We start from the raw sequence: 72,089 nt of genomic DNA, 5'->3' as shown, positions 1-72,089 counted from the left end.
TATGCAATTTGATGCAGGCTGGCAACAACCGTGCTGTAGACATCGACTGCGTAAGGATTTAATGAGCAAATCTATGAGTGAACAAGCAGGGAGGGAACAAGCAAGGACAGTAGTGGAGCTGGAACCTCAACATAGCTTGTCTCCATCTCCGCACAGGAGGAAGAGTTACTCTTCATACCGGCAGCTGACTCCGGTATTGGAAACTCTCCCGGCAGACCTTCTGTCAGGCCCTGCACTTACCCTGATGATGACAGATCATATGATATAATCTTTGGTCTGGATGCTTGCACCCATTGCAGATGGTTTTCCCCTGAGGGCTGGGCTGCCGAGAATTGGGGCCTTTCTTATCAATTAGGTGGGTGGGCATATGTCATGACCGGACAGAGACCTAAACTAGTTGTACAGTTAATTTGCCACTCGCTTCTCACTAGGAGACCCTCCTCAAAACCCAGCTGGAACATTTTATTTGTTTACTTACTATGTGTTATTTGTGGTTGTGGACTAGCTTTTGTCCTGATCAGGGAGGGGGAGTTGGGTATTCAGTTCTAATTTCAAGCTCTGTGGACGTACAGCACCCTATCGTTGAGCTGTTCTTGTGGATAAATGGAAACGGGGATTGAAGTGGCCAAACTATTGAGGGGGATGTGGGATATGACTCCATGTGAGAGCTAACACACTGACGCACGAGCCCACATATAATATCATCACCTGGAATGTGGGGACTGGCTACTCCTAAATGAAGCCATTTGGTATACTCTAACCTGAGGTGCAGGTACACCCAAATCGATACCTATAGGAAACTCACATGACAGCCGCTGAACTTGCTAAATTAATAAGAAGATGGGAGGCCCAGATCATTGGCAACTCTTACTCATCGTATGCGTGATCTGGGTAGCACCAGCAGTCCCGTTGTCAATGAACCGCACAGTGGTTGACCTGGACGGCAGATATGTGGTAGTGGATGGGACTCCAATTACACTTATGGTGCTGTATGCACCAAATATCAAACAGAGGTTGTTCCTGGCCAGCCTACCCCCACACTGGACCAGGGCATGACAGCGCGTAGCATATCGGGGGAACCTCAATACTGTGCATGATATTGGCATGGACAGGTCCCCCCACAGGGGACTTCTGCGGCCAGAATGGCGCAGACACTGAGAGACTGTCTCACTCATAGTCAAGTGCCAGACATTTGGTGCTCAATGCTCCCTGACACACAATAATATAAGTTTTCTCCCCAGTACAACAACTGCACACCAAAATATAAGTATTCATCTGCAACAGCTACATGGCATCACAAGTCCAATGCACTGAGTATTTGGGAAGAACCCTCTTAGATTACAACCCTCTTAAAATTATTGTACAGTGGCGCAAGCAGCAAGCACCAATAGCCACGCAGAAACTACATATATAGGCGCTGCAGGATGGGTCCTTCAGATACACCATTGACACTCACTTCATTAATTATTTTGAGGAAAATGAGGAAACTGCCTCAAATGCTTGGGGTTTAGTGGAATGCCTTTAAGACTGTCACCCGAGGCCTGTGCATCAAGACCTCCTATGGAGTGAAGCATACATTGCAGCACCAAAACGCTGACCTGGAAGATGCCCTACTAGCAGCAGAGGTGCGAGCGGGGGCTTCATTGGGGGCTGAAGCAGACATTTTGTCCCACCACATGTAGCCTAGGTCTGCGGTTACCAGGCTTGGGAAACTGAGCTATGCGGAATCCCTGGCCCAGCAGAATGCTGAGTGGCACAGGGCAGGCTGGATATTGGCATGGATCCTGAAAACAAAAGTGCCAAAGTTCCTTTTAAACACCATTAGATCCCCAACAAGGGAGATACTGAACACTCAGGCTGATATTAATCAGGCTTCCTTGACTATTATACCTCACTGCATCAGACAGCGGAGGGACAAGCAGATCCACTATTACAGAAATACTTGAATGGATAATGCTTCTCTACACTAACCAAGTAGTCCAAGTTTGCATAGCCAAGCAGATCTCAGCTGTCTCCGGGGTGCACAGGGGCTGCTCATTTTTGCCTTGGCTATGGAATCGCTTACAGGGTTCTTTCACCTTCGAGGCCCTCAGTGGGGGATCCCAACTAGTGCAAACTGGGAGGCTATCACTCTGTACGCTGACCAGGCCCTGGTGTATCTTAGGGATGCAGGTAGAGACCCCCTGCAAGTGATGAGGATCCTCAAGGACTTCGTCAGGGCCTCTGGCCTATGACTGAAATGGGTAAAATATTGTTTGTTTCCCCTTGTGGTGCTGGACTGGCATACTGATACCTCCAGATACTTGGAGATAAATATTTACCACTCGGACGAAGATCTCGTTCAGGGGAACTTAGGGCCAGTGATCTCCAGCATGCAAAACTCCTTACCGTTTTGGAGCACTCTCTACTGCTGTTGCCCATGGACAGAGTGGCCATAAGACTGGCCATAAATAAAATGTTAGTGTTACCAAGGCTGCTGTACCACTTTGTGGCTCTCCCAATTTTCCTGCCTAGACACATCTTTAGAGAGCTAGACTCCATACTCTTGGGCTTGATCTGGGGGTGAGGCTGGAAGAGATCAGCACTCCGCAAGTTATATGCACCCCTTGAACGATGGGGATTGGGAGCACCAAACTGAATTTTACTGTGCAGTGGGCCAGCTGCAGTGGCAGATTTATTGACTATCGGACATCACTTCCCATGAGTGTGGTTAAATGAGGAGGGATGTTGATGAGTGTGTGATAGTTGATTGGCTGTTTGATCCACAGCTGATGGCTGTGCACCCCAAACGCTGCTGGAACAGATATGCCTGGCCCGGGAGTGGCTTTGTACTGTACTCACTGAGCATACCGCTGTGGGCCATGTCAGCTTTTTGAAGGTTCACAGAACACCACAACATTAGACCTTGGAGTGAGTAAGGCCTCAAAACGCTAAGGGACCTGTATATTTACAACTCCTTACTGAATTTTCAGGAACCATAGGGACAATATGAGATTGAGGAAGGCCAGTTCCTGACCTATGCTGCACTTGCAAATATGATACAAACATTTTGGGACCCTGAGCTGAAGGAACTGGAGCCCTAGCTGCTGATGCAGACACTACTCATGCATGAAAACTCTAGATGGGTGATCATAATGCTAGACAATAAACTCACAAATTTCCCTGACATTAGTGCTAATTGGGCTGACCTGATTCGCCATGAACTTACTGACCTCCAATGGCCCCACTGCACTCAAACACCTGCCCAAGGTGTCCAGAAATCCTCACTTGAAGTACACCCATTTCATCTATTTACATCAGACATATATCATACCTCTGTGCATCCATAGCGTGTACCCAATGGCCACTTTTTATTGCCTCTGATGCTTATGCCCAGTGGCAGACTATTACCATTTGATATGGACATGCCAGAGTATCAAAGAAGTTTGGACAGAGGTGATGTTGAGTCTCATAGACATCACCAGACAGATGTTACCTGTAGATCAATTGCACTGTGCATGCGTAAAAATAAACACAGCGTTCACAAAAGTTATTGATTTGGCATACATACTGGTGGACCATTTTAAAGTCATGACTTGGAAATTCCCTGACACTCCCGATACATAGCTGGCTGTGGGACCTGCTTAAATGGGCGACAAAGGAGGTTGCATCCTGGCATAAGCAAATCATCCACCAAGAGAGAGCATTGTCCAGTGATGCCTGAGATTCATATCTGGAGGAACTTGCAGCTAAGATGGATGATAGATCTCCATGACTGTGATCCCCCCCCCAACTATTCTCAGGCACCTGATCTGCTACAATCCACAACACTGACCAAGTCACACAAGACATGCTCCATATGTAGGGCAGTCCGCTTTTTCACCCATGCCCCCTCATCACCCCGCTTTCCTTTTGGATAAGCCACATTGGGGGTGATAACATTAATCCTTCACCCACCACCATGCTTCATCCACATTGTCAGCTAGGTACTGGGAATCACAATGACCCATTGTCCCCTATGTCAAGGGTGCTAGTTCATGTCCACAGGCGACAGTTACAGCAGTTTGCCCTGGTTGAATGTCTTTTACAGTTACATGAATCACAAGCAAGGGACTTTTAGACACGGGCATTTGCTTATCCCATTCATTTTTGTGGGGCAATCCAAGACATGTGAGGTTGTCAGTATGGTTGGGACAAGCATAATATGGAGTTTTACATTTAGTGATATTGGAGATACTGATCCCAATGTTGTGCAATCCATGACTTATTGCGCAGGCAGACTGCCAAATATTGTTTATATAATGTGTCCATTTTGTATGGATATCGAAAATGGCAATAAAGATACACTTGTACAATATATATATATATATATATGTCTCCATATATATATATATATATATATATATATATATATATATATATATATACCAAAAACGAAATGTCCTCAATGAAAGTGCGCTCCCAACTGGTTACATAAAGGGTTTTCAAACAAAGCCAGCAACTCACGGTGAATCCTTGAAGCATTTTCATTTTTTCTGGCCTTTAGTAGTAAAGTCATCTCTGAACACGTGTTTCCGGGTAGATCCCATCATCAGCAGAGAAAATATGAAAAGTATTCCACCCTCGTGGGTGCAACCAGTGCTGGATGTAATCCAGACATCTTTTTAAAAGCGCTGAGTGCGAGGCTCTTCAGCTAGTTTGATTAATTTCAGGCACCTGATGAATCCATTAAAATACCAGTCCTACCCCTGTGGGCCTCTGAAACGGCAAGTGCACACTGGTTATAGTAGTCCTGCAAAATCATATTCCCCAAGTGGGTTGCTAGAGCCAAACACGAAAAAATGAAAAACAAAGTGCATAACCTATGTAGGCAAGTTCACAGTAAAATTGTCGGATTTTCTAAAAATATCCCAACCATGTTGTTTAAATGTGACCATCAATCTAGTCACAACGACCTGCTCCGATGTGCAGTGGGCACTTTCCCGGCTGGACAAGCCGGTTATAAACAGCAAAAACGAAATGAGGACATTTCGTTTTTGCTATATATATATATATATATATATATAAAAATATATTACATAGGGACGGTTGCCACTAGGTAGTTATTATTAGGACCTAGTTTCTATAGAAAAAGTTTTTTTTTGTTTTGCTAATAACTTTGGCACCGTTTGATGAATCTTCACGAAAGTTTAAAAAAACAACAGACATCACTTCAGTTGCTGTCTGGAAAGTTTAGGGGTGATCCGTCAAGCAGGGGCTGAGAAAAAGGAGGGGTCCCAAAGACGTTTTCCCCATTAATTTTTCCATAGGGATGTTGAACAGCGATAGCGCCAAAACCACTGGACGGAATTGCCCCAAATTTAGCAGAAAGTAGCACTTGGTCCAGAAAGAGACCTTTTTGTTATTTTGTGTAAATCCATTCATTAGTGTTAGAGAAATTAAAGGAAATAAAAATTTGTATATAGGGACACGAAGGATTTGCGACCCCTCCTAATCTCATGCTGAGATCTGATTGGCTGACAACACTTCAATAAAGAAGTGTTGTCAGCCATGTTGGGACTCGGCTTCACTGAGTCCCATAAAAAGGTTAAAAATAAAGAAAAGGGACCAGGGTAGAGACACCTTGAGCCCTTAGCTGTGGTGGTGGAATCCCAGCAGGACCCCCCGTGGGCTAAAAAGCATTTAATTTTTTTTTCCAGTGGGAGTGGGGGTGGATCTGCAGAACCGGGGTAACTTAAAAAAAAATCAAAGTGAAGGCTTCTGCGCTTCATCTTTTTAAAGGCCCTGGGTAGGTCAAGGTTCAGGGGCATTCTTATCATACTGCAGGGGCCGCCTGGCCCCCTCCCACTGTCCCAGGAACCGCCACCTCCCCGGGGCTTATAAGTAATATGCAGGGGGGCTGTGTACCCCCCTCTGACCCCTGGACCACCACCTCCCCAGGTCCCCAGGTCTTTGATCTTATATAGTGCTGGGGTGCACGTCCCGCAGCCCTGGGGACCACAAAACTCCTGGACCTTTCATATTACATAGTGCGGGGGCCGCCCCCCCCCCGCAGCCTGGGGACACCACATCCCTGGGGCTTATGTTCAGAAAATAGAAAGTGGGTCCATTTTGGACCTCCAAGCCCTGTGGACCACCATCTCCCCCGGGGCTATGCCATACTGCAGGTGGGCTGTGCGGCTCCCATCGAGGAGCCACTAATGGCCCAGGGGACCTCCACCCCCCCAGGGCCAGCTCTTGCTATGTCCTGGGGTGCCCACACGGGGCATAGCTGTTTGCTGGGCTTGGCTGCAGCTTTGACAGCTGCAGCCAAGTCACAGCAAACACTCTACTTTTTGACAGCGGACCTGCCAAAGAGGTCCCGCTGCCAGAAAGTGGAGTTTATCATCTCTGTTCCCTGCACGCAGCCAACTCCCACCGGGCAGGGCCAAAGGGCCATGTGCAGAGTAGGTTTGGCTGGTTAGCCAGAATGGCAACCCCTGCCGTGCACAGGACTTGCACAGTGAAAGGTTGGGTGAGTATAGGGCGTTAGTCTCAGGGCCTGAATTAAAATTACTATATGTTAAAAAAAACATAGAAATTCACAGAAAAAAACAAAAGCTACAGGGAAGTTATAGATAAGAAATAGAATTTTAAAAAACTGAGAAATTCACTTAAAGAAAAGGTTACAGGGACGTTATAGTTTGGCTCTTATTTTAAACATACCAAACCATAGAAATCACCAGTTATAGTTAGAGTTTCTCAAGTAACTGTAACTCATGCTGTAAAGTAACTATAACTCATGATTGCTTCATCAGAAGCAGCTGCTTCCACTCAGGGTTTACCTTTCATGATCAATTCTTGCAAGTTCAAATATGTCACAGCTTTCACAACTATTGATAAAGCACAGACATCTTTGAGGCACATCTTTGGTTTATGTGTTTTTTGGCAGAGCTGACAGGGGCTGTCTTGCTTGTTGTTTGATTCTATAACTAGCCTCATGGCTACAACAAGGACCAGTTCTTGTCATTCCGATAGGAGTGTCCCACCTGCATTCACTAGCAAAGAAGTCTTCCAAAATACCCATTACAGAGGCCTAAATGGCAAAAACAGACCCACCCGCAACTATGATGAAGGTCATCTTTCTAATATCTGCAGTAATAATGGGTTAGGTTGACTCGTATAGACAATGAGCAAAATATTAAAACAGATTCTGTCATAATGTAGATTGTTCTGTAACATCAAACTGCAGTCTATGAAATACTATTCCAGAACATTCTTCAAAATCCTTTACAAGTTCCCATGTAGTCACATTACTTGTCCACCCAGTCGCTTTCAAATTTACTCCTGAAAGGGCAAAAGTGCATTTTCTTTTCTCCATCCAAATGGCTTTTTCAGCAATATTTTCTTGATAAGGAAGAAAAATTGCAAAAGTCACAATCACAAGTGATAAACCTTAACAATTCCATTAATATCATTCCTTTCTGTAATTCCAAAATAACGACATATCATACACCTAAGTTTCTCCCTCCCACTATGGGGCTGAATGGTCAGATTGGACCTAAAAATGCTTGTCCAAACCAAGGAGGATTCTTTCAATTCTTCTGAAAGTAACAAATGTATCACTTATTTTCAGGTGTTCAGTGGTTGATTTGTGTTTCACCATACTATTGAAATCCATTGCTATTTTTGTGGGGCTTGGGGATAAATCACATGGTTGTGATGGTTCAAGCTTGGTGCACTGTCTACTTACTTCAGAGCCTAAGTTCTGAAAAAATGTGGAGAAATCAGGTATCAAATTCTCCATCTCTTCACATGGAAGTATTTGTTTTTCTACTCAACTGGTTGGCAGGAGATAATCATGTTTTTTCTCCATATTCCAAGTTTTTGTCTTAAATCTGCCATCAAAAGGCATCAATGGTTATGATCACACCATTTGGTCTAGAACTTCTGCAATTCACAATCCAGATACCAATAACACTCTCCCCTTTGCTGCATAAATGAATTAACTACTGAGTCCCTGTAGCAAGAATGACTCAACAATATGAACTTATATGGCTTCTCATCTGCTTGAAATCTTCCTCTTAACCTTTTCTAGAAAAAGCAATAATGGCATTGTTCAACTTTACATTGGTGTGCAGTCTCAAACCCATCCAACCTTCTAAGAACAGACTGGCCACACTTTAGTCCATCTTCTTACCACATGTCAACGGAAACAACACACTTCTCTCAGTTCTCTCAGAGTCTTAATCAACACAAACTAAAACAGTTGTTCACATTGTTGTTTCAGTAGATTGAGCACATCACCCACTTCTTGAAGCAATTGCATTAGCTCCCGCACCTATCCAGAATCCACTTTAAAGTTTGCTGTCTATCCTATAAGGAACTCCACTTGAGTAAATATGACTACTTTGACTCTCCATACAGAGTGTCTAGACTGTATCCCTAACTTGCCTTCTTCACCCCACGGTGATGCTGTGTTTCTGTCATATTTGGATACATTTACTGATTTAGCGTTGTGCATGTATGCACATGCCTCTATGCCGTCACATGTTGGTTGCATATCCAGTTGTTATGTACAGTGCTCTGACAAACTGAAAACACGTTATTAGTTGAGGGGGGTAAGTAGCCACCTGAAGAAATAACTGCATTCCTTGCCAAGGTGAACCGCTAAAGTCACTAAATAAACCTGAGATCAACCCCCTGGTAGCTGTGGAATACAACAGACAGACTATCAAGAACCGCAAAATCTGTAGTGCTTTGACTCCGGTGAACAGGGGGAGAAGAACAAATTATCTGTATTTCAAAAAATATCAGCTGTGGCAGAAGTGTCACCCCCAGGTGAAGCTATTGTGTCGAGTTATGTTACAGACATTTAAGCTGGAGCAAGATCCAAAATGGCCGACAGGTTGTGCCGGTGACGGTTGTCATTCTAGTGTTGCTCTGCTCAGATTAAGTGTACAATAGGCGTGCGCTGCTGGGGTGCTGCGCATTTCAACTGAGCCCTGACAGGAATTTGGCAGCAGTATTTGGAGCATGTACCCCTGAGGTAAAAAGTGTTGATGAAGACAACGGAGATTAAAGATTTGAACCGAGAATTTAAGTAAGTCTTGAATGAACATTACAGTGTGACAACAAGAAGATATTTTATAAGCGTTCACAGCATAATAAGAAGAGCGCTTAGGAAATTGGTGTAACCTTGAGAAGGGCAATTCAAGAGTCATAAAGGGAGTCAATTAACTTTCTATTTGGCATTCCAAGAGTTGGAGCAGAGAATGGAAAAAGACTCATTGGCTGATTTCTGAGGAGATAACAGCATAGGAAATCATTACAAACTTGTAACTGATATGTTCAAAGGTTTGAAGAACTTAAGTAAGAAAAGCCTCATTCCAAGAGTATTGCGACATACTAGGAAGTTTAAAGAGACAGTCAATAATAATTCCTGTTTCCCAAGTTTAATGACAGAATAAATACTACATATATATATATATATATATATATATATACACACACACATATATAAATATATATATATTATATATATATATATATATATATGTTTATAGCAACATTATTTTCACAAAGGAAAGTAATGCAAGATATGAACTAATAATATTTGCCCACAGAGACATTAATATTCCAAAACCAAACATCAAATTGACTATATATCAAAAGAATATCAAAAAGCCTTGCAGGTGATATATTTACCATAAATTCAATCTCCTATAAGTTGAGAAAGAGAGAGGCAATTTCCTCAGAAAATACAGGTAAAGAGTGTAAAGCTTAAAAGAAGAAAGACATAAATTAATTGTTGAAAATTATGGTTGTTGAAGAAAGAATATGTGTCCCTAGTAATTGTGATTTCTTTAGGTCTCGCCTCAAAAACAATATAGAAGAGTCACATAGACAGAACTGAAAGAAGAAGAAGCGGACCTGCTGAGGCAGTCTCTCTTGTCCCTTTCCCCTTTCAGGGTGCTCTAAATGAGAATTCCATTTTGTTGCGTGTAGCTTGGGTTGGGAATTGAGGACTAGTCTTCTGAAGGAATCGAATTAAGGTACTCTGACACAGACTTAACTCACAGGTACTATATGAAGTATTTATGCAGTCCTAAAAAAAATACGAAAGTAAAAATACAAAACAATAAAATCCCTAAATGAATTGGAAAAATAAAGTAAAAGTTATTAAACGAAATTACACTGAAATGGCAAAAATCCAATAGGGGGAACCAGAGATATCAAATTTTAAAGTTTTAAGAAGCAATAGTTCCAAGAAGCACAAAGAGCCAATGATAGTCAATGCTCACAGCAAAACACAAGCTAGGCATAAGTTGATGCTGACAGTGATGGAGCTCTGGTCAGATACACCAACCAGGTTTGACCTGGTCAAAGATTTTACCTTCTGACTTTAGACCTTTAAATCCCAATCCATCATGGGAGAACACTTCTAAATCCCCCAGGACCTCAGGGGAGGCACTTGGGGCCTAATTTAAAAGGAACTGGCGCATCGGCTCTGATGCACCAGTTTCCTGCGTCACCCTGTGCTCCCATAATGACACCATGGTAGCACTGTATTTATATTACAGAGCACCATGGCGCTCGTTATCACAACTGCATCAAAATGTTTGACGCAGTTGTGGCACTTTGCTGGACTAGCATCTAAAAATGTTATGCTAGTCCAGCGAAGCTCAGAGAGGCCCATTGAAAAGAACATAGCGTTGGTTTAACACCTACCCTGGGCAGGCGTTAAAAAATTATGCTAGAATGGTGCAGTGAAATCTTGTAGATTTCACTGAGCCATTTTTTGGGGCCTCCCTGCACATGAACGCCTCCCTTGCATACATTATACCAGGCACAAGTATAATGTGGCGCAAGGGTTTACAAACTGGTGCAATGGTGACATTGCACCAGTTTGTCAATATGGCACGGGGTGGGGGACAGTTGTGTGCGGCTGTAGGATAAAAAAATTATGCTACAGCATCATTTTGCGAGGGGCTTGTGAATGAGCCCCTTAGAGACTCACAGAGTGGCATACAGAATCCATTCTAGATCCAGTTTCTACTGATCAGCTGGGCAGTTGCAGGAAAGGTCTCTTGTAGTGTGCTGTATCCTTATAGCTTGAATGGGAGGTCAGCCTTATGACACTTGGGGGGTTATTACAACTTTGAAGGAGATGTTAATCCGTCCCAAAAGTGACGGTAAAGTGACGGATATACCACCAGCCGTATTATGAGTTCCATAGGATATAATGGACTCGTAATACGGCTGGTGGTATATCCGTCACTTTACCGTCACTTTTGGGACAGATTAACACCTCCTCCAAAGTTGTAATAACCCCCTTGGGGGCAGATTTAAGAAAAGTGGCGCTGCACCCAGTGCAGCGCCACTTTTCTTGATCCCCTTAGCGCCCTCCTATCACCACCATGTGTGCACCATATTTAAAATACTGCACATCATGGTGCAGAGTAAGGGGCAATAACGGCAACATTTTTGATGCTATAAATGTACTGTTCATGGTTAGCACCAACATTTTGGAGCTAACCCTGAACAGCACATAGGGGCCTATTGTAACAAATGGTGTGGCCCCTTTCAACGCCTGCTCTCAGCAGGTGTTAAAAGTAGCTGCAAAAAATGACACAGTGGAATCTCTTACCTTCCACTGCACCAGTTTTTGCGGTCCCCCTAATGGGCGAACGGCCCCTTTGCATACATTATGCATGCATAATGTGGCGCAGAGGGTTACAAAGTGGTGCAATGTATACATTGCACCACTTTGTAAATATGGCACAATGATTTTTTAAGCCTAACGTCACATTAGCGTATACAAAGTTACGCTAATGTGGCACTAGTGTTTCTTAAATCTGAGCCTTGAGGTCTACTTCTTTATCATGGGTACAAGAGAGAGAGAGCAGGTCCCGTCCTCCTGGGTTTTTCTCAGGTTACAGACAGCAGTTTCAATCCTCTTCTGATCTTCTTTAGGTCCAAGAGTGGTCTGAAGTGGGTGTCTGAAGATGCCACATCTATATCTGGTACAAATTAAAGGGTAGGAATAACCCCAGGGAACACCCCTACCAATGGGGTAAAGGTTTCTGGGGATAAACCTACCCCCTGTAGGCATTTTCAAGATGGCCGAAAACTTCATCCACACTTAACCTGTGTTCTGCGGGATGGAGGTGTGTGGAGAGTGTGCTAAGGTAATCGTACTGCCACCCCACATTTAACACTAAAATCCAGTACAAGGCAGTCCCTATACTCACAACAATCTCAGAGACAGACATCTGGTATAATAAAGCTGAACCTCTAGCAACCAGACAGTGGATGCACGCAAATTGTTTTGGCATACTCTTTCCTACCTTTGAAGTGTGATTTTATGTGTAAACCTAGCTGTGACTGAACGTCAGTGGAGGCCCAGTGTAATTGGGGCCTGACTGACCAGGGAGACAACAGAAGGGTCCAGGCCTGGTGTTAGTTACATTTGCGTGTGACAGGATAGGCCTTTGAAGTTAATCAAGTCCTTGTGCCCAGCCCACAGGCCATCCTGACAAGGGCACAACTCCGAAACCAAAGGCTTTTTGTCCCTGTACTAGGAGCAAGGTCATACCGCATTCACACCTATTGAAATGCTAATTACTGGCTAGCAGATGCTGGAGAGCCAAATGCAGATTTAGCTTCCAGGGACTTAAGGCAGGGCAAAGCTAACTTTCTAAATGTAACTTTTTCATAATGTCTGGAAAGAAACAGAGCTTTGCCATTGAATTGGATTTTTAATAACTGTTAAAAATAGTTGTTTAATTATTTTTCTAGCTAGTCCCATTCCTGAGCTTCAGTTTTAGTATTTAATATTGAAACCAACTGCTTGCTTTAGTATAAAAAGCCAGCTTTGCTACAAGGAAAATAACGTTGAGGGGTTAGTCACTGTAAGGATATGTGGAACATTAAACTTGTACTTGTCCTACTTTCAAATACAATGCACCCTGCCTATATGGACACTAAGGCCTATTTTAGGAGTGACATATTAGTATTTAAAAGGAAGGTTTTAGACCTGTCAACAAAGATTATTTGACAGGCACTTTGGCAGGTTAAAAACTGTTCTGCCAGGCTATAGTGGTAGGCCTGTGGTCGTGTTTGTTGTGTCACTGCATTGCGTAGTACAATGTGTGCTGCACCTCACTAGTGGCATTTAATTTCTCTGGGGTACACTTTGTATCATATACTAGAGACTTACAGGTACACTAAATATGCCAATCAGGTGTTTACCAATTTCAGCATGTTTGAAGGGAGAGCACAAGCACTTTACCTCTGGTTAGCAGGGGTAAAGTGTACAGAGTTCTATGGCAAACAAAGAGTCAAGGCAAAAATCTGGGGAATTACTATGGAAAAGATGTTCATTTCTAACACTAATACTTGAAATGAACATGGTATGATCTTGGGAACTTGTGGCATGGAACATGGTATGTCAGAGAAGTTTTCTTGAACTCTTTCTCTATCAGCAAAATTTCAGCTTTCAGCATCACAAAATTGTATAACACATCATGGATTTTTTGCTGTTGTTGAGAAGATGGAATCATTGATCCTGTTTGAGAAGGTGCCACCCATATTGCTAACTCTCTAAGATATCCTGATTCCAACTGGAATGTTATATTGAACAGTTAATGTCTATTACTCAGCCATTTCTCTAGCTCACATAACTGTCAAAAATAAAACTGTTCAAAAACACTTGTGATATGCCACTTTTAAAAAGACTGTGCAATTCCCTACAGAAAAAAATATTCAGTCGTATGGGATGTTGCTCTTTTTCTCGATTTCTTTTCAAGATGGGGATGTTGATGTCTCAGTCGATTTTATCACTGGTTACTCCTCTTGGGGTATATTTTTCTATTTTAAGTTGTATAAATATGAACTGCTCCAGCATTCACTATCTTTTTCTCACTACCATATAAAAGTCTGTGTATTTTTTGTATACATTAAGAACCAAATATCTGAGAATGTCCTCTTTTCCCCAACTCCTAAACTCTTTTCATACATCTTATAATTCAGTATCATCTCATACATTGGCTTGCTCATTGAGATGGACTATGTAATTGGCAATTTTGGATACTAGAATATTTGGAGTACATTCTGCCAGCACAGTTATTGCTTCCAAGGCTTTCTGTACTGCCATCTAGATAACATTCACAGATCAGCCATTTGATTTAGTCAAGAAAGTTTATGTTCAACACATTATTATTGAAACCTGGCTTTGTTGCTTCTACGACTGTTGTCAACATGATTTAAACAACCAAAACAGAAACCTCTGGTCTTGCGATAAAAAAGGATATCATAGCTATTATTACGGGGAAGTTTTCATTTTTATAATGGGCAAATACAAGAAATATCGCACTGATGACACATTTTATCTGGTTCTAATAATAAAAATGTATTAATTAGATAACTTATTTCATTTGCTTATTCTTTACTATGTGCCAGGCCTCTGCTACGCTCTTAATTTTCACAAGCATCTTAACACAAAAATTATAAACACAAATGAGCCTCCATTAGCCAAACATATCTATCATTCAATCATAGCATTTGTAAAGCGCAGCATTATCAGCCCTAAGGGTATCTGGGTGCGGCGGGTGCGGTGTCTCTGTCAAAAAGCCACATCGTGAGTGTCCTTCTGAAGTTCGTCTGGGAGGAGCTGTTCAGAGGTGAAGGACTTGGCTGCTGTGTAGGAGAAGGAGGGGCCTCAACTGCAGCTGTGAAAGATGCGGGGTGGTTATGTGCACAGTTTAGTGAGGAGCAATGTAGTTGTGTTGCTATAACATAGAAGCTCATTAGATGGTTGATGTAGGATGGCCCTAGGTTGTGGAGAGCCTTGTAAGTGAGTGTGAGGATTTTGAATTGGCATCTCTCCTAGACGGGGAGCCAGTGGAGGTTCCTGAGATGTGGGGTGATGCTTAAGCACTTGGAAAGGTTGAGGATAAGTCTGGCTGCGGTGTTCTGCAGAGTTTGGAGTCTTTTAAGTAGATGGGAGGACACTCCGGCGTAGAGAGTGTTACCATAGTCGAGGCGGCTGGTGACCAAGGGGTGCATGACTGTCTTTTTGGTGTTTGACTGAGCATATGGAGAATGGAGAAGCAGGAGGAGGCGACCGAGTTTACTTGTCGATTCATGGGTAATTGGCAGTTGAGGAAGAGGCCAAGGTTTCATGCGTGTCTGATGAAGAGGATGTTGGTCTGAGTTCTGCTGTCCACTAGCTGTGGTCCCATATGGAGGTGTTCTTTCCAAAGATCAGGACTTCCGTTTTGTTGGTGTTTAGTTTGAGGCAGATATTTTTCATTCATTTGACTACATTGGTAATGGCGTTGCGGAAGTTGGTTTGGGTGTTGTGTGGGTCTTCCATGAGTGAGAGGATTAGATGAGTGTTGTTGGCGTTGAAGACTATCTTGAGTCTGTAGGATCTGACGATGGCTGCGAGGGTGGTCATGTAGATGTTGAATAGGGTTGGACTGAGGGAGGACCCTTTGGGTACGCTGTAGGTGATGTTCTTGGGTGTAGAGGTTAAGTGAGGAAGGCGGCGTTAGGCCTGAGGGGAAGAGGTGACACACTTAAGGGCATTTTGTTGAATGCCTATGTTGTGGAGTCTGTTGAGGAGAGTGTGGTGGGAGACTGTATCGAAGACTGCGGGGAGATGCAGAAGGACCAGAGCTGCCAGCTCTCCTCAGTTGAGGAGGGTCCTAATGTCGCCCGTGGTGGTGATCATTGCTGTCTTCGTGCTGTGTTTGGCCCAGAATCCTGATTGTGAGGTTTCAAGAAGGTGGTTTCATTCGAGGTAGTCAGTGAGCTGTTGGTTGATGGCTTTCTCAAGCACTTTGGCCAGGAGGGGAACAGCGAAATATGTCTGTAGTTTTTGAGGTAACTGGGGTTGGTTGAGGGTTTCTTTAGGGTGTGGTCTGACCTCTGCGGGCTTCCATTTGTCTGGGAAGGTTGCCATTGAGATAGATATATTGAAGATATGGGTTAGTTCTGTGCTAATAGTGTTAGCTCCAAGGTTGAAAAGCTGTGGGAGCAGGAGTCAGTGGGTTCCCCGGAGTGGATGGATGACATAATGGCTGCAGTGGTCTGTGTGATAATCGGGGGCCAGAAGGTTATCGTGTGGCTGGTGTTTGCTCCTTGAGAGATGTTAGAGATGTGTCTAGGGTGGAGTTGAAGAGTTGGGGGGGTTTGAAATTTTGGATGTGGTGGTGATCTTGCTGTGGTAGTAGTCTGAAAGTGTGTCGTAGAGTTCCTGGGATGGGTGTATGGTAGTCTCTGTGGCTATCGGGTAGCCAAAAGGATCTGGACTTAGAAGACTAATAGGCAGATTCACTGGGTTTAGCTACGCCAACACAAAAACTATTTTTGCACTGTCTTGGGCTTTTGTAGAGGGATCAAGGGGGCTGCACCTGGAAGCTACATAGTTGGTGACCAATTGATGGTATCACCTACAATGGTGCACTGATAAGGTGTCCCTGAGAAAATCAAGTGGTAGTTTGGGTGGGTCTCTCAGGATCACAAAACTTTGTCAAAAAGTAAAGAGAAAGGACCATTCAGGAATAAAGGAAAAGTGGTGAGTATGGTTAAGTTCCAAAGGTTATTGTATTTTTCATGATTATGCTCCTCCTATTTTATTATTTCATTGGTTTTAAATAAATGTTCCCATTTTCTTTAACAGGTCTCTTAAAGATAGGATGTTCAATAAATAGGTGACACGTGTTTGATTTAAGCTTTTTCCTTGTGTGGTGGAGCTTTTGCTGTCTGTACTCTACACTCATGCATTATTACATAACCTGTGGTAACCAGGTGTGATGTGACCTTTAATCATATCGAGCAAATGCTCACCCTCTTGTCCTCCAGAGCCAGCCCTTTGCTAATTGAAGGCTGCTCCACTGCATTTGATCTCTGGTCCTCTCTTCCTACCCCAACAAGCCACAATTCCCTGAACAAAGGTAGTAAAATACAATAATTCTTTATTCCATAACTAAAGACAAACATATTGCTGTGGTTGATGCCTACTATACCTCCTTACACCTATAACCTATATCATTTCAGAACTGCATCTGCCTATTCAAGCATATCTAAGGGGCTCATATTGAAAGGGGCAACTTGCAACAAGGCCGGACAACACTGCAGTGACCCCAGAGCACAGAGGAGTGCATGTATATTCAAATAATCAACAGTTTAACTTAGTGATAACTGCAAAATAATGCATTGATTTGTTACAGACACTTACTAAAAGTCTCAATGTTCCATATCAGGACACATGAACAAAGTCACATTTACAAAAGGGCATGTCAAAAGGGAATGTCGTATGTGTTTATGTGTTTTTAGTAGACAGAGGCATAATGTCGGGTTTGCTAATCACAGACGAATTTAGTCTGAAACTTACAGGAACCCTTCCATTTAATGTATCTCTGTCCTGGTAGGATTTGTAGCTATGGTTTTAGACAGAGAACCAGGAAATACAGAGAACGGGAGAAGAGACAAAAATGCAAAGGGCCATATTTATCATTGGAATGTTGAGAGCTCCATTAAAGACATTGGAATAGCTCTGGGCTGATAATGGCTGGTGTAAGCCCGGAGCTCCAACATTTCAGCATTTGTTTTCATGTTTCTACCTTTTTAATTCAGAATATTCTACCCCCAGTGGGTGAAATGTTTTAATAGCCTTCTTGGCCTTCTGTTTCGGGTTATACCAGTTGTTAAAGGCCCTCTCCCTTGTTATAGGCCCTTGTCTGCTGCTCAGGCTTATAACTCGGGTTAACAACAGGTATAGCCCTCGGAAGTGGAAGGCTATATTCAAGCAACACAGCAAGATGCCTTGCTGCACTGCGTGAAAGGAAGAGGCACATTCCTGCTCTCTGCCTGCACTGGTGCAAAAACTGCTGCCTTGCGTTACTCCAGATGTACCAAGCCATGCACGGCCACGCAAGGTGTTCTAGCGTGAATCGGTGAATCTCATTATAGGTTTTCCGTCACCCTATGTCCCCTTGGTGGTGCTAGGATGATGAAAAACCCTTGATAAATATGTCCCTGAATTCAGTTAAGGCTCATGGCTTGAAACATGCAATTCCTGGCCTGGGAGTCTGCACTCAGTCACCCTTGAGTTTCATGCTGAGGCACAACAAGGGAAATCATTCTTTTATAGAAACTCTGGGTCATACAACATGAGACAAAGCAAATATAGATTACTGGTTTCCATTTGAGGTGCAGCTCTGACAAACACAAGAATGATCTGGAAACCATAAAGTACCCAGGAAAATCAGAAAACCCACAGCAGTCAATGGCCAGGGCAACTAACAGGAAAGAAAGAGACATCAGGAAATATACAACTTTGGTAGGAAACAGGACATTTGGAAGAGCAACAGTAAAAGCAAAACAAAAGTGGAGGAACAAAAAGGGTTAGGTGACAAATAGGAGTAACAAGGAGGAAGCATTGCAACTCTATTGCCAGACAGAAAACCGAAAGGATCATGGTCTCTTGTGCTGATCTACATATCGCGTCCTGGAATTGGTCCTTACACAACCCAGAAGTCAATGTTTTTAAGTCAGGCGTTATTTTGTACTGTGCTGTATCATTTGAAAGCTGTCTTCCTGCTGTCTCCTCAGGTTGCAGGCCTGCCCTACTGTCTCTTCCTGAACACATACTGGAGAATACTTATTATGTGAAATATGCCTTCAGGTATGAAGTCATCTCTTTTTCAAGCGTAACTTTCTAGGGCATCTCTTAGCCTCAAGTCTGCACAATGGACGTGCAAAGATTTTAATACGCAAATATAATGCTACTGTTTCGGCCATTTATGGCCTAGCAGTAGTGTGTTTTTGAGTTTTGCACTTTCAGACATATAGGCATTTGCGCAGTTTCTCGCAGTTTCTCCTTGTATGCCTTACTTAGCTTTTTCACACAAATACTCTGAATTTGTTTAGCTCTAGTGATTTTGCAGACCAGTGCAAACCTTGTTTAGAGTTCTTTCGTGGCTCAACACAAATTACACTTGCTTAGAACATGCTCGTTTGTAAATCCGCCGTTCGTGGAACTTTGTGACCTTCCTTATATTTGCAATTTTTGCAAGAAATGCCGAAAGTTAGTGAGAAAAAACGTTCTTATTTGCACACCTTTAGTTTGTTTCTGATTTACGTTTAGTGCTTGCTAGATTGCACTCAGGACTAGCTGATAATTTAGAAAATCCAAACGGTGGACATCGCTTGCGCTTTGCTGTGAAGAAAAATTCAGATAATAATTAAACTCAAAAGACACAATTGTAGCTAATCCCATGACATTGACCTCTTGAAACCATATTCACATTCTCTCTTGATGTTTCGTTTCAGGTTTGTGATCGCTTTGTCTTGTGTACTGCTGCCAAAATCAGAGGATGAAATAAAGCAATCAGCAACAATATTGCCAAGATACATTACTGGAAAAAGTCACTCGCAGACAAACGTTCAGGGCCACCTAGAAAAAACAGGATATTCAGCAGATATTTACGCGCAATAAACATCACGTTTGAGAAAATGAGTGCTGAAGCAGGACCTGTTGGCCTTGGGTTTTAGTAAAGTGATCGCAAGAAATTAGTTGGGCGGCAGCGATAAATTGAGATACAATCTCTCAAGATACAGTGGCTGAGTAAATACTTTAGCACACAACATCCAACGATTATACAGTCCTGTCTGTGCCTATTCTGGGATTTCAGCTCTGCTGAGTGCTTTTAGGTCACCTGGGGCCCTACTGCAGAAAGTGTCAGGGAGCTGCAAGAGGTGTTTGCAACTGTTTCTTTCACACCTGGGCAATTTGGTACTATAGAAGGGCTACAAATGCTCGTGCTTGTGCGGCTTCTTCTATAAAATGGGTCGCAGGCACTCTTTTTGCTCTGGGGCAATCACAATAGGTCATTGATTCATTTGCAATGGGGCGTGGGCCCATGAAAATTAGGGACCCCTTTGTCTTTGCATCTGTGCAGTATTACAGAAGAAGGCGCAAAGGCGTGGAGACGGTTGAAAGATGTATTGACTGTGCGCTAAACAGAGATGGTGCCAAATCAGAGTGCCCACCGAAGTCACCCTTCAGGAGTGGGGCACACAGGTCGGAGGGACGCCCTCATGTACCCTGCTGCAGGCAGGCACACGCCTGTAGGAGAATGGCATTCCCCCTCTCCACACAGAGGCCTCACCGCCTCCGGTGAAAGACAGAACTGCCGTTCCAGACCACTTTCCTATGTTTCACTAAAACGATATCCTCACTGCAAGCACAGTCAGAGTTAATGAATACTCTGAGGACATTGCATTTTTCGTCTAATCAGGTGCACTGTACCTGTTTGTGCCTTGACCGGTGACACAAACAGGCACGGTGACCTTGATATGTAATTCAGGCCCAGGTTGCAATGTGTCGTGGTTAAGCACTGAACTGTCTAATCATTCTTGAGTGTCCATTGACTTGCATCTCACTACTTGATTCTGGACATTGGGATTTTTCTTCTACAATATTTTCCAAAGTGATTGAAGTACATGGCTAAAAGGCTGGGGCATTATACCTCAGAAGTTTACAAGACCTATCTCTATTGCATTGTGTGGTCCTTTTAAATGTTGCAGGACCAGAGATAGCTGGTGAAGAGTTTTGGTGAGCAGCCAACGGATGGACATGCAATTATACGTTTGAATGTGGGTGAATACCCTCAAGTGGACAGTGGCTCTCTGTTGTGTTACATCAAAACTTTGGGTTTCGGGGTAGGGAATACAGCCAGTGTGTTCTTTCTTTTCTTTTCTGTGTGACATGGAATTATTCAGAATGAGAGGTTGTCTGGAATATCAAGGAAGGAATTTCATTTAGCCATAATATTGTGACCAAAATATAAAAAAACAAAGGCCCATATTTATACTTTTGACGCAAAACTGCGCAAATGCAGTTTTGCACCAAAAATTTTAGCGCCGGCTCACGCCATTCCTCAGCTCCATCTGTGCATCATATTTATACTATGACGAACGATGGCGCTAAGAAATGGTTAACGTTCAAAATTATGACGTTTACATTTGCGCCCTGTCATAAGGCAAATTGATGTTAATGCTGCAAAACTGACTCAAATACGTTTTGCGGCACATAAGCATGTCGCAAACGGATTTGCCCCATTTTAACACTGCGTTTGCGTCAACTTTATATGCACAAGCAGGAAAGGGTGAAATTTAAAGGGAAGGTGGAAGAAGCAGGCCAGGAGAGACCCCAGGGTGACCCCATATACCCAGGCACCAGCCAGGAGGATACACAGAAGTCCCAGGAGAAGGAAAAGAAAAAGAGAAAGTGTTGGTTCAATGAGGAGGAACAGAACATCCTTGTCAGAGAGGTGACGGAGCACCAACACCAGCTGTTCGTCACCTCCAAATTGCCTATTGGTAAAAGAGAGGCAGCAAATAGTGGACAAAATCAACAGTGTGGCAGAGGTGAAGCGAACTGTCACTGAGTGCAATAAGCACTGGCATGATTGCGAGCATAGAACCAAGGAGAAATGGTCAGGAACAGAAAGGCAGCCCTACAAACTGGAGGTGGAAGTCAGCACCACAGGAGGACCTGGATGAGATGGAGGAGATGGTTGCAGCGCTCATCCCGGAAGAGCTGGTCACAGGATTACAAGGACAGGACATCGCAGACTTCCAACAACCACCACAAATGCAGGGTAAGTTGCATGGGGGAAATAACTGCCAGTTTTCCAAATGCCAGAAGGGGAGGCACATAGGAGACACTCAGTGCATCCTAAAGGATTGCAGCGGGACTCATTGCCCATGATTCAAGATGCACTATTCACACCTAAGCAACACATGTACACACGCTTTGGTTGTGCCATGCACTATAACACATACACAACCTGGACATACGTCAATCACCAGGGCTATACACCATCATGTACATATGCAGCACAATGGATGGAAGGCACGTCTAATTACTGTGCCTGTGTCTTCACAACACCCCTTGCATATAGTCAGATCTACTCTACCTACCCAAAGCAGACATCAGAGACCATGAAGAAAGTCAATACCATTCCTGGGGTCATGTCATGGTGATGTCTCTTGCAGAAAAAAATTCCTACTGCCATGTCTCATTGCCCAAACACATGTGTGCTGCATCTTACAGCACACATTAAAATGGCACCTTAGCTAACATGACTTGAAGATGCGCAGGAAGGAACACCGCCCCACCATATATGAGACATCCCCACAAGGTAGCCACTTCTTCATCATGCTGCATCAATGCCTGTCTCAGTGCAGGGAGAACTAATCTGTGCAGCTGCTGGGGGAATTGCAGGGTGGTCCCGTATCACAGTAAACATGGCACTACCCTGCGTACCTAACCTGGCGCAGTGTTGAGCTACACATATTGATGCTGATCAGAACTGTGCCACTAGAGAAAAATTTGTGCCACAGATTGCTATCTGTAGAACACAACACATAAAGGGTGAACACACAACAACTCTGACACAACCTTGTGAGCCACATAGGAATGGGGAAACAATCACACAAATACAACATATGGTGTGTGTCTGTGAACATCATGGTGCACATTATCACATTGACGGGCGGGAGATGGTTCATAGGCAAGACTGGTGTTGGTAAGACTGCCAGTGCGGTCTTCCTTCTGCATTTGGCATTATGAGTTTCACGCTGGGATGGTGCGTGGCAACTGTATTTCCTCACATCAGCTCTGTGGGGAAGTCACTAGAACATTGTTGCTGGATCAAATAGAGCCAGTGCCAATCTTGGGGTGTATTGGGTGTGACAGCACATGCTGCAATTGTCACCGCAAATCAGGCAGTGAAAAGTGCAAAGGGCCTGGACATGGGCGCCCATGCCAGGATCACAGGTAGCGCAAGGGCACCCAGGGGCACACCACACCCCATTACCACCAACCCTTGCGTTTGGACTGCCATGCAAAGGCTGGTGGAAATGCGGGATCATAATCTGGAGGGCAGCCTGATTGCAATGTTGGGCTGGTATCATAAGACAGGTGGCATTGCCAGTCCATTAGCTGGCGGCAACCTGCCAGTGCCAGTCATTGACCCGTGGGGCATTCCCCACGGTCCAAATGTGCAAGTTCCACCTGCGCTGTTGGCGATGGTCATATTGCCAATAGCAGTCTGGTAGTCATAGGACTGCCAGACTTGTAATGAGGGCCCATGTGTTCACTTGAATAACTGGCTGAAATACCTCCATCAAACTAGCTAGAGACCCTGATCAAGGTTGAAAATAAGTCAACTGGTTATGTCCATAATTTAGCGGCATCCTTCACTGTCATGTACAAAATGCTGGTCACATCAATAAATGATACCCATGCTGGCCATCCAGTGCTTAATTTGTGCTTGTTGTTTCCAGTGCTGAGCACCGGCACTTATTTTTGAGGGCCGGGGCTTATTCTTCTGCCTCAAGCATTTGCTGCGAGCACAAGACACATATGGGAAAGACGGAGGAAGAGAAAATCGAAAAAGCGTCACAAAGGTAGAAAGCAGAAAGCTGCAGGAGTGAGCTGAAGGGGCAGGGAATGGCTTTAAATGGATTGAAGAGGCCCGAGATGGCTTCAGGCTTACGCTGCCTGAGTATTTCATGTTCACACATTTAGTTGCAGCAGCCGCGTGTTTGAGGAGGGCTTTCGGCACGGCACCTTTTTATTTACAAATTAAGCACTGTGGCCATCCCTGGGTCCACCCCTGTGCCAGTGGTAAATTAGCTGCCCTGCCACAATGCTGCATCCCTTGCACCATAGTGCAAATTTGGCTGCGCTGAGGGGGAGATCATAGTTGTGTAGGAGGAGCACCTTCCAGCACAACCAGAAACATAAATGGCAATCTGCTAGGTCCATGTGTGCTGTGGAATGCAGCACACATACACAAACTTTAACATGAGGAGCAATCAAAGTAAACTTAATCATTGCACCGAAGTAATGCCAGGCCTCGGGTGGTGTAAGATATTGGTGCCGGCTCAGGTTTATGCAAAAACGTAAAGCTGGGATAGTGGCAAAATGCAATGGGTATTGGTGTGGCTTGACCACCACAGCAGCCATTGCAAGGCCCTCCCATGCAAATTGATGCACGGGAAGGGGCCGTAATAACAAGGTGGTGTCAAGCCACTATACGGTAATACATCACACCTTGTAAATATGACCAGCCCATTGCGCCACCTGAGCTTCCCTTTACGTGACACTCAGGTGGGGAAAGGGCTGCTAAATAGGACCCATTATGTACAAGAACAATGTTTGGGCTGTAAGTTGTCACTGAGTCTCCAATAGCAATTAAATGATGTGCCATGTCAACTGCCCAACATAGAAGGATTGATTCTACACCATCTCATTGCAGAGGATGATGGCTCTCCTGCTGATCTGCCTGTCCTGTATTTCAACGATGACCTGGATGACCAGCTGACAACCATCAGCCAACAGACTCTCCAGGATGTCCTGGGATCCCTCCAGACACCACCTCCAGCTGCAAGGAGGACACCCAATGTTGCGGCCTCCCCAAATGACCCACCCAAAATATACTACCTGCCAGTACAAACACAGCTCAGAACTCCAAGGACCCAGAGACAAGCTTCCAGAGGACAGTGGGAGCTGGTAAGCAGCTGTGGGTGGGGATGGAGACTGTGGCAGGCAGCCTAGAGGGAGTAGGCACGTGCCTCGTGACAGCTAATGAAAACACGGCTGCCATCCGAGGCACACACTCCCCACTGCATGAAGACTAGCAGTGTTTGGCGAAGATAGCTGCTGCAATGAGGGAGAGGCCACAACAACTGCCCTCCCAAACTGGCAGCAGCATGACAGATAACAGGCTGGAGTCCATTCAGCGTGAAGTGGGCTCCCTCAGAGAAGAGACGGCTGCCTACCACTGTGATGATGCAGCTGTATTGAAAAATCTGCTGACCACCTTGCTGCAGTGATTCCATATGTCATACAACAAATGGCAGCTGCCAGGAGCTTGTGCTCCACATCTTTAAGCCCTGAAGTGTGTGTGGTCCCCTCTATCTTTCCACTACCACCAACACAAATGGCACAGTAGCACCAGTCTGTGCCACATGACCAGTTTTCTCCTTAGTTCTGGGCTTAAGATCATGCCAGAGTTATCACAGTAGGATACATGCACTGTTCACCCACCCACTGTTGACTTGTCTGCTGTGGATTATCAGTATCTCTCACTTACCAATTGGCAAAATATTCTTTCCTTGTTTTTGTCGCCACTACTCCGAAGCATGACTCATGACATGTATTGTGTCACAAATATCTGAATTTCACAAATGGGATCTCTGACCTGGATATTGTAAATATCTCACTTTCATACTTTCACTTGCAAATAAACACCTTGTACCAATTTACCATGTCTACGTCTACTGTGATCCATGTATACAGTTAAATGATTGTAATGTGTGAATCCATGTATTGGTCACACACTATCAGTACATGAGTGCAGGACTGTGGGGGACAAAACTACATACAAGGATCTTAACATGACAAATGTCTATTCTGGTCTCATCTCCTACAAGCAATTCACTGAGTATTGTACTAATGAAGGACACATATATGGCTATCTCATCATATACAGCAGGTATGGCTGAAAAGCAAGTGTAGGGCAATATTGTCAGCTGGGAGTACCAGAAGAACTCATTGGTGTGGTACAGAGGTAGCAAACCTTATCAGTGATGACCACCGGTCAGTGTTGCAGGATAGAGTTCCAATTGTGGCTGTTATCAAGTGTGTCACAATTCCCAACATTTTTACAACAGGACCCCAACACTGATAGATGAAGTACCAGACTTAGCTGTCCAATACAAAGTATACATAGTCATCATGAATGGTGGGTACACTGGATGGCAGATACATGGACTAGTAAATGTGATGTTGCAGTCAATGTGACAGCTCTGTTATCAAAACGGGGTAGCACATGGTAAATGAGGGTTTTGAAGGCAGGACAGATTCTCTAGGCCATTTCCCCAATTTGGCCAGTGCACTCAAAATAATCACACAAAATGTTTGAAATATAATAAGATATTTATTATTAAAATAATCTACTTAAAAACAACTAAAACCTACCCTATCCTAAACTAACCTATTCTACTTATACTTATCATGCAACAACATCTATCTAGCCTATTCTAAACGTAACTTACACATGAAACACCACACTCTAAACACTGGCCCTCCCACCTCCTTAAGAAACAAGAAACAAGTAGGACAACAATTACTACAACTACACATGTACTAACTAATCCTATGACGTAAACAAATATATAGCTTTTGTATTTTTTCTAATTTGTTTATAGTAACACATAAATACCCCAACATGACCCCCCACCCAACCACCCACCAATAAAAGCATAAAAATAGTTACCCACGCCCATCTACACTTATCCTAACTATTGGTTACACTAATTTACCACTAACTACATAAAACCCAAACTAAAATATGTTACAACTTTAAAAGGGAGTGGAAGGAACTGGGAGCAAGTCCATTACTGTACAAGTTCATTTCTTGGACTTCATCACCTTCTTCTTGATGTATCTCAGGATTTTGCAGTCTTCCGCCAAATCCTCCTCCAACTTGTCCAAACAACTGAGGATTAGGTTGATGTCCCAACGTAGATCCAGTTCAAACTGCGATGGCCCAGCGGCTGGTGGTGGCAAAACTGGTGCCTGTGTGGCAACTGGTGCTGCAGATGTGGATGGGGTGGGTGCAGCTGGGAGCCCCTGCATAGTTGAGGAGCTTGCTCCATGCATTGTCTTGCGTGGCTGTGTGGGTCCCCCGTGTGGGAATGCTCGCCATCCCCCAGAAGCTTTTTCTGCACGAAAACTGCATGCTATGCGGCGGTATCCTGTATACACTTCCAGTATGTGGCAGTAGCTTTCGGTCCTCCATGTGAGCTGGTGCCTCTCATCATTAGTCATGTTGGCAGCTGTAAAATGAGGACATGCAACCATCAGTATCAGCATTGGGTGGAGTATGTACAGATTTGTAACTTACACTGCTACAGCTGGTTACACATACAGTCCTACACACATTCCTCAAAAAATGAATTGCTCCTCATCTGAGTCTATATCCAACCATACATTACCAGTGTCATGTACATGTCAGTGGGATGACGTCAATCCATTGTAAATCAAAAGTGGCCACAGCTGATAGGAACTAATAATGTCCTGCTCAACGTCACTCACATCTACACTGTGAGCAACACGTTTCTCAACAAGTTTCGATTTCCTGTCTCCCTGAGCAGAAGGTGGGTTGGGCATGCAATTCATCAGCTCAACACCCCTGATGATACACCAAGGCCTGAACACTCATCATGTAGTGAAGGTGTGGCCCATTTGTTATGAGTGCTGCTAACTACAAAGCTGGTATTCTATGTTGTAATACATCTACATTCATGTGTCCAGGTGTAAATCCTGGCCTGAGCCTACGTTACAAGGGTCCAGCTGCATTTTCTATGCTGTAGCCACATGTACAACTGATGCTATCTTGCCATGAGTAAGGTTGGGCAAACCCTGAGCTGTACATCACTCTTTTCAAGACATAACAGCACTGTAGACCCCTACCCTGTGCCATGTAGTCCTACGTGTGTTCACTAGCACACACATGGTGGCTGTATGGATGCCCTGCAGGCCACAACAATTGTGGCACTGTGTTGGGTGCTGCAACTGTATCCAGAAGCGTCTTACATCGTTAGCAGATGCATGTCAGATATCCTGACAGCACCAGCTAACACAAACAGCATTGCCTTCTTATGCATCTGTGATGTGACCTACATCAGTCACAATTCACATGGTGGGTGCACCATGTTGATGAATCTGATGACATCCGGTATAGGAGATTAATAGACTTTCACCTGAAACACCTTGAGTGGAGTTGTCCATACGTTGTGTACACTGATTACTTCAATTCTGCACATTATGGCTCCTTGCTGTACCGCTACCTCATCATCTCTGGAGTGTCCTCAGGCACCTGTGGTGTGCGTATGCCTCCTGCAGAATCCCCCTACAGAGCACTGCAGTTAGAACCCTACATCTGTGCCATGTTGTCAACAAGTGTAAGCTATGCATGGCACACATTGCTGATTATGGTGCTGTGACAAGGTTGTTTACAACAGGCATGCTATGTACATATACAGCTGCACTGTGACCTATGAGGGCAGACATCCATGAATATGTGGTCAGCCAATACTATTCCTTTTACACACAATTCCATGCCAGCGCACATTGCCCATAGAACTACATTGAAGCCAATCTCATTGCACAACCCCACAACATACATGATGGGAATATGATGGAGCACCATGCTGACAGACAATTAGCAGCACAGCACTCCACCATATTCACAATGCAGGGATGCACCGTGTTGATTAGGAGACGGTGCACCACTGTGTCGTCACCTATGCCAGGCCTAATTTTGCTTCCAGTACTTGGCCCAGCCACCCTTGCCCCTTGGTGCATAGCTGGCTGTGATGAGGAGGAGATTGTCATTGTGCATGGGGGGACACCATCCTACACAAACATAATCTTCAAAGGGTCATTGCACTTTCGATGTGTGCTGTCAAATGCAGCACCCATTGAAAGCCAAAAATGGAGGGTACCGTAACATATATTTTAGCTCGTTGTGCCCTACTAATGCCACACCTTGGTGTGTTTTCTGAATTTGGTACAGACTCTGGTGCAATAAAATGTGTTGATCTGGGACACCGTCTAATTGCTATAGGTGTTGCTATGACACAGCCACAGCAACAACCATTGCACACTCCTTCCATGCAAAGTTCTGCATGTGAAGGGGCCATACTGACAAGGTAATGTGCAGCCACAAAATGTGTCTTGAGCCCACCTTGTATACAAGGTGCAGGGCGAAGTGTTCCCGGAGCCTCACAAATATTGAAGCTCTGGTGGAGCTTGGGCCTCTCACACATGCCCCATGATGTCACTATCCATCCTCCTATGATTTCTGATCATTGGTCCAGAAAAACCCTGGAGTAGCTAACAGGAGCCACATTATGACACTTACAGGATACATCGGGGTCTTCGAGTCGCGCCACCTCTCCTATGGTGTATGGGACAGGTCCACCTGTAAGACATGAATGGTAAACATTGCTTGGTTTAAGTGCAAAGTTCATGCAAATGGGCAACATAGTTCAATGTAAACTTGTTAGGCTGTGTGAGGAAGTCATCCCAATGGAAGATCAGTGAATCTGACAGACAACTATGATCACTCAATCACATGTACTCTCTGATGAGGTAGACCCACACATCTACAACCCATGACTGACCATGACACTCCTGTGGTGCATTTCACTGCACCATTGCTACATGGCATTGTCATGCAGCTGTCTTTTAGCACAACATCTCCTTAACCATATGGGACAGCTTGAACATGTGTATCCCACCTGAGGGCCCTGCTATGGTTGTTGCAGTGGCTGGCTCATTTTCACAACCATAGCATGTCAGCCTGTATCAGATGCAGTATACATCTATATCATGATCATAGCAAACTGATAAACTGCTACCCTGGACTTGTGTGGGTTTTCCAAGGTGTTGAGGATTGACATTATACATCCTTCAGTGAAGGAAGTGAAATGTGTGTGCATCACAAGGCAGTCACACTATGAAAATTGCAATGGCAGTGGACTCATGTGAAGATCGTTGTACCTACCTGCACATTGACTGATCTGCAACCCGGATAAATTGCCAATTGTGTGTGCCCTGCCATTGTTGCCATGGTATACCATTGTTGAACCAGTGAGGGATGAGTACATAGGCATAGGAATATGGCTCAACACAGACACACATGCTCAGTGGTCAGAGGATGCATCTGGTGTTGCAGCTTAGTGAGTGATGTGCCAGTGATGGAGCTGAAGTAGTGCAGCCCCATACTGTCAGTGAGGAGCAGCAAGCCAGTAGAACATACCCAGCACATGTGTGTGGTCATGGAGATCGTATAGGCTGACTCTGATACACAATGCACTGCTCAAATGGAACTGACAGTAGTCTGGATCCAGTGCATGGTCAAGCTCCCTAACATGGCCTTGCATAATTGCAAGGCCATGTCCTATAGAGCCTATAGGCCTGCAATACTGTAGTCCTATAGGCCTCTTGGCCATGGCCATGGCCATGGCCAAGAGGCCTATAGGACTACAGTATTGCAGCACGTATTGCATCTATACTGTCCTTGTGAGCCTTAGTGCACCCCTTGCTTACAGCCATGTCTGTGTGTAGTCATAAGTAAGTCACTGCATGATGGCGGTGTGGTCCAACATCATGTATTCATGTGAAGGCCAATGATGCACTGAGCAGAACATGCTTCAGATCACGGAAATTTCTGCTGAGTAAATAGGGGCCCTTCTCATATGTAGATATGCCCAAATTTCACACCTTCACTCAGCAGCCCTATAGAGTGTTTGGAATTGATACATAGGAAAATATGTTGTGACTCTGAGGTATGGAGTTTGCCCTCCCGATCTGATTTTTACACACCTTTTCATGCCTGTTTCATGGCGCAGGTGTCATTTCTAGCTGTTCATTGAAAAGTTTAACTGCGCATGCATCACTACACTTGGGCCCAGATATATGGAAGTGGCGCAGCACCTAGTAATGTAGGAGGCTGGACTGGCTTGTAGTGAGTACCAAGGGGTACTTGCACCTTGCACCAGGCCCAGTTATCCCTTATTAGTGTATAGGGTGTCTAGCAGCTTAGGCTGATAGATAATGGTAGCTTAGCAGAGCAGCTTAGGCTGAACTAGGAGACGTGTGAAGCTACTACAGTACCACTTAGTGTCATATGCACAATATCATAAGAAAACACAATACACAGTTATACTAAAAATAAAGGTACTTTATTTTTATGACAATATGCCAAAGTATCTTAGAGTGTACCCTCAGTGAGAGGATAGGAAATATACACAAGATATATATACACAATAGCAAAAATATGCAGTATAGTCTTAGAAAACAGTGCAAACAATGTATAGTTACAATAGGATGCAATGGGGAAACATAGGGATAGGGGCAACACAAACCATATACTCCAAAAGTGGAATGTGAACCACGAATGGACCCCAAACCTATGTGACCTTGTAGAGGGTCGCTGGGACTATTAGAAAATAGTGAGAGTTAGCAAAATAACCCTCCCCAAGACCCTGAAAAGTGAGTGCAAAGTGCACCAAAGTTCCCCTAAGGACAAAATAGTCGTGTTAGAGGGAAAATGCAAGGAAAACACAAATCAGCAATGCAACAACGATGGATTCCTGACTGAGGGTACCTGTGGAACAAGGGGACCAAGTCCAAAAGTCACAAGCAGCTCGGAGATGGGCAGATGCCCAAGAAATGCCAGCGGTTGGTGCAAAGAAGCTCTTCTTAGGCTGAAGAACTGTGAATACTGCAGGAACGACAAGGGCTAGAGACTTCCCCTTTGGAGGATGGATCCCCCACGCCTTGGAGAGTCGTGCAGAAGTGTTTTCCCGCCGGATGGACGCCAACAAGCCTTGCTACACGCAAATTGTGCGTTTAGCGTTTTTGGACGCTGCTGGGGCCCAGGAGGGACCAGGAGGTCGCAAATTGGACCTGCAGAGAGAGGGGACGTCGAGCAAGACAAAGAGCCCTCACTGAAGCAGGTAGCACCCGGAGAAGTGCCAGAAACGGGCACTACGAGGATGCGTGAAACGGTGCTCGCCGAAGTTGCACAAAGGAGTCCCACGTCGCCGGAGACCAACTTAGAAAGTCGTGCAATGCAGGTTAGAGTGCCGTGGACCCAGGCTTGGCTGTGCACACAGGATTTCCGCCGGAAGTGCACAGGGGCCGGAGAAGCTTGCAAAGTCGCGGTTCCCAGCAATGCAGCCCAGCGAGGTGAGGCAAGGACTTACCTCCACCAAACTTGGGCTGAAGAGTCACTGGACTGTGGGGGTCACTTGGACGGTGTCGCTGGATTCGAGGGACCTCGCTCGTCGTGCTGAGAGGAGACCCAAGGGACCGGAGATGCAGCTTTTTGGTGCCTGCGGTTGCAGGGGGAAGATTCCGTCGACCCACGGGAGATTTCTTCGGAGCTTCTGGTGCAGAGAGGAGGCAGGCTACCCCCACAGCATGCACAAGCAGGAAAACAGTCGAGAAGGCGGCAGGATCAGCGTTACAGAGTTGCAGTAGTCGTCTTTGCTACTATGTTGCAGGTTTGCAGGCTTCCAGCGCGGTCAGCGGTCGTTTCCTTATCAGAAGGTGAAGAGGGAGATGCAGAGGAACTCGGCTGAGCTCGTGCATTCGTTATCTAAAGTTTCCCCAGAGACAGAGACCCTAAATAGCCAGAAAAGAGGGTTTGGCTACCTAGGAGAGAGGAAAGGCTACTAACACCTGAAGGAGCCTATCAGCAGGAGTCTCTGACATCACCTGGTGGCACTGGCCACTCAGAGCAGTCCAGTGTGCCAGCAGCACCTCTGTTTCCAAGATGGCAGAGGTCTGGAGCACACTGGAGGAGCTCTGGACACCTCCCAGGGGAGGTGCAAGTCAGGGGAGTGGTCACTCCCCTTTCCTTTGTCCAGTTTCACGCCAGAGCAGGGGCTAAGGGGTCCCTGAACCGGTGTAGACTGGCTTATGCAGAATTGGGCACCTCTGTGCCCAACAAAGCATTTCCAGAGGCTGGGGGAGGCTACTCCTCCCCTGCCTTCACACCATTTTCCAAAGGGAGAGGGTGTCACACCCTCTCTCAGAGGAAGTTCTTTGTTCTGCCATCCTGGGCCAGGCCTGGCTGGACCCCAGGAGGGCAGCTGCCTGTCTGAGGGGTTGGCAGCAGCAGCAGCTGCAGTGAAACCCCGGGAAGGGCAGTCTGGCAGTACCAGGGTCTGTGCTACAGACCACTGGGATCATCGAATTGTACCAACAATGCCAGGATGGCATAGAGGGGGCAATTCCATGATCATAGACATGTTACATGGCCATATTCGGAGTTACCATGGTGAAGCTACATATAGGTAGTGACCTATATGTAGTGCACGCGTGTAATGGTGTCCCCGCACTCACAAAGTTCAGTGAATTGGCTCTGAACAATGTGGGGGCACCTTGGCTAGTGCCAGGGTGTCCTCACACTAAGTAACTTTGCACCTAACCTTTACCAGGTAAAGGTTAGACATATAGGTGACTTATAAGTTACTTAAGTGCAGTGTAAAATGGCTGTGAAATAACGTGGACGTTATTTCACTCAGGCTGCAGTGGCAGGCCTGTGTAAGAATTGTCAGAGCTCCCTATGGGTGGCAAAAGAAATGCTGCAGCCCATAGGGATCTCCTGGAACCCCAATACCCTGGGTACCTCAGTACCATATACTAGGGAATTATAAGGGTGTTCCAGTAAGCCAATGTAAATTGGTAAAAATGGTCACTAGCCTGTCAGTGACAATTTGGAAGTAATGAGAGAGCATAACCACTGAGGTTCTGGTTAGCAGAGCCTCAGTGAGACAGTTAGGCACCACACAGGGAACATACACATGCACACCTATGAGCACTGGGGCCCTGTGTGACAGGGTCCCAGTGACACATACATATAGGCCACAAACCTATGAGCACTGGGGTCCTGACCAGCAGGATCCCAGTGACACATAACAAACATACTGAAAACATAGTGTTTTCACTATGAGCACTGAGGCCTGGTTATCAGGATCCCAGTGAGACAGTGAAAACAGTGACAAACACCCTGACATATACTCACAAACAGGCCAAAAGTGGGGGTAACAAGGCTAGAAAGAGGCTACTTTCTCACACGTAACATATATTTTAGCTCGTTGTGCCCTACTAATGCCACACCTTGGTGTGTTTTCTGAATTTGGTACAGACTCTGGTGCAATAAAATGTGTTGATCTGGGACACCGTCTAATTGCTATAGGTGTTGCTATGACACAGCCACAGCAACAACCATTGCACACTCCTTCCATGCAAAGTTCTGCATGTGAAGGGGCCATACTGACAAGGTAATGTGCAGCCACAAAATGTGTCTTGAGCCCACCTTGTATACAAGGTGCAGGGCGAAGTGTTCCCGGAGCCTCACAAATATTGAAGCTCTGGTGGAGCTTGGGCCTCTCACACATGCCCCATGATGTCACTATCCATCCTCCTATGATTTCTGATCATTGGTCCAGAAAAACCCTGGAGTAGCTAACAGGAGCCACATTATGACACTTACAGGATACATCGGGGTCTTCGAGTCGCGCCACCTCTCCTATGGTGTATGGGACAGGTCCACCTGTAAGACATGAATGGTAAACATTGCTTGGTTTAAGTGCAAAGTTCATGCAAATGGGCAACATAGTTCAATGTAAACTTGTTAGGCTGTGTGAGGAAGTCATCCCAATGGAAGATCAGTGAATCTGACAGACAACTATGATCACTCAATCACATGTACTCTCTGATGAGGTAGACCCACACATCTACAACCCATGACTGACCATGACACTCCTGTGGTGCATTTCACTGCACCATTGCTACATGGCATTGTCATGCAGCTGTCTTTTAGCACAACATCTCCTTAACCATATGGGACAGCTTGAACATGTGTATCCCACCTGAGGGCCCTGCTATGGTTGTTGCAGTGGCTGGCTCATTTTCACAACCATAGCATGTCAGCCTGTATCAGATGCAGTATACATCTATATCATGATCATAGCAAACTGATAAACTGCTACCCTGGACTTGTGTGGGTTTTCCAAGGTGTTGAGGATTGACATTATACATCCTTCAGTGAAGGAAGTGAAATGTGTGTGCATCACAAGGCAGTCACACTATGAAAATTGCAATGGCAGTGGACTCATGTGAAGATCGTTGTACCTACCTGCACATTGACTGATCTGCAACCCGGATAAATTGCCAATTGTGTGTGCCCTGCCATTGTTGCCATGGTATACCATTGTTGAACCAGTGAGGGATGAGTACATAGGCATAGGAATATGGCTCAACACAGACACACATGCTCAGTGGTCAGAGGATGCATCTGGTGTTGCAGCTTAGTGAGTGATGTGCCAGTGATGGAGCTGAAGTAGTGCAGCCCCATACTGTCAGTGAGGAGCAGCAAGCCAGTAGAACATACCCAGCACATGTGTGTGGTCATGGAGATCGTATAGGCTGACTCTGATACACAATGCACTGCTCAAATGGAACTGACAGTAGTCTGGATCCAGTGCATGGTCAAGCTCCCTAACATGGCCTTGCATAATTGCAAGGCCATGTCCTATAGAGCCTATAGGCCTGCAATACTGTAGTCCTATAGGCCTCTTGGCCATGGCCATGGCCATGGCCAAGAGGCCTATAGGACTACAGTATTGCAGCACGTATTGCATCTATACTGTCCTTGTGAGCCTTAGTGCACCCCTTGCTTACAGCCATGTCTGTGTGTAGTCATAAGTAAGTCACTGCATGATGGCGGTGTGGTCCAACATCATGTATTCATGTGAAGGCCAATGATGCACTGAGCAGAACATGCTTCAGATCACGGAAATTTCTGCTGAGTAAATAGGGGCCCTTCTCATATGTAGATATGCCCAAATTTCACACCTTCACTCAGCAGCCCTATAGAGTGTTTGGAATTGATACATAGGAAAATATGTTGTGACTCTGAGGTATGGAGTTTGCCCTCCCGATCTGATTTTTACACACCTTTTCATGCCTGTTTCATGGCGCAGGTGTCATTTCTAGCTGTTCATTGAAAAGTTTAACTGCGCATGCATCACTACACTTGGGCCCAGATATATGGAAGTGGCGCAGCACCTAGTGCTGCGCCTATTGAAGTGTGGGCCCTAGAGCACTGCTGATACCACCATGTATACGTTGTATCCAATAAACTTTGTAGCATGGTGGTAGTTAGGGGGAGTAACGTCAAAACTGTTTGGCGCTTTGCAGGATTAGAGTCAAAAGTTTTTTTGAAAGTCCTGCTAAGCACCCAGAGGCCCATTGATCATAATGGGAGCATATTTTTGACGCATGCAAAGAGCAGGTATTACGAAATCCGCCACAAATTGGGTGCAGCAATCCCATTGACTTCTTTGTGGTAATTTGGAGGCCTCCTTTGTGCCAGAATGGCTCCCTTGTATGCACTGTGCCCAGCACAGCCATAATTTTTGCCAAGCCTTTCCAAAGTTGTGCAATGCATGCATTGTGCCACTTTGTAAAGACATGAGGTAAATGGCAGGTTTCCACTGCCTTACCATCAATATTATGACACTATGGGAGTGCAAAGTTTGCACTACGGGCTCTTAAATATGCCCCTTCATGATGGTTATGCAGGGTTGATCTTACATGTGTCCAGCATTGACTGAATTGTTCTACATTTGAACTGCAGGCCTCAGGTGGCCTTGAGACTCTTTATACAGGTTGAATACAACATGTTCACAACCATTACATGCAGCATTGAGTCGTATCTGCAACTATCAGTCAAATGCTAAATGCAGCCGATTGTATGGCAATGGGAGACGTACCAACAGTTCCGCCAATTTCAATGCCCAAATGGTCCAGCAGATCCTGCTCACTGATGCTTGAGCTGGTGCTCATTGCGTTCGGACTTGAAAATGTGTGCCAGGTTGTATACCACCTTGCCCCACCTCAGCCGCCTTGCCTCACTGGGGTAGCCAAGGATCACTCGGCCATCCAGTTGCAGCATCGGAGGCAGGTAATCGCCCACCAACCACATGAACCCCCCAGTTCATCAGCGGACATTCCTCCCATCTTCCCCTTCCCAGACATTTCCAACAGGGAAAAGATGTCACCCAAAACAATATAAGAAAAGGAAACTTAAACCCAAAACTACCTCAAACTACACCAACAACTAAACTACCCCAGACAGACACCCCACAATACCATGACAAAAACAGTACACTTTCAATACAAATTACAAGTAAATAGACAATTTAGACACCAACAACACAGTACACAGCACAAGGGACACAACAAACACACCACAAATGAACCAGCACCTCCAAAACACAACCACACACAGTCTCAGGGGAACAGACTGTGAAGTGAAAGTGAAACTACACTTATTGTACCATGCTTGCAGGCAGGATGTCCAGGGACATCACGTCCTGGGCATGTGCGTCACTTTTTTTGCTTCATGCATGTTTTTGTTATGCATGAGAGTCATGCGTCGATTTTTCTCCATAATGCACTGAGAGTAGTGGTAACGTTGAATCGCCGCTCAGGGCCCAGGCGTGATTTTGTCCATGTTGTGGTGTGGTGTTGATGCATTTGCGTAATTTCTTTTTTACACATATCAGAATAGTGTCATTTTTTCCACTGTAGCCCTTGAATGCACTCTGATTCAATTCACATGTTACATGGCTGTCCAACTATGTAGTCTATGTGTTTTTGGCTACATGTGCAAGTCTATGCATTAATGTCATTACAGTGTCATTGGTATGTGCAACCAATACGTGTATTCATGAGTCAGCTGCAGGCACTCACTCATACTTTGTGCATATGTGCATGTGTCTCTCCACTGTGTCCACATGTATGTTGGCACATGTGTGCTATGTGTGTACATATGTGTATGACTAGTAAGTAGCAAGTGGACTACATACTTATATATGTGACTAATATATGTTTACATACCTACAAACATATTTGTATTTAGGTCCTGTCTCAAACACATCCTAAGGCATCTGTTTGCCATTACATTTTGTACTCAGAGTATGCAGTGGACTGGGACTGCATTGCCATCACCTATCCCCTGCCAAGTTGAGTGTGCATGTGTGTCCACTCACTGGTTATTTATCATATTTAACTAGTTATAGGTCAGCTACACATGTGCCATGGAGTTTCCCATGCATCTTAGTTGCTGCAGATGTTATGGACACGTGTGTTGGTGAATGATGCTATCTGCCATGTGTCTGTATAGATATGTGTTGTGTCATTTGTGTCATAAATCACGAAAGTGCTGTGTCAAGGCGAAATGCAAGCTCACATTGATATCTTCCTGCATAGACAGAAGTCTGTTTTTTACTATTGCCTGTGTAGTCACATCACTGGCACCTATGTTCTGTATGTCACTACACAATTGATGAAAAAAGTTTTACTGTCACAGGTTTTGCCACAGGTTATGCCATTATGTTGCTGCTAGGTTATTTTTTGTACTGAATCTATTCACATTACCATGGTGGGCCCATTCTGGTGGTACATGTGTGCAGAGATCTTTGGGATATGTGTGCAGGCCTCCAAATACATACTCTGATTTGTCAACAATATGTTAGCCATGACTGTCACATACAATGCTGTACCACTGTGGTGTAGTGTTGCAGTGTGGCATAGATGGCAGACCTATCCATCTTCATCAATGTGTGAGTTTATGTGGCAACACAAACCCTTGGTTGCATGTGAAGGTGCAGGTTAAAGGTGCTCCACTTCACTCTGCCCCCTGTGCACGTGCATCAAGCATCTGACATTATCATACGTTGATGTTGTCAGAGCAGTGGTGCGTGGATCTCTACTGTTAGACCTGACAGTCTTAGGGTGGTCACCCCTAACTTTTTGCCTGCCTCCCTCCCTCCCCTTTTTAAATACTGTTTTTGCGAGTTTTTGGACTCTGCACACTTTACCACTGCTAACCAGTGCTAAAGTGCATATGCTCTCTCCGTTTAAACATGTTAACACTGGATCATATCTAATTGGACCCCGCCAGTGCAAAGACCAACCTGCAAGATGGTATGAAGGACGTCGCAGACTGGATGAGGCTCAGCCGTCTCAAACTGAACTCAGACAAAACGGAAGTCCTCCTCCTCGGCAACACCCCGACCGCATGGGACGACTCCTGGTGGCCCAAGGCCCTTGGCACTGCACCGACCCCCTCAGACCACGCCCGCAACCTTGGCTTCATCTTGGACCCTCTTCTCACCATGACCAAACAAGTCAACGCCGTGTCCTCCTCCTGCTTCCTCACCCTCCGCATGCTCCGCAAGATCTTCCGCTGGATCCCCGCCGACACCAGAAAGACCGTGACCCACGCCATCGTCACTAGCCGCCTGGATTACGGCAACACCCTTTATGCTGGGATCACCGCAAAACTCCAGAAACGTCTGCAACGTATTCAAAACGCCTCCGCCCGCCTCATCCTCGACATACCCCGCAACAGCCACATCTCCGCCCACCTGAGACACCTGCATTGGCTCCCAGTCAGCAAAAGGATCACCTTCCGACTTCTCACCCATGCACACAAAGCCCTCCACAACAAGGGACCAGAATACCTCAACCGACACTTCAACTTCTATGCCCCCACCCGTCTCCTCCGTTCCACCAGCCTCGCTCTCGCTGCCGTCCCTCCACAGCGGGTGGGAGGTCCTTCTCCTACCTGGCGGCCAAGACTTGGAACACCCTCCCCACCAGCCTCAGGACCACCCAGGACCACTCCATATTCCGGAGACTCCTCAAGACCTGGCTCTTCGAGCAGCAGTAACCCCCTTCCCCCTAGCGCCTTGAGACCCGCACGGGTGAGTAGCGCGCTTTATAAATGTTAATGATTTGATTTGATTTGACTGTTTAATTTACTTATTAGTCCCTAGGAGAGTGCACTATATGTGCCCAGGGCCTGTAGACTAAATGCTACTAGTGGGCCTGCACAACTGATTGTGCCACCCACTTAAGTAGCCCCTTAACCTTGTCTCAGGCCTGCCATTGCAAGGCCTGTGTGTGCAGTTACACTGCCAATTCGACTTTACATTTAAAAGTACTTGCCAAGCTTGAAACTCCCCTTTTTCTACATATAAGACACCCCTAAGGTATGCCCTAGATAACCCATAGGGCGGGGTGCTGTGTAGGCAAAAGGCAGGACATGTACCTATGTAGTTTACATGTCCTGGTAGTGTAAAACTCCTAAAATCGTTTTTACACTGCTGTGAGGCCTGCTCCCTTCATAGGCTAACATTGGAGCTGCCCTCAGGTTTGACCTGGTCGAAGATTTGACCTTCTGACTTTAGACCTTTAAATCCCATTCCATCATGGGAGAACACTTCTAAATCCCCCCAGGACCTCAGGGGAAGCACTTGGGGCCTAATTTACAAGGAACTGGCGCATCGGCTCCGATGCACAAGTTTCCTGCGTCACCCTACGCTCCCATAACAACACCATGGTAGCACTGTATTTATAATACGGAGCACCATGGCGCTCGTTAGCACAACTGAGTCAACATTTTTGACGCAGTTGTGGCGCTTTGCTGGACTAGCATCAAAAGTTTTTATGCTAGTCCAGCGAAGCTCAGGGCGGCCCATTGAAAAGAGCATAGCGTTGGTTTAACGCCTACCCTGGGCAGGCGTTAAAGAATTATGCTAGAATGGCGCAGTGAAATCTTGTAGATTTCACTGAGCCATTTTTTTGGGCCTCCCTGCAGATGAACGCCTCCCTTGCATACATTATACCAGGCACAGGTATAATGTGACACAAGGGTTTACAAACTGGTGCAATGGTGACATTGCGCCAGTTTGTCAATACGGCACGGGTGGGGGACAGTTGTGTGCCGCTGTAGCATAAACAAAATGATGCTACAGCATCATTTTGCAAGGCGCTTGTAAATGAGCCCCTTAGAGACTCACAGAGTGGCAGACAGAATCCACTTTAGATCCAGTTTCTACTGATCAGCTGGGCAGTTGCAGGAAACGTCTCTTGTAGCGTGCTGTATCCTTATACCTTGAATAGGAGGTCAGCCTTATGACACTTGGGGGCAGATTTAAGAAAAGTGGCGCTGCACCCAGTGCTGCGCCACGTTTCTTGCCATGTGTGCACCATATTTAAAATACTGCACACCATGGTGCAGATTAGGGGGTAATAGCGTCAACATTTTTTATGCTATAAATGTACTGTTCAGAGTTAGCACCAAAACAGCACATAGGGGCCCATTGTAACAAATGGTGTGGCCCCTTTTAACGCCTGCTCTGAGCAGGTGTTAAAAGTACAATGCTAAGGTCATGTAGCTTAATCTCTAAGTCAAATCAAATACAATTAATAATAAATGTTATCAAAAAGGCGCAAGAAACATGATCTAATCAAAGCTTGAATCAAAAGGCATTCCAAAGCATCAGCACAAATCATTAGTAAAAGCAATTTCTATATTACTACGACATCCATAGAGTTCAGCAAAATAGTTTGTCAACCATTTGTCCCTGCAATTTGTCAGTCGTCATGTGAATAGCCTTAACTAACTCAGATTAACATCAGCATGTGGGGCTTCATGCAAAAACAATTTAGAACACAAATTTGGAAAACATGTACCTAAAGAAAACTATGAAGACAGTGCAGTTGGTACCTAGAAAGGAAATGCAATTCAGTCACATTTTTGTCATATCTACCTATCCACGGTGTGGGTCAGCAAGCAGAATCAGTCTTCATCCTCAGGTCATCAATCGATCAGCAAAACATCAGGCTCTCAGTCAGAGAGTATGAGCCCAATGACATAATGTTGAATCTCTTCTAAGTCTCTTCTTCTCAAACAGCTGTCTGCCTAAAAATCTCCTCAAATCTGTCCTCTGGTCTCCTCCGTCATGTTGTTACATCAAAGTCACACAAACTATCCCCTAATTTCCAATTGGTCAATTAATCGAACATTATTATTGTGTCCAATAGCGTCCCTATACCAAATCTATGAATATTAGTATTTCTCACTTCACACGTTGCTGATTGGTTTGCTTTACGATGTTCTCATCATCTGGCTCGTCAGGTATCGAATTTGTTGCAACTTCATCTCCAGTCAGTGTCTTCATTGTTCGCGTCCTGGGAAACAACCTCTTGCATATATTACACACGTTTTGATACATTACTAGAGACATCATCTCCTGTCTGTCAGCTCCCATAGAAAGTTTCTGCTAAGCATTTTAACAAGACAAGGAGCATTTCACAGTTAGTTCACTCTGTCAGCATTTTTTCATTAATCGCTAAGAAATACAGCTTCTGCAAGAGGCCTGGCAAACTAGGCCAGGACACTCGCTAAGTTAAGGCCTACAATTAATAAGCAAGAACTGTAGGAAAGTACCATCTTGCCTGGCATTTTGCCCCCATTTTTTACTTATATGTATGTTTGTTTTGCCTGTTTCACTGGGATCCGGTTAGCCAGGACCCCAGTGCTCATAAAGTGTGCCCTGTATGTGTTCCCTGTGTGGTGCCTAACTGTATCACTGAGGCTCTGCTAACCAGAACCTCAGTGTTTATGCTCTCTCTGCTTTTAAAATTGTCACTGCAGGCTAGTGACTAATTTGACCAATTCTCATTGGCACACTGGAACACCCTTATAATTCCCTTGTATATGGTACACAGGTACCCAGGGTACTGGGGTTCCAGGAGATCCCTATGGGCTGCAGCATTTCTTTTGCCACCCATAGGGAGCTCAGACAATTCTTACACAGGACTGCCACTGCAGCCTGAGTGAAATAACGTCCACGTTATTTCACAGCCATTTTTCACTGCACATAAGTAACTTATAAGTCACCTATATGTCTAACCCTCACTTGGTGAAGGTCAGGTGCCAAGTTCCTTAGTGTGTGGGCACCCTGGCACTAGCCAAGGTGCCCCCACATTGTTCAGGGCAATTTCCCCAGACTTTGTGAGTGCGGGGACACCATTACACGCGTGAACTACATATAGGTCAATACCTATGTGTAGCTTCACAATGGTAACTCCGAACATGGCCATGTAACATGTCTAGGATCATGGAATTGTCACCCCAATACCATTCTGGTATTGGGGGGACAATCCCATGCATCCCCGGGGCTCCAGCATGGACCCCGGGTACTGCCAAACTAGCTCTCTGGGGTTTCCTCTGAAGCTACTGCTGCTGCCAACCCTCAGACAGGTTTCTGCCCCCCTGGGGCCTGGGCAGCCCAGTCCCAGGAAAGCAGAACAAAGGATTTCCTCTGAGAGAGGGTGTTACACCCTCTCCCTTTGGAAATAGGTGTTAAGGGCCTGAGAGGAGTAGCCTCTCCTGGCCTCTGGAAATGTTTTGAAGGGCACAGATGGTGCCCTCCTTGCATAAACCAGTCTACACCGGTTCAGGGATCCCCCAGCCCCTGCTCTGGGGCAAAACTGGACAAAGGAAAGGGGAGTGACCACTCCTCTGTCCATCACCACCCCAGGGGTGGTGCCCAGGGCTCCTCCAGTGTGTCCCAGACCTCTGCCATCTTGAATGCAGAGGTGTGAGGGCACAATGGAGACCTCTGAGTGGCCAGTGCCAGCAGGTGATGTCAGAGACCCCTCCTGATAGGCTCTTACCTGGTTAGGTAGCCAATCCTCGTCTGAGGGCTATTTAGGATCTCTCCTGTGGGTTTCTCGTCAGATAACGAATGCAAGAGCTCACCAAAGCTCCTCTGCACTTCTCTCTTCGACTTCTGCCAAGGATCGACCGCTGACTGCTCCAGGACACCTGCAAAACCACAACAAAGTAGCAAGAAGACTACCAGCAACATTGTAGCGCCTCATCCTGCCCGCTTTCTCGACTGTTTCCTGGTGGTGCATGGTCTGAGGGCTGTCTGCCTTCACCCTGCACTGGAAGCCAAGAAGAAATCTCCTGTGGGTCGATGGAATCTTCCCCCTGCCAATGCAGGCAACAAATTTCTGCATCACCGGTCCTCTGGGTCCCCTCTCATCTTGACGAGCGTGGTCCCTGGAACACAGGAGCTGGATCCAAGTGACCCTGACAGTCCAGTGGTCATTCTGTCCAAATTTGGTGGAGGTAAGTCCTTGCCTCCCCACGCCAGACAGTAATCCTGTGTACTGCGTGATCTGCAGCTGCTAGGGCTTCTGTGCATTTTTGCAAGACTTCCTTTGTGCACAGCACAGCCCAGTGCCCCAGCACTATGTCCTGCTTTGCCCAACTTGCTGAGTTGACCTCCGACTTCGTGGGACCCTTCTTAGTTGTGCTGAGATGACTGCCATGCTCAGATTTTCTGAATGCCTGTTCAGGTGCTTCTGTGGGTGCTGCCTGCTTCTGCATGGGCTCTCTCTGTTGCTGAGTGCCCCCTCTGTCTCCTCCTCTAAGGGGCAACCTCCTGGTCCTTCCTGGACCCTGGCGGCACCCAAAATCTTTAACTGTGACTCTTGCAGCTAGCAAGGCTTGTTTGTGGTCTTTCTGCATGGAAACAACTTTGCATCCTCCAGCACACCGTGGGACATCTTCTGACTTAAGGAGAAGTTACTGGCACCTTCCGTTGTTGCAGAATCTTTGGCTCCTTCCACACGGAGGCAGCCCTTTTGCACCTTCATCCAGGGTTTAGTGGGCTCCTGTCCCCCCTGGACACTTGTGTGACTCTTGGACTTGGTCCCCTTCCTTTGCACTCCCTCAGGTTCAGAAATCCATCTTCAGTGCTTTGCAGTCAGTTGTTGTCTTTGCAGAATCGCCTATCTCAACTTTACTGTCTTTCTGGGGTAGTAGGGTAACTTTACTCCTACTTTTCAGGGTCTTGGGGTGGGGTATCTTGGACACCCTTTCCTGGACACCCTTAGTGTTTTCTTACACTCCCATGACCCTCTACGCACTACACTAGGCCTGGGGTCTATTCGTGGTTCGCATTCCACTTTTGGAGTATATGGTTTGTGTTGCCCCTAGGCCTATTTTCTCCTATTGCATTCTATTGTGTTCTACAGTGTTTTCACTATTTTTCTAACTGTTTACTTACCTGATTTTGGTTTGTGTGTATATTTTGTGTATATTACTTACCTCCAAAGGGAGTATATCCTCTGAGATACTTTTGGCATATTGTCACTAAAATAAAGTACCTTTATTTTTAGAAACTCTGAGTATTGTGTTTTCTTATGATATAGTGCTATATGAAATAAGTGGTATAGTAGGAGCTTTGCATGTCTCCTAGTTCAGCCTAAGCTGCTCTGCTATATCTACCTCTATCAGCCTAAGCTCCTAGAACACTACTAATCTACTAATAAGGAATAACTGGACCTGGCACAAGGTGTAAGTACCATCAGGTACCCACTATAAGCCAGGCCAGCCTCCTACCAGAACATAATTCATAACCCTTAATATGACATATTAATATGTTAATCTAATGCAATTTCAATATTCCATATGGAATAATAATTATTTAGTACATTTCGTGAACATTGGTGGCTATTCTTCAAGGTCACATTTTCAAATATGACATTCATTTTCTATGTTATTCATTTTTCTACATAAGCCATTATTCAAAATACGTAAACATTCATTAACCAAATTTACAACCCACAATTTTTATAGTTCAATCTCTTCAACATTTTGGCCCTCATTAAAACCCTGGCGGTCGGTGTTAAAGCGGCGGTAATACCGCCAACAGGTCGGCGGTAAAAAAAATGGGATCACTACCACGGCCACGGCAGAAACCGCCAACACAGACAGCCACTTTAACACTCCGACCACCACGGCGGGAGCAACCAACACCACTGCGGTCACCACCAACAGACAGGCAGAAAATATTGTACCACCCACCACATTACAACCCGCCCATCCGCCAGCTTTTCCGGGGCGGCACCAACGCCATCAAAAGCACAGTGGAAACAATGTCTGAAGGGAAACCACTCACCGCTCGACACTCAACGAAGAACCAGGACGCCATGGAGCACGAGCTGCAGGTCCTGCCAATGCTGGTCTACCTCCTCATCTACAAGGAACACCAAAGACGGCGGCGATAACGATGGTGAGTACTGCACCTAGTACAAAGGGGACGGGGGAGGAAAAAGAGAGTGACACACACACGAAACACGCAACATCCCCACCCTCAACCACAACACCATACACACAAACAGATCCAACAACATTACAGATACACCCCGTAACCCCCTGGAAGAACGCAAGGACAAAAGGAATTGAGTCAAACCAGTGATATTTTAGAAACAGACAGATATACTATAGAATTTGAAAAACAGTATTTACACACATATACAACATGAACAGAAGTCCATACATTGCCCTTCAGAAATGTTCGTGGCCACTGGACCAAAAATCATGGGTCAAGCCCACACTTGACTCCTGCCTCAATATGGAGAGAACACTGCTGGGGCATCAGGTCGAAAACACACAGGCACCTCATTGGGATGGGGGGGGGGGGGGCACCTCAGCCGGAAGATGGAAGAACGCCACTGCTCCTCAAGGGGGGTCCATGCCCACAGTGATGTCCTGGAGAGTGCAAGGCCACAGTCTCTCAAGTTGGTGGTTTGCCCACTGCTTGGTCCTGGGGAGTGCAAAGCCAGTCTTTCAAGCCCCTCAAGTGGGTGGCTTGCCCACTGCTTTGTCCTGGGGAGTGCAAAGCCACAGTCTTTCAAGTCCCTCAAGTGGGTGGTTTGCTCACTGCTTGGTCCTGGGGAGTGCAAAGCCACAGTCTTTCAAGTCCCTCAAGTGGGTGGTTTGCCAACTGCTTGGTCCTGGGGAGTGCAAAGCCACAGTCTTTCAAGTCCCTCAATTGTGTGGTTTGCCCATTGCTTGGTCCTGGCGAGTGTAAGGCTACAGTCTCTCAAGTGGATGGCTTCTCCACTGGTTCTGGAGGGGGCTTTGTGCCAGGTGTGCTTCATCCTGCCAAGGTGGGGGTGAGTGGATGGATATCTCCACTAGTTCTGGAGGGGGCTTTGTGCCCACTGCGCTTCATCCTGCCAAAGAGGGGGTGAGTGGATGCACATCTCCACTGGTTCTGGAGGGGGCTTTGTGCCCAGCGTGCTTCATCCTGCCAAGGAGGGGTGAGTGGATGCATATCTCCACTGGTTCTGGAGGGGGCTTGGTGCTCAGTGATGCAGTACTTGGGGTGTGCCAGTACACATTCCCTTACCTGGGTGTCTGAGGCACGAGATTTGCACAGAACAGGTAGCATGATAGTCCATGGAGGCAGGGCTTCACTCCATCCTGTGGCGGCAAAGGCTGCTAAGTGGTGTTAGTGCCGGTGCTGGTGGGGGTGCTGCCAGTGGTGGTGGTAGGCTCCAGCTCGTATCCTGCAGCCTTGGACAGCCGCCCACTGGGGCTGCTGGTGCTGGTAGTGGTCCTACTGTCAGCGGTGCAGGTGGCGGTGCTAGCGGCGGTGCATGCGGCGGGGATGCTGGCCGTGGTGCAGGTACTGGTGCTGCCAGTGGTGGAGGGAGGCTCCAGCCCTTCACCTGCAGCCTCGGACGGCTGCCCACTGGGGACGCTGCTGTTTACAGTAGTGGTGGCAGTGCAGGTGGCGGTGCTTACGACGGGGCTGCTGGTAGTGCTGCACGGTGTGCAGGTGACAGGGCTGGTGGTTCGGCTGGTGGGCACCAGGCCTTCACCTGCATCCTCCATCAGCTGTCGGCTGAAGTGCCTTGCCCTTGATTTTTTTCCTCTTCCTCACCTTGGCAGATGCTGTTGTGCGCTTGGCTCTGTCAGCTGGAGGTTTGGAGGAGGCCTTGCTGGATGATTTGTGCTCCTTGCCCCTGCTGCATGCTGGCCCCTTCTTCACCTTGTCAGGTGGCAGAATGGTTTGATCCTTTGCATGGGTTGGTGGTACACTGGCTTTCCTGACAGGTGCCCCCTTTGAGCCTCTGGGAGATGCAGGTTCCACATTGGATGACGACTTGGTGGCTGAGGTGCTGGCCTGGGTTATGGACACCCTGGCCTGAGGGGAAGGACTGGGGGGGAGGGGGAGGGAAAAGGTCAAAGTTTGTCAGTAAAAGATTTTTAGACACACTGGGGCGGGAAGGTGGAGAGGGTTTGGGAGTGGAGGAAGAGGGAGTGGTTGTAGGAGGTGTCTTTCTGCTGAGTTTGGGTGAAGGTGCATGGGCTGGATGCTGTTGTGAGGTGGATGGCTGTTGGGTGGGTGTTTGCATTTGTGTACTTTGGGAGACGGGGTCACAGACACACTGGGAGAGGACACAGGGGACGTGTGCATGGTTGTGGGGGTGGTGACTTCCAGTGAGGGGTGTGTTGTGATGGGCGTGCTGGTGATGGAGGTAGTGGATGAGGATGTAGTGCATGCAGGTGTGAGTGGAGATGATACTGGGAGGGAGGTGGACGAAGAGGAGGAGCGGGACACAGTGGAGGCAATGGATGTTGGTGTGTCTGCATGGGTATGGTGCTTTGTGTGAGTGCCTGTGAGATGAGGTGTGGTCCTTATGTTTGCCACGTTTGTGTGTTGATTTGGGTGAATGCTGGGTTTGAGGGGATTGGGTCTGGGTAGAGGAAGTTGGATGGGGGAGGCTAGACACAGGGACAAGGGCTGCCATCAGTGCTGAGGCCAGAGCCTGAAATGCTCTCTGTTGGTCCACCACGCCAGAGTGAATGCCCTCCAGGTATGCATTTGTTAGTTGCAAATGCCTCTCGACACCCTGGATGGCATTCAGAATGGTTGACTGCCCAACAGTGAGGGATCTCAGGAGGTCAATAGCCTCCTCACTGAGGGCAGCAGGGCTGACTGGGGCAGGGGCAGAGGTGCCTGCAGCAAAGGAGATGCCCACCCTCCTGGGTGAGCGGGCACGGGCAACTGGTGGGGAGCTACAGGAAGGGCGCTGCTGGTAAGGGGGTGGCAGATAAGGATGGTGCTGTGGTGGTCCAAGATGGGTCCACCACTGCCAGGGGGCCTGAGGTGCCTGGGGAGAAGGAGATGCCCAGCCTCCTGGGTGAGCGGGCACTGGAAACATGCTGAGGGGCTGTTGGGAGGGCAGTGGTGTTGGGTGGGGTGGCTGTACCTGTTGTTGAGGTGGGCACAGAGGTGTCCGCCACTGCCAGGAAGCTTCCATCAGAGGAGGAGTCGCTGTCTGTGGTCTCCCCTCCTGTCCCCGTTGAGGTGCTCCCCTCGCCCTCCGTCCCACTGGTGCCCTTACTCTCGGTGGATTCGGCCTCCTGGGCCATGTGGGATGCAGCTACCTCCATCGCTGGTGCCTCTGCTCCTCCACCAGATGACGCTAATGCACACAAGGACACAGTGACAAAACAAAAAGGGGGGGAAAAGACAGAAGATACATTTGGTCAATGCTAGCAACACCACTACCGTTGGCATACACAACACACAGGGAGCAGCCCTATGCACTAGGCAATGCCCAACCATGTACTAAGACAGTCACAACTCCAGGGGGTTCAATGCCTAAGGCCATTAGGTGCACACCTGAAACCCACAGGACCCTGCCCAGGAGTAGATGGCCACCAACACTATTGTGGTAGGAGTGATTCTGAGCCTGCCCAACAAGGGACCTACCCTGTCATGTTCGCCCTGGCCTTGGGGCACCCACAGCCCACATCCCCCACCCAGGTACCTCCTAATGCACACAAAGTCAGGTTTCAGATTCTGTACACACCCCCTCGTGGCTGCTGTGATGCCTTCAGAGCCCATCCAACTCCGGATAGGCCACTGCCAGGATGCGGAACATCAGGGGGGTCATGGTGCGACGGGCACCCCTTCCTCATTGGGAGGCCAGTGCCAGCTGGGCCTCCACTGTCTTCTTTGCCCAGTGGTGCAGGACCTCCCACCTCTTGGGCAATGGGCGCTCCACCTGTCAAAGACCCCCAGGGTCCGCACCTCCTTGGCGATGGCACGCAAAAATACCCTTTTGCTGGTGGGCGCTGACCTGCAGGGAAAAGACAGCAGAAAAGGGAATTAGTTACCCATACGGACCTTCATACTCATTGCCCACCAGATCCCACACATCCCCTGATGCACATACATTGACCACCTTACATGCTGCACATCCACCAGTTTCTCCAACTCCTCTGCAGTGAAGGCAGGGGCCCTTTCCCCAGACACATGAGCCATTGTCGCTTCCAGACACAGGTCACAGCAGCACTTGCAGTGTAGGTCCTCTCCTGTTGAAGGTCAGGTAGCAAGTGAGTGAAGAAATAGAAAATGGCGGTGACGTCCGCGGTGGTGCATACCGTCACCACCGGCGTACATCCCCATTGGCTCCTGTAACCCATAGGGCCCAATGATAACCAATGTGAATTTGCATGACGGTCATCGACTGCCTACTGCGACGGCGCACAACGCCAGCGCAATTACCTCATTTCAACTTGTCCCTCCTCACAGGTCAGGCAGCCGCCATTTCAGGGGGGCATAGGGCATGGCACCTAACTGAGTCACAGCAGACATTGGCACATCAACGGACTCTAGACTTCACATACTGTTTCTGTAAAGTCAACCATTCATCATTAGTGCAATATAAGTGTGAATATGACCCTCTGTTCACCGTTCTCTTCCAAAGGCTTCAGCCGTTGAGGCAGAATATGAGATGGCGGCATCCTCCGGTGTACAGACCCCTGGTGGACCTAGCAACAATGGAGGAGAGACACATTATCATTACCCACAGACTTGATCGTGCCACAATCCAAGAACTGTGTGCCCTTTGGAGCCAGACCTGATGCCTGCTATCCGCCAACCCACAGGTATCCCCCCTCTAGTGCAGGTCCTGTCAGTGCTCCATTTCCTGGCAAGTGGTTCCTTTCAAACAACAGTGGCCAGGGCATCAGGGATGTCTCAGCCAATGTTCTCCAACGTGTTGACCAGAGTGTTGTCTGCCCCGCTTAAATACATGCGCAGCTACATCGTGTTCCCCCAGGTGGAGGATTTGGCCACAGTGAAAGTTGACTTTTATGCCCTGGGACATATCCCCAACATCATTGGTGCCATTGTTGGTACACATGTGGCATTTGTCACCTCCCAGAGAAATGAACGAGTTTACAGGAATAGAAAAAGCTATCACTCAATGAATTTCCAGATGGTGTGTTTGGCGGACCAGTACATCTCCCATGTGAATGCCAAATTTCCTGGCTCTGTGCATGACGCCTATATCTTGAGGAATAGCAGCATCCCATATGTGATGGGCCAACTCCAGAGGCACCAGTTGTGGCTAATAGGTAAGCCAAAGGTCCCCACACAGTATGAATAGGTGTCTGGGTATGGGGTTGTCCCTAAGGGTTAGTGTGTGTCTAACTGTTGTCCCTTGATATTTGTAGGTGACTCAGGTTACCCCAACCTCTCATGGCTACTGACCCCAGTGAGGAATGCCAGGACAAGGGCAGAGGAACGTTACAATGAGGCACATGGGCGTACAAGGAGGATTATAGAAAGAACCTTCGGCCTCCTGAAGGCCAGGTTCCGGTGCCTCATCTGACAGGTGGATTGCTGTACTACTCACCCAGGAAGGTGTGCCAGATCATCGGAGCATGTTGCACAACCTGGCCTTGAGACACCAGGTGCCTTTTCTGCAGGAGGATGTGCCCAGAGATGGTCTTGTGACAGCGGTGGAGCAAGTGGACAGTAAGGAAGAGGAGACAGAGGAAGAAGATGTTGACAACAAAACCAGTACTATTCAGTAGTACTTCCAGTGACACACAGGTAAGACACTGTAACTTCACTTAACATTTCAGTTATCTGTTGGACATTGTACAAGGCAGCCTGTTTCCCTATGTCTATGGCCACTGACTGTACCCTTTGCCATCTCCATTTTCAGATCTCTGTGCCCCACTCTGGCTCCTGCTATGTAAACTGCTGCCCACCAGAAGTCATCCTAAAGTATATTTCACTGTACTTTTGACTTGCAATGCTTTGATAATGTTGTACTAATACATTTTTTAATCACTTGACGGACTCCAGATTTTGTTCCAAGGGTGTCTATTTAGGTGACCATAAGTAGAGGGGTGGTGCAAGGGGCTGGTCTGAAGGTGGAAGGAAGTTCAGGGTAGAGTCCAGTCTCTTGGTATCACAGGTGCATTGCCCGATGGGGCATAGAAAGGGGATTAATGGCAGTTCAAGGTGGACAGGGTGACAGTGTGGGACACAAGGGTGACAATCAGGAGAGTCTTATTTCCTGGCAGGGGTCCTGGCAATGTTCTCTGTCTTCTGCCTTGATCACAGGGAGCGTTTGTGGAGTGGTTCTCCTTCTGCAGGGGGTGGGGTGCTGAAGGCCTGTTGGTGCTGTGGCGGGCCCTCCAGTCCACTAGCACTGGCAGAGGTGGAAGGCTGTTCCTCAGTTTGGCTAGTGTCAGGTGCCCGTTGTTGTACCACTGCCTCCCTCATGGTGTTTCCCATGTCTGCCAGCACCCCTGCAATGGTGACCAGGATGGTGTATATTTTTGTTAGGTCCTCCCTGATCCCCAGGTACTGTCCCTCCTGCAGCCGCTGGGTCTCTTACAGCTTGGCTAGTATCTGGCCCATTGTCTCCTGGGAATGGTGGTATGCTCTCAGGATGTTGGAGAGTGCCTCGTGGAGCGTGGGTTCCCTGGGCCTATACTCCCCCTGTCGCACAGCAGTCCTCCCAGCTTCCCTGCTGTCCTGTGCCTCTGTCCCCTGAACCGTATGCCCACTGCCACTGACCCCAGGTCCCTGATGTTCTTGGGTTTGTTGGGTTGCCTGGGGTCTCTGTAGTGGTGGACACACTGCTGATTGACGTGTCCTGGGGACAGTGCCATGGGCCCACTGGGTGGGTGCTGTGGTTGTGTTTCCTGAGGGGGGAGGCTCTGTGGTGGGTTGGGACTGTGGCAGGTGAACCGACTGTTCAGAGGTCCCGGATGGGCCAGGTTGGTCATCGAGATCCAGGCGTTCAGAGCTGCTGTCATCACTGTGGGCCTCTTCTGTGGGGGGACTGGATTTAGCTGGCACCTCCTCTGCGGTGATGTTGAGTATGGGTCCTGTGGGGATGCAAATGCAGTGTTATTGTATCTGCGTGGTACATAGTGTGCATGGGTGTGTTTCCCTCTGTGATTGTGATTTCCTTGTCAGCTTGGCCTTGTGTGAGTGGTGATTTACTAGGCATGCTGTGGTGATGGGTGTCCATGCAGGTCTGTGATGGGGGTCCATGCATTGGTGTTGCATGCAGGGCATGGCACTGGGATGGGTGGGTTGTAATGGTGGGGTATATGTGAGGTGATGAGTGATGGGAGTGAGGGTAAGGGTGGGGGCATGTGATGGCATGCAGGTAGGGTGGGGGATATATTAGTAAAGATATGACTTACCAGAGTCCAGTCCTCCTGCTACTCCTGCGAGGCCTTCAGGATGCATTATTGCCAAGACTTGCTCCTTCATGTTGTTAGTTGTGGGGGAGGTGATGAGGGTCCTCCGCCAGTCCTCTGTACGGCTACCTGGTGCCTTTGCTACAACAAAACGCACCTTCCCCCATAGGTCATTCCACCTCTTCCTGATGTCATACCTTGTTCTGGGGCGCTGTCCCACGGTGTTGACCCTGTCCACTATTCTCCGAAATAGCTCCATCTTCCTAGCTATGGACGTCTGCTGCACCTGTGATCCGAAAAGCTGTGGCTCTACCCGGATGATTTCCTCCACCATTACCCTTAGCTCCTCCTCAGAAAACCTGGGGTGTCTTTGCGGTGCCATGGATGTGGTGCGAGTGACATGTGTGAGGATGTGTGGGGTGATGTGTGGTGGTGTATGCTGTGATGTGTGTGGATGGTGTATGGGTGATAGTGTTCTGTGCCTCTGATTGAGTGGGTGCTCCTGCCTTGTCTCTCTCTGTGTGCCATTGTTTTTTTCGCTCTAAGGGGTTGTGGGTAATGTGTGTGTATTTTGAGCGCAGCGGTGTGTACAGCCAATGGTTTACCGCGGTTGAAAGACCGCCACGGTGATTCATATGTCGTGATGCTGTGGGCGTATTCCTGTTGGCGGAACGGTGTGGGTTTTGCTATCGCCAGTTTATCACTGACCTTTGGTCTGGCGGACTTGTGTGGGTGTCTGTATAGTGGTGGATTTCTCAGTGTGGGTCATAATATCCATAGCGGAATACCGCCGCAGTCACAGTATGTTGGCGGTCGTCAGTACGGCGGTAGGCGGCATTTATCGCCACGGTTGTAATGAGGGCCTTTGCTTTCTTCTTGAATTTTCCATATAAATTCTTTCCCTCCTCCGATTCTTTTTAGACTTCTTCAATTTAATTATTTTGCATAATTTGCATAATCCCATATTCCTAATAGACAACCTATAAAAATTAATATTCTCTGTACAATTTTCAATAGTACCCCATTCCAAATACTACTAAGCCAATATCCCACTGAAGCAAACCCCTTACCAACCTTTTCCCAAATACCTGGTTCTTTCAACTCTTTCCAATCACTACTTGCATTTGTCAGATTAGTAAATAAGGGGGTTATTACAACTTTGGAGGAGGTGTTAATCCGTCCCAAAAGTGACGGTAAAGTGACGGATATACCACCAGCCGTATTACGAGTCCATTATATCCTATGGAACTCGTAATACGGCTGGTGGTATATCCGTCTCATTTGGGACGGATTGACACCTCCTCCAAAGTTGTAATAACCCCCTAAATCTCTTATCTCTTTACTATTGTTAGGGATGTAAGAACAACAATGCCTAGAGTTAATCATTTTACAGACTCCACCATCTTTCGCTAAAAGAATGTCTAAAGCAAGACGATTTTGAAGAGTTATAGCTCTATCCCCAACCTATTCAGTATCTATCAGGAGTATAGCCCCTGAAAAATTTGTCAGCATGTTATCCACAATAGTAGACAACTTTCGAATCTTGATTCAATTTAGGATGACTCCCACTGAAGGAATCACCGCACCAAATATATATCCTACTGTCGCAGAAGAGGACTCCCTCCTCTGTCTCTCATGATGTAATTCAGTCATCTTCGGAAACGTTTTCAAATCCTACATCTGATAAATCTTTGGAAAAACCTTTCCCAAATAACATGTCCCATACCATCGTGTTGGAAGACGCTATTAAGCATTAAGGTCACAAATATAATATATCCCTGGAATCGTAGGGTCATGCCCATTCAACATAAATGTCCATTTACTCTGAAACAAAAACACATGCGTACATTCATTTGTACCCCAAATAAAGTGTCAGTGCGCGACTTTGGCCTATATATACAAAGCTTCCCTACGTGTAATGCATCTAAAGCTAATTTCCCTTGTGTTTTAATTGCAGTGTAAGCATAATCATTCTTGGTGAGTCCTTTTCTCTAAGCCATTTTCTAATTTCTCTTTCAATGCCTTTCTCCTGTCATCAGAAGCTCTTTTCTAATGGTGTAAGCAAGCATGTAAGATTATACTTGTGAGCAGAAGCTGTCCCAAACGTTATTGTGGGTTCAAAGAATCCTCCAACTAATACTATGTCATAATCCTTAGCTACTCTACTCAAGTATCTAATAATAGGAACAAACGACAACACGAGGTCATGATTAGAGTAGAAATACTGAGGCCCATATTTATACTTTTTGACGCAAAACTGCGGTAACGCAGTTTTGCGTCAAAAAAACTAGCGCCGGCTAACGCCATTCTGAAGCGCCATGCGGGCGCCGTATTTATTGAATGACGTTAGCCGGCGTTAGCCGGCGGTGCCGTCTGGTGTGCGTTAAAAAAAACGACGTACACCAGGCAGCGCCGGCGTAGGGGGATATGGGGCTTGGGCGTCAAGAAATGGGGCAAGTCAGGTTGAGGCAATTTTTTCGCCTCAACCCGATTTGCGCCATTTTTTTTCACTCCCAACCCCCATAGAAATGACTCCTGTCTTAGCAAAGACAGGAGTCATGCCCCCTTGCCCAATGGCCATGCCCAGGGGACTTCTGTCCCCTGGGCATGGCCATTGGGCATAGTGGCATGTAGGGGGGCACAAATCAGGCCCCCCTATGCCACAATTTTTTTTTTAAAAAAACACTTACCTGAACTTACCTTAATGTCCCTGGGATGGGTCCCTCCAGCCTTGGGTGTCCTCCTGGGGTGGGCAAGGGTGACAGGGGGGGTCCCTGGGGGCATGGGAGGGCACCTCTGGGCTCCTTCAGAGCCCACAGGTCCCTTAACGCCTGCCTTTTGCAGGCGCTAAAAAACAGCGCAAAAGCGGCCGTACGTCATTTTTTTTGACCCGCCCACTCCCGGGCGTGAATTTTGCCCGGGAGTATAAATCCGACGCACATGCCTCGGAGTCGATTTTTTAGATGGGAACGCCTACCTTGCATATAATTAACGCAAAGTAGGTGTCCACGCTAAAAAATGACGCTAACTCCATGGACTTTGGCGCTAGACGCGTCTAACGCCAAAGTATAAATATGGAGTTAGTTTTGCGTCGGAATTGCGTCAAAAAAAATGACGCAATTCCGGCGCAAACGGAGTATAAATATGCCCCTGAATGTACTCCTGGTTATAGAATCTTGTTAGTAATAGACTACAACTTATCCCATGCGTTAATGGAAGACTATGATAAGTGACTCCTTCCTCAACTGATGAAGGAACCTGGGTACACCCAAGACAATCTTTTGCATCCATTGTTTCAACATACTCACTCAACAAGCGATAGAAAACATTAGAAGAAATTTCTCCTTGAGTATTAGTAAAATCATGCAAATATTTCTCATCTAACTTGAACCTCTCTAAAGTCATTCGTGTAGTAGACTCGAAAGCAGAAGTATGGTCGGACACTTTTGCATCAAGTACAGACATTCCCACAATCAATGCTATAAACAATATCCCACACATAATTGCCAAACCAATGCTCATATATTTACAGTGCCTAGCATCCCTAATTTGCTTATCTACATCAGGCATGATCTGTAAAGAATCAGAAACCAGAAGTATCTTCAAAAAGCTTGCAGCACAAATCAAAAATAGACAACTCTTTCAGCAGTTCAGTTTCACTTCCAGGAACCCTTCTCCTTGTCAAAATATGTTAGCAGCTTGACAAATTAGGTTTCAAAAAGTCAAATCAGGTTATCAATGTCTCTTCTGGTTACTTTTATCAGTCTCTTTTTCAAAATATTTCTCAAATTGTTTCAGCAGTTCAGTTCATTGATCTTCTTCAGGTCACCTCAAAATAATGTCTTGGAACTTCCCTATCAAAACAAAAAGACATAGGGGGTGATTCCAACCTTGCCCGCCCGCCAGGCGGGAACCGCCATTCGGCCGCCATGCGGCCGAAATAACGCGGCCCCCATTCCGACATTCCCGCTGGGCCGGCGGGAATGGGGCCGCAACACAGGAGCCGGCTCCTAATGGAGCCGGCGGTGGTGCGGCCGTGCGACGGGTGCAGTTGCACCCGTCGCGCTTTTCACTGTCTGCCATGCAGACAGTGAAAAGCAGGCCAGGGCCCTGTTAGGGGGCCCCTGCACTGCCCATGCCAGTGGCATGGGCAGTGCAGGGGCCCCCAGGGGCCCCAGGACACCCCTTACCGCCAGCCTCTTCCTTGCGGTGTAAACCGCCAGAAACAGGCTAGCGGTAAGGGGGTCATAATCCCTTGGGCAGCGCTGCCCTGGCAGATTATCACCGCCGGGGGAAAATCAGCGGGACACCGCCGACCCCGGCGGTGCGACCGTGGCTTTACCGCCGCGGTCAGAATGGGACATGAAGCACCGCCAGCCTGTTGGCGGTGCTTCCGTCATTCTTGCCCTGGCGGTCCAAGACCGCCAGGGTCAGAATGACCCCCATAAACTCTTGTTGCTATTCGTTTGTAGTTGTATACGCCCATTCAGGCCCTACGTATCTTCGACTTGCTATTCCCTTTCTTTTCAACTTTCGATCACCATTTAACTCTCCTTTGCTTAATTCCTCCTTTCTCATAGTGTCTACTTCTTCCTCTATTGTTGGTTCAACAACCATCTCTTTCCTTTTCTCTACTTGCAAATTTGGCCACTTATCTTCTTTTCGCGTACATTCTGTCGATATTCTCTTCAGGACTGAACTTGAATCCTTTTCTTTCTCTATAGTGTTTTCTCTTGACGGACCTCCAACAGGTTCAGGAGTAGTCAGATCACTTTGACTTTGATCCACCTCAACTCCTTCCCCTTCTGAATCTGACACTTGCTCTGTCTCTCTCTCTGAATCGTCTGCTTCTGGGAGAGCCCCCTCAGTACTAGGCTCTCCTGCTGGTTCAGTTGCGATAGGTTCCTCAGCACCCTCCTGGAGACCTCCACCTTTGTCTCTCACAGGAGTGATGGAACCATCTTCAATGAGCTCAGGCTCAGCTTCAGTTCTTCTTTGCTCCTTTTCTTGTTCTGGTGCAGTAATTTGTCACACAGTTGTTGGTACTCTCAACAATGCTTCTTCATGATCCGGTGGACATTCCACTTTCTTTGTGTGACTCACGTGAATCCAATTCGGGATCCCTGCACACTTCAGAGCAGTCGTAGTTGTCAAGATCACTTGATTTGGACCCTTCCAACGAGGCTCCAAACACGTCTTGGGCACATGTTTTCGGACAACAACTCAGTCACCATCTCTAAGGTTGTGCCCTAGATCGTGGATCGGTGGCAGAGTGGTGGCCTCCAACTGCTGAGAGAAAGAGCAGACTACATCAGCCAGACCCTTGCAGTAATCCAACACCATATCATCTGTAATGTTGACAGGTGCATTTGCAGGAACTGCTGGCAACCTCATTGCTCTGCCCATGAGAATCTCATGGGGCGCCAATCCTGTCTTGCTGTCTGGTGTGTTTCTCATTGACATCAACACCAAAGGCAATGCAACACACCATTTCAGATTTGTAGCTGCACATATCTTTGCAATTTGTGACTTCAAGGTACCATTCATCTGCTACACTTCTCCTGATGCTTCAGGGCGATAACTATAATGCAACTTCTGCTCGATGTTCAATGCTGCACACAATAATTTAATCACCTCATTATTAAAGTGCATTCCCCTATCTGATTCTAAGGAGATCGGAAATTTGAAACGTGGTATCAGTTCCCTAAGCAACAGCTTTGCTACTGTGATACTATCATTTCTCTGTGTAGGGTACGCTTCAATCCAGTGAGTAAAGATGCACACAGTCACCAACACATATTTCAAACCTCTACACACAGGCATCTCAATAAAATCCGATTGCATTCTCCTGAATGGACCTCCTGCTCTTCCAATGTGGCTCAAATTAACCAATGTCCCTTTCCCCGCATTTAATTGCTGACAAATGACACATCAATGGCAAACTGCTTTGGCTGCTTGTCTAAACTTGGGGTTAAACCAATCAATTTTGAACAGACGTACCATGGCATCCCTCTCAGTGTGTGCCTGACCATGATAGTACCTCGCCATCTGAGACAACAGACTATTCGGACAAATCAACTGACCCACTTCTGAAATCTAAAATTTATCCTGTCTTTGAACACATTTCATTTTACTCCAGGAACGCTTCTCTTCTTTGTCAAGGTTACTCTGCAACGATTTTAGCTCTTCTAAAGTATCAACTACCTTTAATGCAAAACTTGTACATGTTGTGTCTTCTTCAGGTAACAATACCCACTTGTCTTTGAACAATATACAGTTCAATACGCAAAACCTTGCGCCTAGATCCGCATATCCATTTCCCAAGGAAAACATAGTCCTGTGACTTTAGATGTGCACTGCATTTCACCACTGCAATTTCTTCAGGCAGTTGAATTGCATATAACAACTCCTTTATTCTCTCACCATTTCTCATTGGTGATCCTGTAGAGGTCAGATAACCTCTCTACGACCACAATTGGCAAAAATCATGAACTATTTTGAATCCGTATTGGCCATCTGTGTAGATCGTGACTCTCAATCGAGCATAAACATGGCACGCCCTGGTAAGAGCGAACAATTCCGCTACTTGGGCAGAATACACTCCTCGAAGCCAGGAAGCATCTAGAGTACCTGTAATTCTGCAGACTGCATATCCTGCTCTCAGTGTCCCTGTGCTGTCTCTCAGACAAGAACCATCAACAAAAACAATTTGGTCATTTTCTTCCAATCGGTTATCTCTAATGTCAGGTCTCATTTTTGTGCACAACTCAGTCGCTTCGAGACAATCATGTTCAACATCTTCCTCTTTCTCAATTTCAGTAGTGTCACTTGGAAGTAAAGTTGCCAGGTTCAGCACTGTACATCTTTTCAGTGTCACGTTTGGAGCACCCAAAATGTTAATTTCATACCTAATCAGCCTAGCACCAGTCAAGTATTGGGTTTTCGTCCTTGTCAGTAAAATCTCAATCGAGTGAGGGACCATTACAGTCAGGGGATATCCCATCACTACTCCTTCACACTGTGAAAGACCCTGACCAACTGCAGAAACTGCACGCAAACAACCTGGTAAGGCTGCTGCAACTGGGTCCAAAGCTGATGAAAAATATGCTACTGGGCGATGAACACCTGTATGGACCTGAGTGAAGACAGACAATAAACATGCATCACTCTCATGAAAAAACAATGTGAAAGGCTTTGTGTAGTCAGGCATACCCAACGCTGGAGCTCTGCAAAACTCTCTCTCAACTCAGTGAACTCTTTCATCTCATCCTCATCTAGCACTATGGGGTCTGTGACACCCTTATGGGTCAACTTCTGCAATGGCTTTGAAATTTCCGAAACATTTGGAATCCATTGGCGACAATAGCCCACCATTCCTAGGAACATCCTAATATCTCTCTGTGTAGTAGGGGGTTTATTTGCAGTATCATTGTAATCCTTTTCCTGGATATTTTCCTCTACCCTTTCTCAATCTGATGTCCCAAATAGTTGACTACCTTCTGACAGTACTGCAATTTCAATGGTCACACTTTTGACCATACTTTCCCAAATGATTCAACAGGGCAATCGAGTTGTACTTACACTCGTCCCTTGTCTTGGATGCAATCAACAAACCATCAATGTATTGCACCAGAGTCGATTGGAAAGACAATTCTAATGACTCCAAATTCTTTTTCAAGATCTTATTAAACAAGGAAGGTAACTCCGTGTACCCTTGTGGAAGTCTACACCAGCAGTAGACTCAATCTAAGAATTTGAAACTGAAGAGAAATTGACTATCCTCATGAAGAGGCACAGAAAAGAATGCTTGTGATAAATCAACCACTGTGAACCACTCTGCATCAAATGGAATGTGAAACATTATTACAGCTGGGTTGGGCACTAGGGGACAACACTTGACCACTATGTCATTTATTTTTCTCAAATCCTAAACAATTCGGACCTTCCCACATGGCTTCTTCAAACCCATCATCAGTGAATTACATGGACTGCTTAATACCTCCTTCAAAACTCTCTGCTTCACAAAATCTGCAATTATCTGAGCCACCTTCATCAGGACATCTTGTGTCATATTATACTGTGGAAGCTGCGGAAAAAGTGCGTTCTGCTTCAATGTAACCTTAATCGGCCACACTCCTTTGTTCAAACCCACTTCTTTCCCTCTCAGATCCCACACATTTTCTTGCACTGATCCCTGCAAATCAGAATGAAGCTCTCTCATCAATCAGTTGGGCTTGCCAGCAAATCAAGGGCCAAATTTATACTTTTTGACGCAAAACTGCGCTAACGCAGTTTCGCGCCAAACAAATTAGCGCCGGCTAACGCCATTCTGAAGCGCCATGCGGGCGCCGTATTTATTGAATGGCGTTAGCCGGCGTTAGCCGACCGGCGCTGCCTGGTGTGCGTGAAAAAAAAACACGTACACCAGGCAGCGCCGGCGTAGGGAAAAATGGCGTTTGGGCGTCCAAAAATGGGGCAAGTCAGGCTGAGGCAAAAAAATCGTCTTAACCCAATTTGCGCCATTTGTTTTTGGCGCCCAGACGCCATTAACATGACTCCTGTCTTAGCAAAGACAGGAGTCATGCCCCCTTGCCCATTGGCGATGCCCAGGGGACTTCTGTCCCCTGGGCATGGTCATTGGGCATAGTGGCATGTAGGGGGGCACAAATCAGGCCCCCCTATGCCACAAAAAAAATTACAAAAAATACTTACCACAACTTACCTTTTCTTCCCTGGGATGGGTCCCTTCATCCTTGGGTGTCCTCCTGGGGTGGGCAAGGGTGGCAGGGGGTGTCCCTGGGGGCTTGGGAGGGCACCTCTGGGCTCATTCTGAGCCCACAGGTCCCTTAACGCCTGCCCTGACCCAGGCGCTAAAATCCGGCGCAAATGCGGGTTTTTTAGTTCCGCCCACTCCCGGGCGTCATTTTTGCCCAGGAGTATAAATACGACGCATATGCATCGCAGTCATTTTTTAAGACGGGAACGCCTACCTTGCATATCATTAACGCAAGGAAGGTGTTCACGCAAAAAAATGACGCTAACTCCATGAACTTTGGCGCTAGACGCGTCTAACGCCAAAGTATAAATATGGAGTTAGTTTTGCGTCGAATTTGAGTCGAAAAAAACGACGCAAATTTGGCGCAAACGGAGTATAAATATGCCCCCAAATGACTCTTCATCATCTGACCTATCTCAGGTCTCAGTCCTTCCACAAACCTAAACACAAAATGCAACATGTCCTTCGGCTCAATCGCTTCTTTGCCACTGTACTCCTTGAACGCCTTCAATAATCTCTCATAGTATGCATATATTGACTCCTTTACTTCCTGCACTGTCCTGTCAATTCTCTGCCAATCAAAATTTTTTAGGCAAAATTCTTGTCTTCAGAAACTTAATCACCTTATAGTAACATTTCATTACCTCAGCAGATGGTGCACCTGTACTCTTATCTCTCTCTCTGGTTCACTTGTTGGCCAATCTACAGCTCTCTTACACTCAACCCACAAGTCAGCTGGAACCACTTTCTCCAGTAATGTGTTCATCATCCCACAAACACTTTGCGAGCTTCACAAACTTACCTGTCTGCTGATACCACTCTATTGGCCTCTCTCTCCATTTTGGATAATCATTCTTAAATGATAAAATATCACTCCTACTCCAAGGAACGTGAACAAAATTTCCCCCTGGAATTTCTCTCATTGGTAAAAACTTTACCGGATCCTTGTCCAGTTGTACAATTTCGGTTACTGCTAAAGACTCTCTTTTCTTTACCCATCTGCCTTCCCACTTTTCTAACGCTCCCCAAATCTGAGCACTCTGCAGTAATTCTTTAAGATGTGCCTTCATTCCAGCTGACCTCAGTTGTTCCAAGTCTTTTTCCTCAAAATGTAATCTGTAACTTCTCTTCAAATGCTTTGTTTTCTCAATTTCTATGCAGTGCTTTTCTGTCAAATCTGCCATTCTCTAGTGTACTCTCTTGTGATTCTCGGGCATAAGTACCTTAACTCTGCCTCTGTGTAGGATTCTAATCTATTCACCCCATTGTTCCCTCAACTAATTCACCTGCTTCCATGCTCAATCTGACACAATTTATCTGCTCTTCTCCCTTGGAAGTATTCTGTGGGGTATTTAGCTTATATAACCGTTCAGTCAACTGCTGAGCTGTCAATCCCTGTAGCAAAATGTTCACTGGTGGCACCTGTTGTACCACTGCATTTGATGTCTGCGGTGTTAATAACTCCAGGCTCTGACCTGCACTAGGTCCATTCACAGTATCTGGAAGTGCAACAAGTGGACTGAGATCCAACAATGATCTCGACTCACCAAAAGTCTGACTCACAGAGGAGACTACCTGAACTTGTTCATCTGGTCCCACCTCATTAGACTCTGAGACATCATTCCTTGTTCATTCATAATTGGTTTCTTCTGCACAAATAATGGTACTGCTGGACCAACAGTAATCAGCAACGATAGTGCATCTGGGGCTGCTCTGGCACCTGAAGATTGTTGGAAAGTAACTCCCATACTGTGATTCAAGTTTGGCGTAAATCTCAGCATCCCCGGCGGCTGTACCTGGGGCAACAAAATCAGAGTCGGCTCACTCTGAACCAACAGTTGTCTTGGAACCACTTTCTCCACAGGCACCACTAAGTTCGAAGTCGTCTCTAAGACAGGCACATCAGGATAGATTCTCTGTATCGGTGGCGGATGCATCTGTGCATGAACTACTGGAGTAGTCAACACACTAGGACTACCTTGGACCACAGCCTGTATCTGGCTATTATTAACCTGCACTGGGCTCACTGTTCCCATTGCCTGTGCTGGGGCTGTTGCGTAAACACTAGTACTCGGACCATCGTCATTCACCGCATACGGTGGTGGTCGATCTCTCAGTATTTGTGTAACAAGATCTTCGGCATCAGAGTCCTTCTCCACTATGGAAGACTTTCTCACTTCCTTACTCTCAGATGGACCTGAATTAGACTTTCTAGTTGCTTTCTTTCCTTCCGTCTCATCTTCCTGCATAATTGCTGGAAACAACTTAACTCCTTGCAATGTCTCTGGTCTCCACCGTTTCTACTCCCAGTCCCTTTTAGTCTCCGCCAAAGACTTCTCTACCTTTCTTACTCTCCTCTCGATTTTCAGTTGCTGTTGCTGTCTAGCTACCAGCTCCCAAACCGCTAATGCCTCAAACTGTGCTGGTCTTGGCAGAGGCTTCAATTTATATAGCGCCATTCGCAATTGCTCCAAGATTCTCAAATTGAATGTACCATTCTCAGGAAACGCAAAGCTCCCATTTTTCTCTGTCAACTTGCACCACTGCTTTAACCAAAGACATGGCGCGACACCTCGTTCCTCCATTACAATGTAAGCGGGTGTATTCTCTGGTGGAGTAGGCTCTCTTACATTCACACTAATGTAAGTATCACCCTTTAGGGCACTCGTCAATGCCATAAAAAACGTAATCTTTTCTACCCTTTTGTGTATTCAAAATCAAATCAGGAAATGACTTTCCAAATCTCAGTCGAAATTTCCTCTCGCCCACTTTAACTCACACACTGACTCATTGACCACACCCGATCAACCTACAAAACCAGACAGATTACAACATACAACCAAGTGTCTCATACACTTGACCAATATACTCCGGAGTCTAAGACCACGCAGGGTTCGTACATCAACAACCATGTGAACACTTTTTTAAGCACAAAGCGCCACACACATGTGAAGTTCGACGACTTCCCTACTCTCATACTACGGAGTACACACACTCCTACTAAAACTTCATTTGGAGTACGCAAACTCCCTAAATCCTCCAATATGTCACAATTCACCTGCGATTTGCTTAAGCTGTGCAAGCGCAACTTTTCTCTCTCACTCTATCACTAGAACGCCGGGAACATACCCAACACTACTAGCAGGATCCAGGATCTGGGAAAGTCATTTCTGGGCTTAAGGGAACATCATTTTCTCTACAAATGCCATTTTGAAACAAAATTCAAATCTCAATAATACTGAACTCGTAACCTGCTCCAGACACTTACGGCAAGTTCCTAAAGAGACTAGCAATCAGTCTGCTACCATAACTGTTAGCGCATTGGTTCTTAATAAGTAGACTTACAAGGGGACGTGTATAGGTCGATGAACCTTTTGACTCTTTAAGATGTTCTTACCATGGTTCCAGAGCAGAAACACAATGATCAATGCACAATAATCAATAATCAATAATCATTAGTCGAAGCAATAATCAATGGAGTCAGTAAATTTCACACACCACAACTTTACAGCCATGAATAACCACAACTTTAATTAAGTTTAGTAAGTTTATTTCCCTATTATTACAATGCTAAAGCCATGTAGCTTAATGTTTAAATCAGATCAAACACAATTAATAATAATTGTTAACGAAAAGACGCAAGAAACATGATCTAATCAAAGCTTGAATCAAAAGGCATTCCAAATCATCAGCACAAATCATTAGTAAAACCAATTTCAATATTTCTACAACATCCATAAAGTTCAGCAAAATAGTTTGTCAACCATTTGTCCCTGAAATTTGTCAGTCATCATGTAAATAGCCTTAACTAACCCAGATTAGCATCAGCATGTGGGGTTTCATGCAAAAACAATTTAGAACACAAATTTGGAAAACATCTACCTAAAGAAAACTATGAAGACAGCGCAGGTACCTAGAAAGGAAAGGCATAAAAATGCAATTCAGTCAAATTGTCATATCTACCTATCCACTGTATGGGTCAGCAAGCACAATCAGTCTTCGTCCTCAGGTCGTCAATCGATCAGCAAAACATCAGGCTCTCAGTCAGAGATAATGAGCCCGATGACATAATGTTGAATCTCTTCTAAGTCTCTTCTTCTCGAACAGCGGTCTGCCTAAAAATCTCCTCAAATCTGCCCTCTGGTCTCCTCTGTCATGTTGTTATATCAAAGTCACCCAAACTATCCCTAATTTCCAATTGGTCAATTAATCGTACGTTATTATTCTGTCCAATAGTGTCCATGTACCAAATTTATGAATATTAGTATTTCACACTTGACATGTTGTTGATTGGTTTGCTTTCCGATGTTCTCATCATCCGGCTCGTCAGGTATTGAATTTGTTGCATCTTCATCTCCAGTCAGTGTCTTCATTGTCTGCGTCCTGGGAAAGAACCTCTTTCACATATTACACACCTTTTGTTACATTACTAGAGACATCATCTCCTGTCCATCAGTTCCCATAGAAAGTTCCTGCTAGGCATTTTAACAAGACAATGAGCATTTCACAGTTAGTTCACTCTGTCAGCATTTTTTCAATATTCGCTAAGAAATATAGCTTCTGCATCAGGCCTGGCAAACTAGGCCAAGACACTCACTAATTTAAGGCCTACAATTAATAAGCAAGAACATAATTCATAACCCTTAATATGACATGTTACTAGGTTAATCTAATGCATTTTCAATATTCCATATGGATTAATAATTATTTAGTACATTTTGTGAAAACTGGTGGCCATTCTTCGAGGTCACATTTTCAAACGTGCAAATTAATTTTCAAAATAAGTAAACATTCATTAATAATTTCTAATTAAGACATCTGCTTCAGCAGCAGTGACAGGAATATTTGGATGCATCCTGTCTTGAATTAAACTTGACTAATGGATCTCAAAAACAATGACAATAGGGCTGTTTTATTATATGTGTGTACTGACTTGGCCTAATAGATGTGGCTTCTGTTCCACCCAAGACATAAAGGATATACCTTCATGTTCAGCCCCCAAGGGTCTGAGTACCACATACATATGTTCCTAATTAAATCTTCATTACTACCTGTGGTCACGAACTGTCAAATCCACTCCTTGGTCTAGCCAATCAATCACTACTGCAGTTAGAACCGAAATTAGGTCCAGTTACACCCCTGACTACTCTTAGGGCATGTAGGCAACTAAGTACAAAAGTCATGAATCACCCAACTTTTTTGCCCAACTCATCAATGTTGTCAAAGAGAGGGCTTTGCTCTGAACGGTGCTCACAAATGGCAGTAAAGGCAAATGGCACACTGCTTAAAGCAGAGGTTGCACAGAAAGCAGACAATGACACCTGTATTGCGCGTCAATAAATACGTCTCTACGTCTCATCAAGGACTACAAAGGAAAGATATTAGGCCTTTACAACCTGTTAATACAACACACTTTCTACTCCCCTGCACTGAATAATGCAAATTTCTACTGGTGGAGGCTTCTAAGCAGAAACTATTTCTCAGATGACTTAACAGACTTGTTAGAAGGGCATGATAAAGAAGTGAGAGAAGCTAGGGTGAAGGTTTTATATTAAAAAAATGTCACTGATTGGCATTGTAAAACTACAGAAAATGAAGCTAACGCCACACACTGCTTGCTAAAGATGCAAATAAGTGGGAGGTGAAAAAATTAAACTATACTTGAATGTATGGCAGCAATTCAATATCATACTAGACCATCATATACATCCATCAGCATCTCCATGACATGTCAGAAGTGGTAAAATTATGCAAACACAGAAGTAGCTATGGCTTTCACTATAGTCAAAATAAGGATCCTTAGACACAGGTGCATCTGTGGATGCGCCAGAAAAATGGATGCAAGGAATGTGTTGAGTAGCACCTTGTGAAAGATAATTTATATGATAAATGTCCAAAGCAAAGACTAAGAGGTGGTTCACCATTGACCGAGAGCAATATAGGGGGAAAAAACACAAAGTGGAAAGACAGAAGAAGAGGAAGACAGAAAAGTCTTCAGAAAGGGAGAAAGCAGAAACCTGTAAGAGTTAGATAAAGGGGCAGGGAGAGTCCGGTAGTGGATTAAAGAGGCATGTGATGGATTCAAGACTATGAAACATTGATATTCAGCACGCCGACATTTGATTACACAGAGATTCTGACTACAGCTTCAACCACCAGCACTGATTCATTTACAAATTAAGCTTTGAAGACTGTGATAACATGATATTCATTACCAGTCACTACTAGTGGTTATGGGGAGCAGAGGGGTAATGGGTAGGTGATGGTTATAGGCAGTGCTTTAAATGGGCCGGTACTCTCCGGTACTGAGTACCGGCACTTTTTTATTTTGAGAGGGAGAGTACCGGCATATCTCGAGCAAAACGTAATACTTTTAATTGGAGAGTACCGGCACTTCTCAGAAACAAGCAGGTACTCTATTACAGAGTACCTGCACTTCTATTTTTCCATTTAAAGCACTGGTTATAGGGGATAAGGTTAACATTAGGATGATTATATGTGTAATACAGACTTTTTGTAACGGGACTAAACTAAAGTGATGTCCTTTGAATAAGAGAATACTCCATAAATGTGAAACCTAGTTGATTTAACTGTAAAGTACCTAATAGCAATGGGTTGAGTGTGGATGAAAAGCTATGGGGGTGAGATATTTTAGACTGGGTAATGTTGGGGCCTATCATGCCCTTTGAATTTTTGTTTCTTTTCATTCTCCTTTCCCCTCTCATATCTAGATACCCTTAGAGTTATGTATTGCAATTTAAATCACTTGACAAAGTTAGTGTACCGGATGAAAAAAATATAAAGAAATTGCTATATGTAGTGAGACAACTATATATTTTTTAAGTTCTTTGTTGAGAGGACATTTTGTTCTGCATTCTCATGTCCCAACCAACCCTTCTGAGCTGTTCCTTTCTTTTCTGTTTATTCCTTTTCTGATCTCTACCCGTTATTATGAGGCATCAGCTCTCTTGTAACTGGAAATCTACTTTATTCTTAAAATATACCAGTAAATGGAAAATATTGCAATAATTAATTGTTGCAAAAAAGGACTAAGACAATTACTATTCACAAAATACATATTTAAATCTACTACAGCAATCCTGCTGACAAAACATGCTTAATGGTACTCCATCCCAGCCCTGGAGCACCACACATTGCTAACCATTGGTGCCGCAATACACTCCATTTTAAATCATTGGGCGCTTAAAATAAACTACTAACACATAGAGAGCATATAAAACAAATTAAATGAAATACTGATTTAAATGAAAAGTTATTTACCTTATTTTAAGTGTATTATTGCATATTTTGAATAAAAATGTAAATGTTAAGTTTCTATACACAATAAAATCTGTGATGAATATTTTTTTTAAACATTATATCACAAATGAAATAATGCATAATTTGCATCCAAGACTGTGACACATTCAAATAAAACGACAATATAAGAGGTAGGGAAGAGGAAATGCACCTTTAACTTATTGCAGTTAAATACATAATTTAAATACAAATTACAATCTTTGACCTAAATTGCAGTCATTTGTCACGTTTTAGTACCAGTGCGTTGTCCCTTGTTACTTTAGTAGTCCAGGGTGAAAATTACTTGGAAAACGTGTTTTAATAATTTTAAAATGAAAAATAAATAATCTTGGGCCAGATGTAGTAAAGAAGCATTTTGTGAGTTGCAAATAGCGAGTCTTAGCGACTCGCTATTTGCAACTCGCAAAATGTTATGCAGAACGGTGTCTCAGACACCGTCTGCGAGTCGGTATGGGGTCGCAATGACCCACCTCATTAATATTAATGAGGTGGGTCGCAAATTGCGGCCCCATACCGACTATGGGCACTCGCAAACATGGAGGCCTGCTGTAGTCAGCAGACCTCCGTGTTCGTGACTGCTTTAAATAAAGCAGTTTTTTTTTTTTTTAAGTGTAGCCCGTTTTCCTTAAAGGAAAACGAGCTGCACTTAAAAAAAAAAACCGAAACCTTTAGTTTCGGTATTTTTTCAGGGCAGGGAGTGGTCCCTTGGACCACTCCCTGCCCTGAAAAAATGTTTTTGGGTCCAGTCACAAACTGGAAGGGGTCCCATGGGGACCCCTTCCAATTTGCGAGTGGGTTACCATCCACTTTAAGTGGATGGTAACTGCAACACCATTTGCGACCGCATATGCGGTCGCAAATGGTATTGCATACCACTAGGACTCGCAAATAGGAAGGGAACACCCCTTCCTATTTGCGATTCTGAAATGCATTTTGCGAGTCGGTCCGACTCGCAGAATGCATTTCTGCATAGGAAAATGCGATTTGCAACTCGCAAACGGCAGTTTTTGACGTTTGCGAGTTGCAAATCCTTTCCTACATCTGGCCCCTTGTCTCTAATTTAATTTTGTTTGTAATTCCCTATTACTTTCTCCAGGCAGATTTCCATCTTGGTCACAGGTAGCTTCGCAAACATACAGAAAGTTACTAATAGTAATACTAACTTTTCATTCATAATTCCAGTCGTAGAACATCTAGGACTACATCGTGGTGTAAATTTCCACAAAGAAATGTTGAATTCCAGCCGAGAGGATATTTACACGAGGTCTAGAAATGCAAACTTACCTTTGTATATAGGGCCCATAGCTTGCATAATATACTTCAGAAAAGAAGGGATTGTTCATTTTCTATCTCTGCCCAAAAAAACAAATGCATAGCAATGAATATTCATTTTTAAACTGAAATGCATGAAGGATGTTTAACATTTACTTCTTCATGACTTATTTTGTTTTAAAAAATATGACACAGGATGTGTCAATTGTCTTTACTTAGCTTGCTTAGGTAAGAACGACACCATTTAGCAGCCACTGTGCAATTCACATCTTAGAAATAGGTCGAAATACAGGTGTCTTCTGAAAAGCGTGGTTAAGGAGGAAAAAGTTAAAGGCACAAATCCTCCTGGAAAGAACTAGATAATAGAAACATCCAATGTGTTCAGGTAAAAGGGAGATCAAACACTAAACGGCCCAGAGAAAAAGCTGCACAGGAACCGGAGCTGGCTGCACAATCTTAAAGCTCTTGTTTCAAAATCAGGTGGAAAATAAGGAATCAGGGACAAAAATATATCTGAATGGGCGATGACCATGAGAAAAACTTACTCTTAGTGATGCAGTTTCCATTTGTTTTCTTCTCCTTTTATAGAAAATGGGAATAACCGAAGGAACAGAATCTGCCATCTTTGACTTAGCTATTTCCTGATTCAGACTTCAGGAAGGGCAGAAAGAATATAATTACAGGGCGAGGAGAAAGCAACGTCTCCAAAACGTGACATGGAGGGAGAAGCCAACATGACATTCTCACCTGCTGCTGCCTGGACACTTGCCGCTGCAACCTCAGACCATCATGATACTCAATAGCAGATGCCGTAACAACACTAGGAACTGGGGCATGCTGGCATTCAGAAATAGATGATGGTACCAGGAAGAGACCCGAAAACATGGCAACAACACAAGACGTCAGTAAATTGCAACAGTGTACTGATCCACGCAACCGGAAGAGCAAACCTGACAAGCTTGCAGGTGAGCAAAAGTACCAGAATGACTGAGTAAGCTGTGCCCCGTGACCCCCCCTCACCACCACCTTCAGTCTTATAGGCACGCTGAACTTTCAAGTGTAACTTATGTAGGCTGTAAAGTTAATTGAGGAACTTGGCAATCGTGCTTTATCTTCACTTATGAAGTATAGAAAGAAATTGACCCGAAAACCAGTATATTCCTTTTTCTATTTCAGTGTGGTCAGGTCCAGTTTAATTTATAAGTCTAAGGAATTTTGCCCCTATCAGTCCTACAAGATGTCTTCTTGATAGAGATGTAGGGTGTCATAATAATTGAAATATAGGTAAAGGAAGCGACATTAGATTCAAATGAGAAAATATACAAACCTCTATTTCTGGGAAGAGAACTCTGTTGATAGGGAAATGTTTGGGGCAGTGAGATGAAGCAGGCAGAATCCTATTATATTTCATGTGGTTCACATGTTGACATCCAGCCACCAGCAAAAGGCCATACCATTTGAGCTTTCTCTTCTTACTTTGGAGGGATTGGTGGTTTTGACCACTGGGATTATCGCGGTTTAAGGTAGCTATAATTTGCTCCCTCACCATGCACTGCTAATTAACCCAGATATTACAGCACTCATGACAACTTTTATAATGTCAATGAAACATTGGAAGTTAAATCCTTGTGGGGATGCGACATATAGTTACCTTAGGCCGCAAGTTATAGTTACTTGAATTGACTCTAACTATAATTGCTGAATTTCTTTGGTTTTGTGCAAGTAAATTCAGAACCTAACTATAACGTCTCTGTAATCTTTGTTTTTTTAAGTAAATTTCTAAGGTTTTTGAAAATTATATTTCCTAACTAAAACGTCCCTGTATCCTTTGTTTTTTTCAGTGAATTTCTATAGTTTTTTTAACGTATGGTAATTTTCATTACTATACGTTAATC

Source organism: Pleurodeles waltl, chromosome 8, assembly GCF_031143425.1.
Source record: "Pleurodeles waltl isolate 20211129_DDA chromosome 8, aPleWal1.hap1.20221129, whole genome shotgun sequence".
In the NCBI taxonomy this organism is placed as follows: domain Eukaryota; kingdom Metazoa; phylum Chordata; class Amphibia; order Caudata; family Salamandridae; genus Pleurodeles; species Pleurodeles waltl.
The sequence above is the reverse complement of the archived record's forward strand: the minus strand, read 5'-3'. Positions refer to the sequence as shown.